This window comes from Lepisosteus oculatus, chromosome 14 (genome assembly GCF_040954835.1).
Source record: "Lepisosteus oculatus isolate fLepOcu1 chromosome 14, fLepOcu1.hap2, whole genome shotgun sequence".
Lineage (NCBI taxonomy): Eukaryota > Metazoa > Chordata > Actinopteri > Semionotiformes > Lepisosteidae > Lepisosteus > Lepisosteus oculatus.
This window is the reverse complement of record NC_090709.1, coordinates 50,111,750-50,172,697: the sequence shown is the minus strand read 5'-3', so window position 1 is coordinate 50,172,697 and position 60,948 is coordinate 50,111,750. Positions and strand designations below refer to the sequence as shown.

Genomic DNA, 60,948 nt, shown 5'->3' with positions numbered 1-60,948 from the left:
GACTAAAACTCTTCCCACACTGACTGCAGCTGAACGGTCTCTCTCCTGTGTGACTGCACTGGTGGACTATGAAGGTCTCTTGTGAGTGTGCTGGTGGCTTTTTAAGTTCCTTAACTGACTAAAACGTTTCCCACACTGACTGCAGCTGAATGGTCTCTCTCCTGTGTGAACACACTGGTGAGCTCTTAAGGTACTTGAGTCAATAAAACTCTTCCCACACTGACTGCAGCTGAATGGTCTCACTCCTGTGTGAATACGCTGGTGAGCTCTTAAGGTACTTGACTGACTAAAACTCTTCCCACACTGACTGCAGCTGAACGGTCTCTCTCCTGTGTGAATGAGCTGGTGGACTATGAAGGTCTCTTGTGAGTGTGCTGGTGGCTTTTTAAGTTCCTTAACTGACTAAAACGTTTCCCACACTGACTGCAGTTGAATGGTCTCTCTCCTGTGTGAACACACTGGTGAGCTCTTAAGGTACTTGAGTCAATAAAACTCTTCCCACACTGACTGCAGCTGAATGGTCTCACTCCTGTGTGAATACGCTGGTGAGCTCTTAAGGTACTTGACTGACTAAAACTCTTCCCACACTGACTGCAGCTGAACGGTCTCTCTCCTGTGTGAATGCGCTGGTGGGTTATTAAGTTACTTGACTGACTAAAACTCTTCCCACACTGACTGCAGCTGAATGGTCTCTCTCCTGTGTGAATGAGCTGGTGTCTTCTTAAGTTAGTTGAGTGACTAAAACTTTTCCCACACTGACTGCAGCTGAACGGTCTCTCTCCTGTGTGAATGCGCTGGTGTCTTCTTAAGTTATTTGACTGACTAAAACTCTTCCCACACTGACAGCAGCTGAACAGTCTCTCTGCTGTGTGAATGCGCTGGTGTCTTTTTAAGAAGCATGATTGACTAAAACTCTTCCCACACTGACTGCAGCTGAATGGTCTTATTATCAAGTCCTGTTGGAGCTGCTGTTGTTCCTCCCTGTTCTGACTCTCCTCTGTGTTTTGTAACTCAGTACTGATCTTATCAACAGGTGCATCAGTCTGCTGGCCTGCAGGGTCAATCAACTGGGGCTCCATGTCCTGCTCTGGAAGATTAAACTCACCCAGTTCTTCACTGTGCTCTTGTACAGACACACAGCCAAGTCCACTACAACCTTCTGTAATATTGTATGGGTCCAGATTGGTAATCTTCTCTATAAAATCATCAGATAGTAGGAATCCAGGTGTCTTACTCTCAGGCTCTGTCTTCATCATGGGCACAGAGTCCAGATCCTCCACTCTCTGTCTGCTCTCTGTGGGTTGCTGATTGAGTTTCTCTTTCCCTTCTGCAGAAGTGAGCTCTGTCTCCTGCATCATACTGGAGCTCCACTCCTCCTCACTGTGCTGCTGTTCAAGAGGAGCCCTTTCCCCAGCGTCAGGGAGAGCACTGGCCTCTAATCCTGCAAATACAGGACACAAGGACAAGACCTTTAACATGGGATGAAAGTAGTATTTAAAAAGCAAATAACAACATGGAGATCCAAGAAAACAAATGTTACAATATAAGGATTTTTAGCATCTATACAGACCACCACAGAATACTAAAACACCCCAATGTTCACTTTATCCTTTCATAGTACACATTTAGTCGACAGTGTTAATTTAGTCGACAAAAATTACGACTAAATGTTTTGCAATTTTAAAGAAAATGAAACACTAAAATAATCCACAATGATAGTGACAAGGACTTGATTGCTTTGCATTTCTGCTTCAGTGCACTAAGATGAGACAAAATGACCTACTGGAGTAAAACTCAAAGTGAAATTAATTTTGCAACATGAGATTCACCATTTGTGTATTTACTTTTGTCTGGCAAAAAGCAGGCTGGCTGTAACAGGTACAATCCTAAATCTGAGGCTGTGTGTGGACTGTGCATTGCCTAAGGGCTACGGATGTGTAAGAATCGCAGTTATCAGGATCTGCCATTTTCTATCTTCTTCTGTTTTACAACTGTCTCCCATTTCTGGATGGTCTTTTCAACACCTCCTGTCATGAATTCTTATTGTGTGTTAATTGACTGCCACAATGAGATGTATACACTAGAATAAGCAGATTAAAGAAAATTGAAAACTAGAGAAGAAAGACATGCTTGTGGTTCTCCATGCTTTCAGCTGGAAAAAAAAGATCTGGAGTCAGGAGTATTTCATGTATAACCAGACCAAGAAAAACTCTTGTACAACATTACCGAAGATAAACAGAACTCAGCCACATTATGAGTTGAAATCTGCAATAGATCTGAAGTGCCATCTGAGCTACAGCACCCAGACACTGGGATTAAGACATCTCTTTAAAGCCCTGGCCAAATCCAAAGACAGTACAGTTAAAAAAAACTACACATTCCTGTTAACATGGCGGTGCATTTGATCCTTGCCTTTAACCAATGAAACAGGGTGAAATGTCACATGGCTTTGGGGCCGAGTTTTGAAAGCTTAACTTATCGGCAAAAAGTGTAATTTACATCATAGGCTACCTCAAATTGTCACTTACACAACTCTGTATGTTGCTTAGGCCACTCCTATTTGCCTTTTTAGTTATGGAGTCGGGAAGATAGAGCTCTGGGGTGCAGCTAAAAAAGGTCCCGTTACCCACAGAATGTAGATGATCCTGAAGACCAGAGTCAGATGGACAAAGGTTGCAAGGTGGGGAGTAAATGGATAATAAACCAGACAAGTACTGAATAAGGATGAGAAAGTTAAAACTGACTCAAAACCTGATAGGAAGTCAGTGCAAGGACTTGAAGACAGGCGTAATGTGATTGCTTGCTTGCAACCCAGTAAGGATTCTGGCTGCCAAATATTGGAGATTGCTCAGTGTGGATTTAATTACCCCAGTGAACAGGATGTGCATATATTTATACTAGAAAAATCCCTTTCTTAGTTTGTCTTGTGCCCTTTAAAAGAAAGGGAATCAGTGTGATATTCTACAATGCAGAGTGCTACTAACAATATTTACATATGATACTCGTTAAACAAATTAATACAAGCAGTTTTTGAGGATTTATTTGCAGGATGCAAAACTAGAGATGTAGGTAGATAAGAGATAATTTTGGGAAAGCTGAGAAATGCGCTGATAACAAGAACACTTACTAAAAGGGTTAGGCAAACTTTAGATAAATTGACAGGAGATGTTATAAACTGTGCCAGCGGCCAAATCACCCTGCAGCTCTCAACTGGCAGCCCACTGAAGCTAAGCAGGATTGAGCCTGGTCAGTACATGGATAAGATACCTCCTGGGAACCTATGGTTGTTGCTGGTAGTGCTGTTACTGGGACCAGTGGGGGGTGCCCACCTTGCGGTCTATGAGCGTCTTAATGCCCTAGTATAATGGCAGGGACACTACACAGTAGTGGGCACTGTCTTTCAGATTTGACGTTAAACCGAGGTCCTACCTTTCAGTGGTCATTAAAGATACCAAGACGTTTCTCGAGAAGAGTAAGAAGTTACCCAAGTGTCCAGGCCAAATTTCCCCCTTAGCCTTTACCATGGCCTCCATACTATCCCCATGTATGATTGGCTCACACTTGGCCTGCGATGGACTGGCTCCCTGTCCAGGGTGTAACCTGCCTTGCACTCGTTGCTTGCTGAGATAGGCTCCGGCTCTTCCCGCAACCCCGAATGGGATAATGCGGTTAGGAGGATGGATGGATGTTATAGACTGCAGAGGAAGATGATGAAGTTAAGAGACAGAATGTTTACACAGCTACTGAAATGAGGATTGCATTTTAGATCTTCTGCATTGAACTGTGTGTTGGATGCACGTGAACTGAAGGAATGTGCAAACATAGCTGATAGCTGATCCATGGAGCCAGGATTTTAAGATGTTTATATATAGAGTTAATTTGTTTAAATGACTAGTTATGAATATTGATGTGCCAGAGAGGTGGAAAGACTGTTTCCTTAAGCTACCACTATAAAATAATTTATCCTCAGTGAGATCCCGCCATCTCATAGCAGTTTTTATCACTATGTATAGAGTTGTTACAGTGTCGTTAATCCCATCCATTTTCTAATCTCTTTATCCAGTACAGAGGAGCTGGAATCTATCCCAGCATGCAACAAAGCACAAGACAGAATACACCCTGGACACAGCACCAGCACATCACAGGGCAGACGAACAGACACAAACACACACTCACAAGAGGATCAGTATTCCCATAAGCCAATTAAATCATATCACCTGAAGAAAACCCACGGAACCCAGAGAGAACATGCAAACTCCGCAAATATAGTACCCCAGTAATTGAAACTAGGGCCCCAGTGCTGCAAAACAGTAATGCTAACCACTGCACCACAATTAGAAATGGACGGATAGCGTAGTCATCTTTCTAGTTCAAAGAATTGCATGCATAATTTAATTTTGAAAGCCACTGAGACATCTGGTGCTACTGTTGTATTTGTGAGAAAACATGCAAAAAGATTGCTTACAACAAGTGATACGGCCAGCAGCCACATAAGTCTGCAACTCACTACTAACTGGTGTGAGCCTGGCCAGTACCTGGATGGGAGATGTCCTGGGAAAAACTGAGGTTGCTGTTGGAAAAGGTGTTAGTGGGCCCAGTAGGGGGCTCTCACCCTGCGCTCTGTGTGGATCCTAATGCCCAAGTATAGTCCTTCGGATGGGACGTAAAACCGAGGTCCTGACTCTCTATGGTCATTAAAAATTCCCAGGGTGTTTCTCGAAAGGAGTAGGGGTGTAACCCCAGTGTCCTGGCCAAATTACCCATTGACCCTTACCAATCATGGCCTCCTAATTATCCCCATCTATGAATTGGCTTCATTGTGTGTCTGTTTTGTTTTTAATGTCTTAATCTTGTTCTTCTTGTAATTAAATTGTTGTACTTGAAGTTGTAAAACTCAAAACCTTGGTTTACCAGGAGACTTTAATGTGATTTCTTATTATAACATGCATCTGCAGTTGTTATGTTTATATTTCACTATATTTACCCATAATCATTATGCCAGCATAGGTTAAAGCAAAAATGGACACTAGACTCTAGAACCCAGTAAAATAGTAGATAATTTGGATTTGTTGATGTCTTTTAGGATTTTGAACACTTGATTCAGGCCCCTTCATAGCTTTCTCTGTTCAAGCTAAAAATAAAAAGGTTCAGTGTGTAGCAAAGAAGCACCAATAGATTGAATGTGGAAAATAAGTCTCGTTCTAAGTTTCTTGCTTTTGAGAGCAAACTTACCCAGATCTGCAATATTTTAAAATATATGCCGTCGTTTAATAAAAATATCAATGTCCAGTTATATGCTTGAACGAGACAGAAAAATAACGATTATGACCTACATATTAACACACTGACCAGAATAATTGAAAAGCTTTGATTCAGAGCCCCTGCAGTTAGTGTTAATTAGAAAAACAACAGTGCTGAAACCTGAGCACAAATTCAGCTGCTCTCCAGCTTTGTTCCGCACGGCTTTTTGTTACAATTGAGCTGAGAGCTGGAGATGATCTCTAGATAGAACCATATTAACTAGTCCACAGCTGTGTGCTCCTTTCGAAAGTTTGTTGCAATTACTCTACTCTCCTCCCCCATTGATAGCTGGAGTGTGGTGAGCGTTCTTGCGCAATATGGCACCATTGGTGGTGGTGGAGGGGGGTCCCCATTACCTATAAAGAACTTTGAATGGAGTGTCCAATAAAGCGCTGTATAAGTGTAAGCAATTAATTATTATTATTAACAACTGTGCCATCTTAATCCTTAGTTAAGACATTTGATTTTTATGAACAGTTAACATTGATTATTCATTCATTCATTATTCAATCATTTGAAAGTACAATAGGCTTCTGCAAAAATAAATTTAGATGGCGAGAAAGATGTGTAATGATACATCTATACAAGGGAATTAGAAGTCTAACAAAATTCACATTGTTTAGTTTTAAACACTAAGTTATATATGCAGAAGCAATGGGTGCCATTTGCACTTTAATAATAATTGCTTACACTTATATAGCACTTTTCTGGACACTCCACTCAAAGCGCTTTACAGGTAACGGGGACTCCCATCCACCACCACCAATGTGCAGCCCCAACTGGAGGATGCGACGGCAGCCACAGTGTGCCAGAACACTATCAGTGGGGAGGAGAGTAGAGTAATGAAGCCAATTCATAGATGGGGATTATTAGGAGGCCATGATTGGTAAGGGCCAATAGGAAATTTGGCCAGGATGCCGGGGTAACACCCCTACTCTTTTCGAGAAACCCTCTGGGATTTTTAATGACGACAGAGAGTCAGAACCTTGGTTTTACATCTCATCCCAAGGACGGCGCCCATTTAACTTTGTGCTATAGAACGCTCAGACTGTATTGATGAGCTCCGCAACTCCTCTCTGTCTTGGTACTGCCTTCCTCTCTGAAAGCGCGCAGAGGGCAGTGCGCTATTTTCCCAGCCTCTGATTGGAAACAAAAGACCAGATGATCTGCTTCACACCACAAGAAGAGAAAAGAATGTGATTTTGTCTGCATGAAATGAGTGTTGCATTTATGAAATTCAATCATTTTAAATGTTTAATTAAAAAGTAAAAAACAGCATACACAAATTTTCTAAGCTGATCATAAGGAAGAAAACTGACCCATTGGTTGCACATACAAAGTGTTTTTTATCTAAACCAATTATATAGATTTTAAAGTCATGCAATGTTTAAGTTAGACAGGAACACATCATTGTATAATATTTTTTAATCATTTTATTTTTTATTTTTAAAAAATTGCTAGCCCAGCATGGTAAAAAGCACTGTTATAGACTGAAACACAGGCCTGCCATAATACTTATACTTAACATAATACTAGCACAACATGAATAACACTTACACTACTCTTAGACTATGGCAGTTTTTCAACTGAATTATTATGGCATCAAAAGACCTAGTTATAAATAATATCAGTGAGATAAAGAATGTGTATATTACTTTTCCTGTTCTGTGGTAGTACTTTAAGTAACTCATGCAGTAATTACCCTATAGTTATTACAAATTCAGTATTGGTGGAAGCCTCTACTAAATAAACTGAAAATAATGTTGCTTTGAAACTTTGAAAAAACTTCCTTTGAAAATATCATTTCAACACAACTTATAGAAAAGTACAGAATTATTAACAGTGATGTAATAAATAGAACTTATTAGGAAAGATTCATACGATGTCCCTCTATAAGATTATTTATTACTAATCAAAAATAAATTACTTATTGTATTGATATTTGACATTTCTGGGGATCAATACTCTTTAGTCTGTGCAACAAAAACTTGTGCTTTTTGACAATCTTATAAAATGTGTTAAATATGTTTTAGACATACATTTTATTATTTATTGCAATTTAGTATTTATTATACATTTATACATTTTATTATACAAATAAATAAAAATGCTTATAATGTGACTAATTTTGTTTTAATCAGTTTAATTAAGATAATTAATTAAGACTAATTATAGTGAAAATTGAGTTGACTGGACTAAATTAAAAACGGATGACTAAAAGGTGGCTATGACAGACACTTGACTTGACTAAGACTATGACTAAATCAAAAACTGGAGACTAAATTAACACTGCAAACAAATACACAGAAAAATAACACGCAGAATTAGCAACTTTTCTAAACACACATTACATTTGTTGGTAACAAATACCTCTATTGACCGCAACAATCAGCACTGACCAGCAAAGTCTTTTAATAACCACGTTAAGGTTTAAATGTGAAAACAGCGTGGTGATTGGTCAAAGCCCAAGCATAGTCCTCAGTGTGCTGTTTAAGGTTGAACTCTAGAAGCAGTGACTGGCTTAGTGAATTCAGAGAGGGGCACAAATGAACCAGGCAGGAAGGGAGACAGTCTGATACAGAACTGTTTAATTACAGAGAGGCTCCCAGCTGAAACAGAAAGAGGTGAGCTAGTGATTCAGAAAAAAAAAAACAAAGAGGGGAAAAAAGGCAAAAGGGCACAGAGATAACCAGTGGGAGAAAATGAGACTCGGGGATGATTTTCCACTGAGTCATTACTTGATATGAGGGAAAGGGTTGTTTTGAGTTTACTCGCAGAAAGGGAAGGGAATGCTAACACGAGTGCAAGACACTCAATAACAACAACAGTGGATTGAATCATAATAATAAAGTTTTCTTTTTATTTTATATAACACCTTTAAAAGAGGCTTCTCAAAGCTCTTTACAGGGGAAAAAAGCCACACAGTGGGAGGAGGCAGCAGAATTAAACAGGTACAGTTTTACTGATCAATAAGAGCAGAACACTGTCCAGACATTGTCGCACAGAAACACCAAGAGAAAAACCCTGGGAACAGAGATTCCTTAAAAATCCAGGACACTCCTCCAAGATCAATGAATAGAGCAGAATCCCCAAACTTAAAACACCCCAATATGCTGCAGCTCACCAGAGACATTCCAATATTCACTTGCTCCTGCACCTCAAACCCCTGACCGATAGAAAACATAAGAATGCATATATCTATCGACTGACTGACTATTTTTATCCTGTTTAAAATGTCACGTTTATGTCCAGATTTTATTTGCTTTTGTAAAACCCAAATCACATTTGGCCAAGATTATATTAAAAATAAGTTAAATAAATTAAAAATATATTAAACATAATTCCAAAGATAAAAAAAACATTCAACAACAAGATACTAATGTATTCTGTAACAATTATGTAAATACAGTAGCTCATCATTTTTTGCTCCAGTTACTAAATGATATAGACTAAACAACGTCTAAACACTGTGTTCTCGGCCTTGTTACTGAAATACAGATGAGGGGATGAGGAGAATGAGAGGTTAATACAGACCTCTCATAACTGGTCACTACAGTACATTAACACTTCACTGAGAGAAAAAGGTTAATAAAAACACGAATATTCCTGACAGAATATTCCAGAGGAATTACTACAGACAGACCCTGGTGGACTGGAATGTTAAACAAATATAAAAGCTAAACAAATACTGTATTTGTATTATAATAATTGTGTAATATTATATACTGTATATATATTTCCTAATAACATCGGATTACACACCGATTTAGAGAAACAGATGCTGAATCTGCTGAGATGCTGAGTTGTTTTTAGATTCAGACTGAATAATTTCAGTTTCCAGTAAAGCATCCTGTCGCTATATCACACAAGTCTTTCCACTTCACTTTGTATCTCTCCACTATATTCTCACCAGTGAGGAAGTTAAGGACATTGTTTTTAAACTCACACACACACTGACTTCATACAAGTCACCACACTGACCTGCCAGCTCCAGTTTCGTGTCCATTTCTTCTTTTATTTCTGCAGTGACTTCACAGGGAAGCGTGTGTCCAACACGAACTGTCTGTTCCTGATCTCCTCCTGCTCCCGACTCCTTCTCCCTCAGCTGCAATCTCCACTTCAGGCTCTCGTTCTCCTTCTTCAGTTGCGCCATTTCACTCCCAACACTGTCCTCCACACACTGTGTGATTTTAAACACGGCCCGTCTCACCAGGACCTGGGAGACGCTGCGGAGTTTGTCTTGAAACTCGTCCTCAGAGTCAGACATCCTGTTTCTGAAAACGTCTGAAACTTCATACACGATCGATTTGAGCAAAACCTGCATGAAAGAGCGAAGCTCAGTTTGCAAATTCAACAAACACTCCGCCATCCTTCTGTAGAGTCGGTCAGAAACAAAGGCTAAATTGTGGAGTTTAAACGCAAAAACGTTCTTATTTTATTCTTCACAGATCCTGCATTCAGGCCTGTATTCCGTTATACACAGCTGACAATTCGTAGCATAGTAAAAAAACAAAATAACTTTCTTCTTGATTATTTAGCTAAAACAACTGACTCAATCACTGTCGCGTGGGTGAAATATCTGTTGTGTTGAGTCGCGCAGCATGATGACGTCATTCTTTAGGGCTGCCGCAGCTTCAGAACAACTGAGGAGAGGAATTTTGAGACAGAGGTATTTCTGCAACCCCTGCAACAGATATAAACCTCACCACACATGCTAGCGCCATCTAGTCAGGACGAGTGAATCACCTGCGAGTTACGCAGTGTGAATTTTTTTAAACAGAAAATGTATTTCCAGATTTTACTTACAGGACACTATAATGTACATTATTATCAGCGCAGGATTTCATGTAAAGCTATTTTTAAATCGAAGCACACATCACTAATCACCTGCTCTGCTCAGTTTTGTGATATAGTATTAAATGCAATCTCTGAATAAGTCACTGAACTGGGCCAGACCAACTGAAAGGACGGAATGCAGACAATAACTTAACAGATTTAAATTTTATTCTTCTATTGCCCCTCCACAACCCACTCAAATTCATCTTATCTAATAAATACATTTTTTCTTCCTTTCATTTTCTTTTTATACACCTCTCTTTCCCTTCCTTACTATTTTTTCCCAATCTTTTTTATCTCTCACATCTCTCCATACTTATAGCTTTGTTTATCTTAGATGAAATATGTCTCAACAAGGCCACATACTTGTTTAAATTGATTTATTTTTCCTTCCAGGCTATAAACAGTGTTTTCATCTTCAGTCTGTCCAACAGGTTGATTGGCCCCATATTGTTCATCTGTTTCTACAGAACAGCTCTTCCTCCAAAATGTAAGCGTAGCCAATGTTGGTGAGACTAGGAGCCTGCAGAAAAGAAATATGCCTATTGTAATAATTCTAAGAATTGTTCTAGTGCAAGAGCTTAACCAAAACTGTACCTGTATTTCTAGGTGTTATACCAGTTCAGTCATATATACATTTTGTGATCAGTCACCTTGGAGTCTGCTTAACCAGTAGAAATCAAATACAACTGAAGTTTTTCTTGTTGAGACTTAAACTGTTAATCTTCCATATCAGGTAAGTGTATAAAAAGTCAGCTGTAACTCTTCTTGTCAGAACTACTCTCCTGACTGTAAGGAGGATACTTCTTCTTGGTCATGTATTCAATAAACTCCTCTTCTACTTAACAAAAAATGTCTCAAGTGGATTTTTGTTTTACATCTCCATTCGCAGGTTTTTGGTAAAAAAAAATCGCCAGGATTTTCTTGTTAGCTGGCAGAATTCCTTCTGCACTAATGAGCAAGATTTGTATTTCATCTTTCACAAGTTATATGCAATTTTTGAAAAACAAGTTGTCCAAAAAGGAAATGAATACTTGCATTGAACCAAATCAAGCCATATTTGATCTTCAATAATTATGATACATTCTATAGGACAAAACAAGAAGAAAGATACCGCAGGATTTCAGAAACAGGATTTCCTGTTTATTGAGAGAAGCTTTTACCATCCAGGAATTTTCGTGTCCAAGGACTTCAATGTGCTTTCCATATACAGCTGCCACTGAAGCACAGCACAGACTCAGAAGCTTGACATCTCCCAAGGAATATGTTGAAATTGTAGGTGGAAGAGGAAAATGACCCTCAAGTACAAGGACAAGATGATCATCTTGATCTCGCCACCTCATGACTGGTCCAGTGGCAGTGCCCTGACAAGGTGGCTGAGTGGTTAAGGTGATGATTGCTAATCCATTGTGCTCTGCACGCATGGGTTAGAATCCTATCGTTGTTGTGTTGTGTTCACTGTTCCTATTTGAAACTGTTTAATAAGTGTTCTTTGTCATTGGTGTTCCTTTACGAGAACAGTAGCCAAAGAGCTTCCTCTATATTTATTTGAGTGAAGGGGGGGAAACCATGTATGTGCAGAAAATAATCATTGAATTGAAGTGCTACCCCACATAAGTAATGTCTGAACTTATTGTTGGTAACCTGGAGAGCAGACCAACCTCTTCAGTGATGTAAAGCACAGGACCTGCAGTATGTAACATACAGTAAATATGATATTTCAGTCTTCTGTGGAGCAACTCATACGAAACTCTAAATCCCAGGGTTGTGAATTCAAGCTCCATGCTGGTGAAGCGGCAAGGCTTATTAATAATACAGGAATTAAGTTTTCTGCTCCCTTGCCTTGCTCTCCCTCATCCTAGTGGTGCTGGACACAGAGAGGCCATTCCATTTGGTTCAGATTTAAGATGTTTTTCTATCTGAGTTTTTTCTATGTTTTTCCTGATAAGGAACAACTCCCAAGTCTGAGGTTCTCCAGCCACCCTAATAAATGGTCATCTCTGGTGCCTTACTGTCTGGGAGATTCCAAGGGAGAGTCTCATCCTAGGTTGTTTACAACCCTAATGTCAGAGAGCATAGTTATTCATCCTCCACCTTGATCAGCTAATCAGGAACTGGTAGGGCAGGGTAACCCCACATGGGTCTCAAATGCCCACGGAACATTCAAGCAATGAACAACCGTAGTTCCTCCAGATAAAAAAGGCAGCACAGGGCCCAGAAGATGCCCCTCCAGGACATTCTGACTCAGCTCGGACAATCACGTGATGGAGTCGAGAACGGAGAACGTTCGCGTGTAACCAAAGGATCCGCCCGAGGTTAGCCCAGTAGCAAGCCTCATGAACCCACCGCGAACGCTCGCCTGATCAACGAGTGAACTAAGGTCGGAACTGTCAATAGCTGGATCTTATTATTCAGGGCTAGCACTACATTGGGAATGAAACGGTCTTCTTCCCATTGAAAGAGCGGACCCACAGTCACTTTTCATGTCCACAGTCTCTGCTAGTGGAGCCAGGACTAACTCCCCTCCTTCTCCCACACATCACGCCAGACCAGGACTGCCTGGCGCTGGTCCAGAGGATGCCGATTGGATGCAGCAACAGCCTGTCACTGTTCTCTTGTGTCCGTGGGAGATCTGAATCCACACAGATTGGATGAGTATTCAACATTCTGCATTACAGCTCGAGAATTCAATTGTTACCTCAACCCCAGTTGATATCAATTTAATGCCTATGAGTGATGTACTTCCCTTTGAGTATCTAGTGTAGAAGTTGTAATCAAAGTTCATTTACGAAACAGTATAAATGAATGGTATACTGAATGTATGTCCCTCATGGTTTGTGACTCTTCGTTATTGAATATACAGTATAAGGTCAGCAGGCTTGGGGAATTGAACTTTAAGGTGAAGACTGCGGGTTCAGTAGCAGCAGAACCTGATCAGTATCAGTTGACTCCGATATACTTTGAAAACTTAACTTCTGGATTTAGAGTCAGATATGCTACCGTTGCACAATGTGGTACTTAATTAAAAAAAAATAGAAAAACAATCAGTGTTCCTGGATCTGTTATCGAGAACAACACCTGCACAAGAGCTGCGCAGGAAGAATGAAATGTGGTCTGGGAAGAAGAGACTCTCTTCGGAAGAGCGGTGCTCTTCACAGGATAATTTTTTTTGTGACCCTGATTTGTCTCCTTTGGGGAATTCAAAAGCACTGCAGCTGTGACCTCGTGGTGCAACGGTAGTGCATCTGACTCCAAATCAGAAGGCTGCGTGTTCAAATCACATTGAGGTCAGCTGTTAGCTTTTCAGGTTATGCTGGTCCTGAACACGGAATTCACACCATGCAGTTGAGTTCTATCTGTACACCACATAGATAATCTAAACAAAATAGAGCAGTACAGGACACACAGTGTGGAGCTCATACAGCGAGTAGCCTTGAACACAAGAGAAAAGGCACAGTTCACATCTGCTAGACATCATGTCTGACTTTAGAGACAGCTACTGTACATCAGAGAATGGAATCCTGGAAGTTTCAGATATATATATTTTTTTAAATATAGGTTCAAGCAAACCTGAACGTTAGGGAGTTTCGGACACTTTTCTTTTATTAAATAGTGTCTGAAGCCTGAAAATGTAATTTGAAAAAAAAACGGTATTGGACATTAGCAGGTGCTTTTTGTAACGATTTGCTATTTCATGCTGGAAAACAAAGGAAACAGACCCAACGTTTGCTTTCAGGTGCGGTTCATTACATAATAGATATCTATTACTGAGGAGCTTGAAAAAAATTTACACGAGCCAGGTAGAAGTCGAACCTACAATCTTATGATCCGAAATCAGATGCGTTATTTATTAAACCACTGGTATTTCACAAAACCTGAATTTCCCCATAGTGTGCTCAGCACCGCTACTAGTAATACACCGCCACGTCTAAAATTTCAAAGTGAGAAACGTGTTTTCTGATTTTTTATGAGTTTTAAAATATCATCTCTTTAAATCAGACAAAGGGTTTATGTTTCGCACTGAAATTCTGATTGATTGAGAATTCAAATAAAGACTGTTTTCTTCCACAACACCGTATAATTATCACATCCACCAGACTCTCCAACTTCTCCAGACCTTGCTGGGTGAGCATTTGCTCCGATAAATTAGGTCACGTATCATGTTAAATCATTTCTTCTCAACACAACACTTCCCGGTCCACGTTTTCTCTATGAAAAAAAAAACATTTTTCCCTTGCACGATTTCTCGTTTTTTATCAAAGCGTACAGAAATAAAAAAGAAGAAGAAATAATGTTGCAAAAGAACTCTGTCGCCCTTGGGAGATGTCAAACGCATTGGACATGAAAAATGCCAGATAAAAGCCAGTTCTCTTCGTTTCTCAGTGTCGGGGCTGCTACTGTATGTAAAAGAGGCAATTTGCTCTGAGAGCAGGTTCAGCGCTTTCTGAACGCAGATGTCTCAGAGCGGTGTGTCCAAGTGGCTGTAAAAGGGGCCAGGTGTCCTGTCACCATAGGTTAGTTGGTTGAAGTGCCTTTCTATTAAACAAAAGAACATAGGTTCAAATCCCAGCTGTGTATTTCTTCTTGTCTTGTAGTACAGAACGTACCATTTTGGTCACTCACAAAGGGCTTGATTTCGTTAAATGCAGGTGTTCATTTCCTTTCTGGAAAACTTGCTTTTGATTAAATTCACACAGCTTGCAAAGCATGAAATTCAATTCTTGGTTATCAGTGCAGAAGAAATATTACCGGCTGGCATAAAGAATGGTAAGAGATTTTTTTTTAACCAGAAACTTGTGATTCGAGAACCCAATAGCCAGTCTCTGTGGCGCAATCAGTTAGTGCGTTTGGCTGTTAACCGAAAGGTTGGTGTTTCGAGTCCACCCAGGGCTGGGTTTCTTTTGCAATGTAAACATTGTCTTCGCATAGGTAGATTGGATTTCTCAGCAAAACCATAGCCATTTTAATATTTGCAGGAAATTCGAGTGTTCAACACGTGTCAAAAATGTCCAATAATGCCCAACATCTCAACTCCCCAGAAAACCATATTCACACAAGAAAAATGATCGTCGAATCATCATTTATACTCCCATCACATCCTCTGCTGAAATATTTTAAAAATACAATGCAGATTTGTTTGAGAACTTGACAAGCATTGTTACGTTAGCACTGTGCAGTTGGATTTTGATATTTTGACATATTTAACTTAATTTTAAACATTAATACAATCTATTGTAATTGTGTTGTAATATTAAAATATGTTAGCTGAGGATGCAAAGGGGTGAAAGGGAAAGGTCAGAGGGTACAGTAACAACAAGGTTAGGATTGGTGGAGGTGGTAGGGGTGTGGATGGTTTTTCTCTGTAGAGGACGATTGAGTTTTTTATCCTTCTCTGAAGTGAGAAACTGGAAGAGTTGGGAGTTGAGAGATCTGATGAGGTTAGATATAAAAGGAAGATGATGTTGAGCTGTTAGCGGTAAAAATTACTTAATGTCTTTGATGTTGTCATCAAAGATAAACTGCAGTAAGCAAAGATAAAGAGAAAATTATCCTTGCTTACTGCCCTGTCTTTCTCACACCTGAAGAAGGCTCCACGGCCAACAAGTTGTGTTTCCTTTCTTATCTTTTCAGCATGGAACAAACCTTTACTTGTTCATTTGCAGCCTACGTATGCTAACGCAGCTACTCACCTGATATTTAACATTCCTATAATCACAAATATGAATGTCCACTGTGGGTATATTTTCCATGATTATTTATTCTGTCATTGAAGCATATTTTATGTCATACCGAAATGTCATAATCACTGAATTTTTTTTTTCATTTAGAAAGTAAGAAAATGATTAATCACTATGAATTGCATTTAGCCTGTTCTGATCTAGATTTTCTATATACTTTAACATGCCATGTTCACAATGTCACAACTCAGAAATGCAACAGTGAAGTGTTGTAATTACAAATGTAAATAGTGTTGGAACATTGAGATGTTTTGGTAATGAGGAAGGAGGGACATGCCATGTTCAAATGGTACAGTAAAATTTCTTGTATTTCGGGATTAAGAGAGCCTGTTACATTGTGTCTCACACCTCAGTGTCAGAATTTTGAGACATTTTCATAATCAAGAGGGAGGGCCATAAATACAGTAGAAAGTGCATTTCCAATGCATTCTCTCATGCTTTGTTCCGAGGGTCATATTTAAAAAATGTTACAGTAAAATATCCTAAAGTTCAGGATTTTGATAGTCTGTTCCATTGTCTCTCACACCTCAGTGTCAGAATTTTGAGATGTTTTTATAACCAGGGGGTAGGTTTATAGCAATAAGCAGAAAGTGCCATCTGTCAGGATCGCTAACCCCTCCTCTTAAGGGAGCTCCTGCCCTTCCTCGTTCCCTCCCATTGTTTGCACCTGATCCCTATTCCCGTTCCCCCTTAAAAGCCAGACGCGGACCTCACTCCGGGTTCCTCATTGATTTCCACATCATGAGAGCCCGGGGTCTTGCTGCGTCTGGCTCCGTTATGCTTTTAACTTTCTGTTCCTAGTTCCTGGTTCCTCTCGCCGGTTCCGACCCGGTTCGTGTTTTAACTCCCTGGATGGATCCCCTGGCCTTGGACTCTACTCTTTGTCTCGGATTACTCTTTTGGATTTCCTACATGGATTGTTCGCCTGGACTCACTTCCCCTGGACACCTGCACTGCATTGACATGCCCCCCGTCTCCAGACCCTTTTCCTGCATGACTATTTTTCCCCTTGTGTCTTCACCATTCTGGATCGTGTCGTCCGCATAGGGCCCGGAAAGAACTGTTCGTTACACCATCACCCTTTGCTTATCCTTGGTTAACCATATATTCTCATATGCCATGTTCTAAATGTCCCATTTATATTAAAATTTCTTGTAAAATGTAAGATTTTAAGACTTTTTATGATCAGAAGGCAAGGTTGTGGTAAATATGCAGAAAGTGCCTGTGAACTTATGTTTTGCCTTTGTCTTATTTACATATTGTGTTTGTGTTATTGTGAGTTTTGAAAATTGGTTTACAATTTTCTGAAATGTGTTTCACACAAAAATGCTATTTGGATAGTCACTACTTACATATTCCCCTTTACTGAGGATAAGTACAGTAATCCATCCCGATTAATACTTTTAAGAATTACTATAGAGAGCCATCTACAGGCGAAAGCCGGCATAATATCACAGCAGCAGCATTTAAGGCAGAAGAAGAAGCTGGCGAATAAGAAGCCAGCTTCAGCCTCGTTAATGCAATATCATTGGGTGAGGTGAAAAAATATTTCTTGCTCTGAATCCTAACATTTTTATAGGAGGTGTTCTAGTACTTCTTGCCTCAGATAAAACTGCCAATACATCACTTATTTCTATTCCATCAATAGCAGCGGTGTTATCGGTACTGATTCCTAAATGTACGTCCTGTCATCATATAAAATGTCGAAAGTTTTGACTGGACTCAACTGATCAAATTTCTCTTCGATGATTTTATAATTTTATAATTTTATCTGAAAATACATCTGAAACAAATTTGCACATTTTTTTTTTCCGGAAGAGCATCATCAAGAGACTCAAAACATACCTCCTTTCCAGGAAGGATTGTTCAAATGCAAACATTGGTCCAAGATCAATGTACTTTCCTATCGCTGTTGCTTCTTCAAATCCTTCATTTGAACATCGATATTGAGGGATGATATCGTACAAATTCTTTTAAAGCAAATTTTCTTAAAATATAAGTCTCTGTTATAGTTGTCTTGGAAGTTTCGCAAGGTATAATAGACAACCTTGTGCCCTCCGCTAAAATATGATAAAATACAACAAAATGTATTTACATAGAACACCATTTATTGTTACATGTATATTAAAATTAAGATAAATATACAAAACTATTAAAATACAAATGTATGGTCCTAACATAATCATGCTGTTCAACTGTCCTTTTTTGCTTGTCAAAAAAGGACAAATCTGTGTTGTAATTTTTAAATATTCTGACTAAGGGTGCAACGAGAGCATAAATTAATTCTCCTGCCAGCCATTCGAAGATCAAAGTCCATGGCTGAATATGACGTCCTTGAATTATGGTCATTATTGGCCATTCCCAGTGATATTGACTTACATACTTAATTGTTTAACAAAAGAATCACATTTCCCGCAAATATGAAGTGGGTTAAGGTTTTGCTAAGAAATCCAAATAAGTAGAGATGAGGTTTACATTGCAATAATGAGAAGTGCATTTCTGGGTGGGCTCAAACCACTAACCTTTCAATTAACAGAGACTTACGTGTGTCCCTTTTCTCCATTTGCAAGCTTCTGATTAAAAAAAAGAAAATAATGCTTCTTTCTTACCAGCCTGCGATATACAAGGCAAGATTTGTATTTCATCTTTCACAAGCTGTATGAATTTCATGAAAAGCAAGTTGTTCAAGAAAGAAAATGAAAACTTGCATTAAACAAAATCAAGCTGTACATAATCATCCATAGTGATACATTTTGTAAGACAAGACAGGAAGAAAAGCACTGTTGGGATTTGAATTCAGCATCTCCTGTTTAAGAGGAAAGCATGTTAACCAAATCAGCCAAAGTGCCATCAGTGTATCAACACCATCTCTGACTCAGTGATTGCAGCTGACTGTCACTGGAGGACAGTTCATCGTGAACAAGCCAGCCTGCATAATGAGGGGGAAGAGACTGACCTCTGTGATGCAGTATCGACAAATACTAACCTTCTGTCCAACTGTTCTCTGCTGCATTCTGGATTAGCAGGTAAATATTGGTTTCCATGCATGTGTAGGGGTTTTGTGTATTTACTTGGACAATTATTAATTGTAGCAGTAAGTCACAAAATGATTCTTTGATGGCTATTAGAAAACCGACCTTGCGGGTTAACTCATTAACGCACACACACAGATACTAATACACTTATTAATACATAAAATGTGCATATAAACATAACAGATCTTAAGAGTGTGGGTTAGCAGAATACAAAAGGTATATATTAAATCACGAAGAGTTCCAAACCAAGAGGGACATACATTCAGTATACCATTCATTTAGACTGTTTCGTAAATGAACTGGGATTACAACTTCGACACTAGATACTCAAAAGCAAGTACATCACTCATAGGTATTAGATTGATATCAATTGTGGTTGAGGTAACAATTGAATTCTCGAGCTGTAATGCAGAACGTTGAATACTCATCCGATCTGTGTGGATTCAGATCTCCCACGGACACAAAGAAGCAGTGGCAGGCTGTTGCTGTGTGCAATCGGCGCTCTCTGGCTTGGTGCCAGGCAGTGGCCGGAGTGGCTGGCGTGAAGGAGAGGAGGGAGAGATTCCTGCTGCGATGCGCTGCTAATGCTCTTTGAAGACCGGCTAGTTAGTGTTGGCTGAAACTAGCAGAGCTTGTGCACATCGAAAGTGACTGCGGGTCCAAGCAAGTCACACTCTTTAGATGGGAAGAAGACCAGTTCGTTCCCGATGTAGCGCTAGTCCTGAATCCTGAGATTCAGCTGTCGACAGCTCCAACCGTAGTTCACTCGCTGATCAGGCGAGCTTTGGCGGTGGAGTAACGGTGGTTCACGAGGCTGTCAGCTGGGCTAACCTCGGGCGGATCCTTTGGTTATGCGTGGGCAACCTCCGTTCTCGACTCTTAAAACAAAGTTAAGTCCTGGCACTCGGACACACTGGCCGTCACGTGATTGTCCGAGCTGAGTCTGAGAACATCCTGGAGGGGCACCTTCTGGGCATTGTGCTGCCTGTTTTATCTGGAGGAACTACGGTAGTTCAGTGGCTTAAAGTTCCGCGGGCATTTGAGACCCACGTGGGGTTACCCTGCCCTTCCAGTTCCTGATTGGCTGATTGAGGTGGAGGATGAGTAACAATGACCTCTGACTTTAGGGTTGTAAACCTTGGGATGAGACTCTCCCATGGAATCTCCCAGACAGTAAGGCACCAGAGATGACCATTTATTAGGGTGGCTGGTGAATCTCAGCCTTGGGAGCTGTTCCTTATCAGGAAACTCTATCAGCTAGAAAAACACCTTAAATGTGAACCAGATGGAATGGCCTCTCTGTATCCAGCTGCACTGAGATGAGGGAGAGAGGGACTGGCAAGGGAGCAGCAAACTTAATTCCTGTATTTTAAATACGCCTTGCAGCTACAGAAGTGTCCTTAGAAGAAAAACATCTTCTATGATAGTGGTACAGTCCATCACACCCCTCCTATAGCCTTTCAAAGAGAAAAAAAACTGAGAACAAAGTATGTCCATGTGTGGTAATCAACCAGGTCTTACAAACATTCTTAAACCCTTCCACCTCCTTTCATTGCAAATGATTTGTACATGTTAGAAGGTTAATTTTGGCTTCTGATATTATGGTGGATTAAGAGTCCTGAAATCTTTGTAGAAGTACAAAGATGAAAGAAAGGGCAGTGTAATCATGGCCAAGAGAAGGCAAATGTTGGACTATCTGCTTGGATTGAATGGAGCAAAACGTAGGCAACTCCTTGAGCAGAACCTGCTTCATCCTTCAGACTGGGGTTTCTGAAGATCTGTACATTTGAACTTTCAAAGTGACTAAAGTAAAGGAGTTTTCCCTTTTTACCACATAATTCCCACAGATCAACACTAACAGAGAGCCTAATTCCAGACAGGATTCAATCACTGTCTCTCAGGCATCCCAGCAGTGGATTTCATGACTTCAGAAAGCCATCTTCACCAGTGGAGAACTCAATGCTCTGAGGTTTACTGGCAGAGTCTCACACTGGGTAATGTTAGATGTTGATAAATAATGTCCTATGGAATTCTACTATTGATAAATTCTACTATGGAACTGCGATGTGTCTTGAAAAAAATCTTCTATGATAGTGGTACAGTCCAGCACAGCCTTTAAAAGAGAAAAAAAAACAACTTTTTTCATTCACTTTTTATCATTGTTTTTCCAGCCCAACAAAGATCAACATATATGAGCAGGCGTCCTGTGCCAAATCCAATCTGCCTTCCTTCCAAGCATACAGGAATGTGAGTGAATTAAATATTAACATATGAAAATACACAAAAATATGCAATCACACTGTAGTGTGCTTTCTGAAGGCACCAGTTCTGTAGGGTTTGGGCATTTACTGGGACAATTATTAATTGTAGCAGTAAATCACAAAATTGATTCTTTTGATGGCTTTAGAATCCAACCATGCGACATAACTCAAACAACGCACACACACAGGTACTAATACACGAGGATACATTTATTAATACATAGAATATGCATATAAACCTAACAGATCTTATCGAGAGGGTTATCAGAATACAAAAGGTATATATTCAATCAGTTACAAAGTGTTACACATATCAAAAGGACATACGTTCAATATATCATTCATTTAGACCGTTTCGTAAATGAACTTGGTTATAACTTCTACATTAGATACTCAAAACAAGTACATAACTCTTAGGAATTAAATTGATATTAACTGGTTGGGATAACAATTGAATTCTCGAGCAGTAATGCAGTGAAGTTGAATACTCATCCAATCTCTGGGGATTCAGATATCCTGCAGACTCAAAGAAACAGTTGCAGGCTGTTGCTGTCCAATCCGCACTCTCTGGCTCGGTGCCAGGCTGTGCTGTGCGGCTTGCGACGGTGCGCTGCTGATGCTCACTGACCGGCTAGTTAGTGTTGGCTTTAACTAGCAAAGTTTGCGCACAGGAGAAAAGATGACTGTGGGTCCCAGCAAGTCAGGAAGAAGACCAGTTCGTTCCTGATGAAGCGCTAGTTCTGAATAGTGATTCAGCTGTCCACAGTTCCAACCTGTTCACGAGGCCTGCTACTGGTGCTAACCTCGGGTGGATCCTCTGGTTACTCTCTGGCAACCTCCGCTCTAGACTCTTAGAACAAAGGAAAGTTCTGGCACTCGGACACACTGGCCGTTCCGTGGTTGTCTGGGCTGAGTCTCAGGATGGTCAGGAGGCGCTCTGCGAGAATGTCCTGCCCTTGGGAGCCTTCTGCTCCTGGGCCGTCCTGCCCTGGAATTCTCCTTTGAATTCCCTTTAGAAAAGTCCACAGAATTCTCCTGAATCTTACTACAGGCTCTCTGTGTTTCTTGTTTTTACCTGGAGGAACTTCAGCTCGTTGATTGGTGAAAGTTCCATGGGCATCAGAGTCCCATGTGGGTTACTCTGCCCTACCAGTCCCTGATTGGTTGATCAAGGTGAGATATGAGTCATTTACTCCTGACACCTAGGAATGCAGTCCAGATGTCCATCTGGCACTCCCTAGACAGATAGGCGCCAATGGATGACCATTGATCAGGATAGCCAGGCTTAGCTAAGTGCATCCCCCTTTGGGAGCTGTCCCTTATCAAAGGAAACCTTAAATCAGCCTGCATGAATAGTTTCTCTGTGGCTGCACCACAGAGATGAACAGAGATGGGGCCTCATTTGGGAAGGCTCAGAACACTTAATTCTTTCTTATTAATAAGCCTCGCTGCTACAACACATATGCAGTTTGAGCAAACATAAAACAATAACCAAGTACCACAAACTACCAGGCATCTAGTATCATTAGCAGTTCAGGTGGGGAGCTGCATCACCATGTGTAGGCTGCAAAGGAACAAGTAATAGGTCTATTCCATGCTTAAAAGAAAAGAAAGAAAACACAACATTTCAGCCGTGGAGCCCTCACACCTGAAGAAGGCTCCACAGCTGAAACGTTGTGTTTTCTTTCTTCTCTTTTCATCTAGTGTCATTAGCCTTTTAACAGTTCCTGTCAAAATAAAATAGAAATGGATAACATTCTAGAGAGAGTTTAAAATACCAAGGTACAATTTAAAACATATCTCTTCCACTACAACCACAATATTTTGGAGAGATCGTTGAACCTCACTGTTCTGACATGTCCGTTAGCCTCCGTCCTGCTTCAGCAATGAATGTGGCGGGGCACATTCTGAGGGAGATGAGGTCAATCATGTGGCAGGAAAACCACGCTATGCTTTTTTTTGAGATCCTGAAAAGGACAGAAGGGCCATGTATATGTGTGCAGCTGGATATGTAATTGCAGATGGCGTAGCAGATTCTGCTGAAGCCCCACTGCCTGGTGTGGACGGTAGCTGTGTATATTGCAGCAGAATTGTGCATGTGAGATCAAGGGGGCATGTCATGTGTTTCAGCACTTCACTCTCTTCAGTAGCACATGATTCCCTGAGTTCGTTGGATGACCTGTGGACCGATCTTTCACGATGAAGAATTCCTTAAGAAGAATAGATCTCGGCCCACCATCCCAATGCCTCCGTCTCAAAACAGCAACATCCCACTGCCCTTAGTCTGCAAGGCAGTCTTTTGAAATGCGATGACAACGCCTAGACCTTCGTTGCCTTTTGTACGAGCTGAACTTTTGTGCTCATCAATTCAACGCTCTTTCCATCAACTCATCTTGTCTTTTGACGCTTCGTGTTTTGCGCTCCTTTGACTATTGGCATATCGGGTGACTGCAAACACTGAAGTTCTTGCTTACGGAGTGTGGAACATTGTTTTCAAGTGATCGCTGTTCTATCATGGTGACGCCGAAAGAATCTTTCTTTGGCAACATGGGCAGACTGACAGCAGTGCGAGCGAAAGTAATGGCAAATTTCTTGACTTATTTCTGAATGTGAATGTTCTTTAGAAAAGGGATGCGGCATTGCTTCTCGCCCGTGTAAAGGTCACGCATTCCAGACGTGGTTATGAGCGAACAGTTGCCGCAAGTGTTTGAAAAGAGCAAGCAGCCCTGCCCCGTGTGAGGATCAAACTCAGGCCCTTCAGATGACGAGACTGACGCACTACCAATTACGCCAACAAGCCCAGCTGCAGTACACACACTGGAAAGTTTGCCTCACATGGATTTCAGTCGCCCGTTCCCTAATCTTTAGACGCCCTCTGCTGAATGTTGCATTTGCCTTTGGATCTCACCGATACATTTTTGGTCTGTTTCTGTTGCGAGTCCGTCTTTCAGATCTCACCTAGCACAAGTCTCTCTGGCTGAAGTGGCCTCTCTGCTTCAGCATCTTGCCCTCACTCAGCCACTAAAAATGTCACTCGGACTTCTGACAAGCTGACATGAAATGTCAAGAGAGAGTGGCGGAGACGCTTAAGCCAGAGAGAAGATGAAAAGGGGGCGTGGCTGGGAAACGCTTGACAGCTGCATGATGCTCTCCATGTAAGGCGGGACCACAGGCTAAAGGACACCTTTCGGCACATCAAGCTCTAAGCACACACCTGGAGGATGCGAGAATTGATCCTGCTATCTCCCACATGCAAAGCAAGCGCTGTACCATACAAGCCAACCCCCCTCGCTGGGACTTATGCCTCGGCGTCACCTAGTGCCGCTTGTTCCCCTCTTACCGGGCACAGTTCACTGCCCTTCGTCTGCAAGGCAGTCGTGTAATTGCAGCTTTCTTGACTTATTGATGAAGGTCTGACTGGACGAGCGAATGGCGCCTCTCCCCATCCTCAAGCTCGCTGACAGATTGAAATGGAAAGTGCTGCTGTGGCTTGTTGGTCTAGTGGTATGATTCTCGCTTAGGGTGCGAGAGGTCCCGGGTTCAACTCCCGGACGAGCCCTCGTGTGCTCTTTTCCTCCTCTTCCACAAGACTGGGAACTGATATCCACATCACTTCGCAGCGTCTGCTTATGGCAAACGATGGAATGTGACTAATGACTGAACGAGCCTGGTGAATTCTCATCACGTGGCACAATGAGAGCATGCAGTCAGCTGTCCAAGGCGGCAACCTCATTGCTCGTTCAAAAGAACACGTACTGAAAACTCATCACCACTGTGTCGTAGATGAGCACCGCGATCGCTTGTTGTCATGCGTCCTTACTTGGGAAATGCAGAAGCAAAAACTGCCCTCTCTCAGCCACCGAAACGTGTGCGGCTCGCCTTGCGCTCTCTGCGCCTCACATATTTGTCGAGCTGTCTGCTCTTCTTTCTGTTGAAGTAATCAAGTTACGGGGCGTCCTGCAGCCTATGATGTTCTCACTGAGAGCTTTCAAGATTTGAAGGAAAACTACGAGCTTGATGGCTCAAGTCGAACGAATGTGATTGTTAAGCAATCGATGATCAAAAGCACGTCTTCTAACAATTCGTGAGAGTATTATCAGCACTGTTTTCACTCGGATATACTTTTCACTTGCTAAGCTGACAAATTGGACGAGAAAATGCCGGAGACGCACTCAGTGCAGACTGAGGTTGGGAAGGAGGTGTGGCCCTTCAACGCTTGACAACTGAAGGACATTCTCTCCGCAACGGAGGAGCACCTGTCAGAAGTCGCAGAAGCTAAACAAGAGCACCGGGCTTCCGGAGATCCAAACTCAGACCTGGAGGATGCGGGCATCAATCCCGCTACCTCTTGCATGCTAAGTGAGCGCTCTACCATTTGAGGTAATCCCCCTCGCTTCATGCTTCTCGGCATCATGTCTTACCGCCTCTGCCCCTCTTACCGGGCACCGCCCACTGCCCTTGGTCTGCAAGGCAGTCCTTTCAAGTGCGATGACGACGCTGAGACCTTTGTTGCCTATTGTACGAGCTGAACTTTTGTGCTCATCAATGCAACGCTCTTTCCATCAACTCATCTTGTCTTTTGACGCTTCGTGTTTTGCACTCCTTTGACTATCGGCATATCGGGTGACTGCAAACACTGAAGTTCTTGCTTACGGAGTGTGGAACATTGTTTTCAAGTGATCGCTGTTCTGTCATGTTGACGCCGAGTGAATCTTTCTTTGGCAACATGGGCAGGCTGACAGCAGTGCGAGCGATAGTAATGGCAAATTTCTTGACTTATTTCTGAATGTGAATGTTCTTTAGAAAAGGGATGCGGCGTTGCTTCTCGCCCGTGTAAAGTCACGCATTCCAGACGTGGTTATGAGCGAACAGTTGCCGCAAGTGTTTAAAAAGAGCAAGAGAGGAAGCAGCCCTGCCCCGTGTGAGGATCAAACTCAGGCCCTTTAGATGACGAGACTGATGCACTACCAATTACGCCAACAAGCCCAGCTGCAGTACACACACCGGAAAGTTTGTCTCACATGGATTTCAGTCGCCCGTTCCCTAATCTTTACACGCCCTCTGCTGAATGTTGCATTTGCCTTTTGATCTCACCGATACATTTTTGGTCTGTTTCTGTTGCGAGTCCGTCTTTCAGATCTCACCTAGCACAAGTCTCTGTGGCTGAAGTGGCCTCTCTGCTTCAGCATCGTGCCCTCACTCAGCCATTAAAAATGTCACTCGGACTTCTGACATGCTGACATGAAATGTCAAGAGAGAGGGGCGGAGTGACGCTTAAGCCAGAGAGAAAATGAAAAGGGGGTGTGGCTGTGAAACGCTTAACAGCTGCACGATGCTCTCCATGCAAGGCGGGACCACAGGCTAAAGGACACCTTTCGGCACATCAAGCTCTAAGCACACACCTGGAGAATGCGGGAATTGATCCTGCTATCTCCCACATGCAAAGCAAGCGCTGTACCATACAAGCCATCCCCCCTCACTGGGACTTATGCCTCGGCGTCACCTAGTGCCGCTTGTTCCCCTCTTACCGGGCACAGTTCACTGCCCTTCGTCTGCAAGGCAGTCGTGTTATTGCGGCTTTCTTGACTTATTGATGAAGGTCTGACTGGACGAGCGAATGGCGCCTCTCCCCCATCCTCAAGCTCGCTGACAGATTGAAATGGAAAGTGCTGCTGTGGCTCGTTGGTTTAGTGGTATGATTCTCGCTTAGGGTGCGAGAGGTCCTGGGTTAAACTCCCGGACGAGCCCTCGTGTGCTCTTTTCCTCCTCTTCCACAAGACTGGGAACTGATATCCACATCACTTCGCAGCGTCTGCTTATGGCAAACGATGGAATGTGACTAATGACTGAACGAGCCTGGTGAATTGCCATCACGCGGCACGCGAAACGTGTGCGGCTCGCCTTGCGCTCTCTGCGCCTCGCATAATTGTGGAGCTGTCTGCTCTTCTTTCTGTTGAAGTACACAAGTTACAGGGCGTCCTGCAGCCTATGATGTTCTCACTGAGAGCTTTCAAGATTTGAAGGAAAACTACGAGCTTGATGGCTCAAGTCGAACAAATGTGATTGTTAAGCAATCGATGATCAAAAGCACATCTTCTAACAATTCGTGAGAGTATTATCAGCACTGTTTTCACTCGGATATACTTTTCACTTGCTAAGCTGACAAATTGGACGAGAAAATGCCGGAGACGCACTCAGTGCAGACTGAGGTTGGGAAGGAGGTGTGGCCCTTCAACGCTTGACAACTGAAGGACATTCTCTCCGCAATGGAGGAGCATCTGTCAGAAGTCGCAGAGGCTAAACGAGAGCACCGGGCATGCTAAGCGAGCGCTCTACCATTTGAGCTAATCCCCCTCACTTCATGTGTCTCGGCATCATGGCTTACCGCCTCTGCCCCTCTTACAGGGCACCGCCCACTGCCCTTGGTCTGCAAGGCAGTCCTTTCATGTGCGATGACGACGCTGGGATCTTCGTTGCCTATTGTACGAGCTGAACTTTTGTGCTCTTTCCATCAACTCATCTTGTCATCTTACAGTCTGGGTAATTGGAGACTGCACTGTTCTGCTTCCTAAGGTCATATACGGGTTTTTCGCATGAAGCCGTATTGAACAGTATTTCTCGCATTGTGAACATGTGCACACAGCGGTTCCCCGGGTTCCAGTTAGTGTGTAATTACGCATCGATGAAAAACGAAATTAGCTCACTGAAAATTTGATGTAGAGAATGTGGAAATTTCCACAAGTTGTGGTCTTTAAAATGCATTTGGTTTGAAGACGTTCTGTGCTTCCATTGAGAAGATATGGACAAAACAATATTTTATACACAAAGCAAGTGTTTTTGTAACTCTAAGAGATTTCGCGAAAGCACTACAGGTGTGCCAAAATCGTTTTTGAACTTCAAGCTAACTTTACCCCGGTCTTAGAGAAAGGACTGCCTTTCACTTCTCTGTGTTTTCTTTCACAGCGCTGTGCACTTTTTCATTGCTCTCGCTTTCAGAGCCTCTGCACAGCACACGACTCGACATCAGGAAGCACATTGAAGTGAAAGCAGAAAGCGCTGCGACATGCACTGTGCAGATCCCGCCACACTAAGAGGTGAGTGGGTCTGTTCGATCACAGCGCTAGGCGAATCCCCAAACAGTGTGCGTGGCAACAAAAAAAGCTGCTCTGTTTTGAACTGGGGACATTCCACATGTGAGGCTAACGTGATAACCACTACACTCTGGAAACGGTGGGAAATTGTGCCCAGTGGCCCAGTGCTGAGCTACGCCAATGCTATTCAGGGGCTATTCAGGGGCCAATGCTATTCGATGTGAATTGAATGCTATTCAACTCGCCAATGCTATTCAGGGGTGGAAAAGGGTGGAGCCGTGTGTGTCTTTTGTTCAAAGACACCCCCATCTCAGAGCCGGAAGTACAGGCCTTCCTCCCGCAGGTCCACAAAGATGTTATTTTTTAAGAAGATCCTGCAAAAGTCGGCCATCTGCCTCTCAGCCCTGCAGTAGGCCAGGCTGAGAGAAAAGCAGTCCTTCACCCTGGCAATGTACAGCCTGACAAGGTCTGGCTTCAGGCCATTGTACATCATGAGGTTCCTCCTCTCCCAGACAGCTGTCCTCGCTAGGCTGAGGAGGAGGTTCACTAAAATGGCGTTAACCTCAACCCTCAGACCCGCGGTACCCAAAGAGGAACAGCTCTTTCCAGGGCACCCCGTCAAGAACAGCTCCTCGAACAGAGCGAAACAGGCCATCCAGCAGATCCGTCAAGTACGCCCTGGCTCGAGCTGGGGGAAGATCTTACCCCAGAACACCTCTGAGACCGGCACTCTGAAGCGTTTCGCCACCATCAGCCTGTAGAACATGCTGGTGGTGAACCCCAGGAGGTCCACCCCACGGTCCCCCCACTTCACCCTCAGCTCCGGCCAGGCCGGGCCTGCTGCCCCGTCTTGTAGATGGAGCTTCTCCAGCCAACTGTCCGGGAGACCGAGTTTGAGCTGCTCGTAATCCTGACGGATCTTACTGACAGGCAGCTCGTCGTCGACCTCTCGCACAGCGTCGACAATAGCGTGGGTGGGCAGAAATCCGTCCTTTACTTCATAAAGAAGATCCTTGACCTTGGATATGCCAGCTTTGTAGAGCTGCCTGTTCCATCGAGACACCAGCAGGGGGTCGAGGAACAGAGGCTGTTCCAGAATCTGGGCCCGGGTCTCCGGCGTGTAGGAGACATGCTGGGACATGAACTACCCCCTCGCCAGCAGGACCTCCCTGTAAAAGGAGGGCAGATGTTTTATCAACCCCGGAGTCAGCCTCACCAGGAGAGTCTCCTGCCCCAAGCCCCCGCAAGTCTCGAGGTAGCTTCCCATACCAATCTTCCAAATGCTGACATTATCCAGGTCAAGGAACTTCTTCACTACTTTCAGCCTAAAGCTTTTCAGCTTCAGGCCTACATCACACAGCTTCAGCCCACCCCTGGAGATTTCCCCAATGAGGGTGTCATGAGTGACCCGCGGAGGCTTCCCCTCCCACACGAATCCCACCACCAGTTGCCTAATCTCATTCTCTACCCGTTCCGGAAGAGGCATCACAGACAGTGGGTACCACAAGAGGGACAGGCACAGTGTGTTAACGAGCAGGACCCTTCCCTTTAGGGTCAGGGACCTGTGTCTCCACCGATTTAATTTGCCCTCATCTTAATGAGCTTCTCCTTCCACAGGAGAAGCCCAGTGGCCTGCTCATCAGCGTTAATGTAGATGCCAAGGACCTTCAGGTGACCCGTCTCAACCCTGAAAGGGTAACCGAAGAGCGGGGCAAGGTCTGCCCTCCCCACCGGCATGACCTCAGACTTCTCCAAGTTTACCTTGGCGCCCGAGGCAGCGCAGTAGGCCTGCACCACCTCTAAAATGGCCGAGATCTCCGCCACCTCTGCCAACGTCAGTCTGGTGTCGTCAGCATATTGGTAGATCAACGAGGTGGCGGTGCCCCCAGGCAAGGTCACTGGAAAGAAGCTCGTGAGGGAACCATTCACCTTGACACAGCTCACGATCCCCTTGTACACGAGCCTCACCCAGGAGATGAAGGCCTCGCCGAAGCCAAAGCTCTTCAAGACCTCAAACAGGAAGGAATGCTCCACCCTGTCGAAGGCCTTCTCCTGGTCCAGTTTCAGGACGTATCCACCCCTCGGCTGCTCCCGCATAAGGTCCACAACATCTCTGATGGAGCACACCGTGTCCGCGATGTCTCTCCACTTGACGCAGTAGGTCTGCGAAGGCGACAGGATCCTGGGCAGAACCTTCCCGAGCCTGAGGGAGAGAACACGAGTTAGTATCTTATAGTCTGTGTTCAACAGACTGATCGGGCGAAAGTTTTTCAAAAGGGAGGGATCCCCCTGCTTTTTGTAGACAAGAGAGATCACCCCCCTTCTCATAGATGGGGTCAGAGCGCCGGTCCTGGCAATCTCCTGGAACACCTCCAGAAGGAGGGGCCCCAGGGACTGCTGAAAGTGTCTGTAGAGCTTGGAGGAGAGCCCGTCCCACCCAGGGCTCTTGTTAGGAGACGAGCCCCGAAGTGCTTCAAGCACTTCCTCCAAGCTCAGCGCACTGTCACAGAGCTCACGATCGCTCTGTGACAGGCGGGTACTCACCCAAGCCAGCATGGCCCGGGTCTGCTGCTCATCCACCACTTCGGCCAGAACAAGGCGCTATAAAAAGAAAACACCTCATTCCTAACGGCCTCGGGGGCAGAGAGCCGCACACCGTCCTCTCCCACCAGCTCCTCGATGAAGGAGCTGCGCTGCCTCTCCTGCTCCAGGCCGAAAAAGAACCTCGTGCTCTTCTCGCCCTTGGCAAGATACTGGGCTCTGCTGCGCACCCTGGCTCCTCTCCACTTCTCCTCCTCCAGGGCTTGCAGCTCACCCCTCAGCTCCAGCAAGAGCTCGCAGCCCCCGCCGTGATCTGCCAGGAGCCCGAGCTCTGAGGTGATCCGAGCCCGAAGCTGTCTCTCCCGCCTGGCCTTCTCCCGCCCCCGGGACAGGCCATACTAGATACTGAACTCTTTGATGGCGTACTTGAGATTATCCCACCAGACCAGCTTTTCTGACCTATACAGGGGACACTGCAGCTGCTGCCGGATAAGGTCTTCTATGCCCTGACAGAATGAAGCCTCCCCAGGAGCGCCTTATTAAAGCACCAGAGGCCGGGGCACCGGTCCTCCTGTGCCCCTGCTAGAGAAAAGTGAAGCACAGCATGGTCGCTCAGGGTCATGAACACATAGCGCATCTGGCTCAGGCACGGGAAGAGACTCATGTGCCCCTGCAACAGGTCGATCCGGCTCTGTCTCAAGACACCTTCGACGACCTGCCGCCGAGAAAAGTCCCTCCGCGCACACTAAGCCTGACGCCACGCATCCACGAACCAGTGAGCTTCCGCACTGCGCTCCAGGAAGCTGCGAGCAGCACTGCTCTTAAAGGTCATCCCAACCGCGACATCGAGCGCACTCAGTGCACAGTTAAAATCTCCGACGACCAGCCCTGGCTGCTGAAAGCTTCCCCATTGGGGGCGTAGATGTTGCTCAGCAGCACGGACTGTCCAGGAAACCCAAGACAGACCTGCAGGAGCTGGCCCTACGTGTCGCGGTGCAGGAGCCTTACGCTCTCGTACACTCCCCTCCTCACCAGCACAGCCACCCCCCTCCTGCACAGGCTGGAGGTGTTGCTGTAAAACAGCTCCCCGTCCCACTGTGCTCGCACCTTCCGGACACACTCCTCGTCCCAGAAGGTCTCCTGGAGGCAGACAACATCCGTCCGCCCCAGCAGAGCTAACACTGCCCCCAGCTTTGCTCAGTCCCTCAGCCCGTTGGCGTTTAAAGAGGCGAAAGTTGCCATCACGCATATGGCCATAAGAGTGAAATTAATTCTCCGGCCCGCGCGACAGTTCCCCCGCCCTTTCTGCCACATTCTCATTGCCAACACTTGCCGCTTCCTCCCCACCTCCTGTCTCCGCCACCGCAGAGACATCAGGGATGGGTCTGCGGACAACTCTTGAACTGGGCTTCAGGTTGGGCTGAGGCCTGACGTGGTGCCACTGGATTCCAGCCTTCGAGGGCCCAGGCGGTTGTACCCCGGCTTGCCCACAGCTGGGGAACCGCTGACGGTGATGGTGGTGGTGGTGCTGGTGCCGTCGCCTCCTCCCTCTGCCTCTCTCCCTGCACAGGCTTGGGTGTCAAAAGCCCACTGGTACGCTGAGGGGCAGCCTCTGGTGGTGGTGGTGCCCGTAGGATCTCAGCTGCACCACGCTGCACCGCCGCATGTTGTGGAGCAACCTCCCTCTGCTTCTCTTGCGGCACAGAGTGGGATGCAGCAGGATTGTTAGGGCAACGGGGCGCCTCTGCTGGTGGAGATGCTGGCTGGTCCCCGGCTCCTTTCTGCTGCGCTGTACCCAGGATTGGAGGGGCCTCCTCTGCCTCTCTCCCATCACCGGCTGGGGCGTTGCTGGCTCACTGGGGTCCTGGGGCGCCGCTGCTAGCAACTCTCCATGCTCAGCTGCAGTGGCCACTCGTAGTCCATCTTCAACCCCCTCAGCGTTGCGGGCAGCTGCTCCTGCGGCGGCTGGATCTTCCGGCTCTGGCTCGCAGTTGCAGCTCATGAGCGCATGGAGGCAGTCCGGGCACTTGGCAGCGGTGCATTTCCTGGCGCGATGGCCGGGCTGTCTGCACTCATAGAAGAGGAACTCAGGGCAGTCCTTGGCGATGTGCCCCAAGTCCAGGCAGACATGACACACCCTTTGTTGCTGGTCGTGGAGGACCCTGAAGTACTGCCCCCCCTCTGCCGTGGCGAAGCGGGTGCTGTATGGCAACGAGGCTACATGATCGGGAAAGCGAATCCGAACAAACCTCGTGCCATCAGCAATGGTGGTCCCGGGGTAGTGGCGCATCCTGATGTCCGAAATGACTCTCACCCCCCAGCTACTCAGCTTCTCCTTGATAGTCTAATCTGAGATATATGCCGGGAGGTGGAGGAAGGACACCACTACCTCCTTCCGCTCCAGCCAGCGGCAGTAGCAGGGTGTGCCCTGCACATCCAGCCCCACAGCCACCGCGTCCGCATGTTCTTTTGAGTCCAGAGTCAGTTCAAACTCTTTTGGCGTCTGGGGGCGGCAGGCAAAAAGAGAGCCCTCCCCACAGACGCCGTACACAGCTGCGATAATAGCACCCGCAGACGGTTTCTCCACGCCGCTCACATCCACCACAACAGTATGCGCCCTTGCAAAAACCCGCCAGGGGGGTCGGTCCAAATTCCTCATCTTTCTCTTACCTACACTACAATAACATTCTCTGCCTCCATGTTTTTTCCTTCCATTAAAACACAAACAGGACTCAGAAAGCAACAAAAAAGCAACAAAAAAACCCCAAAAGTCTCTCCCCTCCCCAAACAGAGCTTGGCTGAAGGGGAGGGCTTCAAAAATCAACCAAAAACACCAAAAAAACACAAAAAAACAAAGTCTAACTTAAGACAAACAAATCCTCTGTTCCTCTTCTTCTTCTCCTTCTTATAGAGAGAACAGCTCCATCACCTCTTTTACGACGCTGCTTTTTTGAGAGCTGCTGCTGTGCTTTGACATCTGAGCTCTGTGGAAAACGATCTCAATACAATTCTGAAAAACGCGACTCCCCGAACGCCAGCCGAACAAGTCTCCACAGCGGAAGCGCTGTGTCTCTTTTCAGCTGGCGATAAACCTTTCCTCGATCCTTTGCGGACTTGTAAAACTGTTCATGATCAGTTTTACAAGCTCCTGCGCTTAGAAGCTTACAGCACCTGGTATTCCCAGGCAGTCTCCCATCCAAGTACTAACCAGGACCATCTCTGTTTATCTTCCGAGATCAGGCGTGCTCAAGGGGGTGTGGCTGTAAGCAAGAGCAAGGATCGCTGGCACCCTTCTTATAGAGAGGACAGCTCCGTCACCTCTTTTACAACGCTGCTTTTTTCCCTTGCGTTTTTCTCTTCTTCCCACGTTCTCTCTCTTCACTGCCTTCGTCCCCGCTCTATTTCACTTCAACCTTTCACTCTTGCTTCCTTCCAATGAGGACGGAGCTGCGGGAGAAAGGGCGCTATAGAGGATCGCTGTGGAGAGCTGCTGCTGTGCTTTGACATCTGAGCTCTGTGGAAAACGATCTCAATACAATTCTGAAAAACGCGACTCTCCGAACGCCAGCCGAGCAAGTCTCCACAGCCGAAGCGCTGTGTCTCTTTTCAGCTGGCGATAAACCTTTCCTCGATCCTTTGCGGACTTGTAAAACTGTTCATGATCAGAATAAAAAAAACGCTCACGCTAATACACAAGCACCCGTGTCTCGCCAGAGCTGAGAAATAAACAGACGGACAAGCCGCACTGCACTTGTGAACAGGGGAATGAGCGAGCGAGCGGGGATAGGGCGCCTCCTGCGCTTAAAAGCACCTGGTATTCCCAGGCTGTCTCCCATCCAAGTACTAACCAGGCCCATCCCTGTTCAGCTTCCAAGATCAGGCATGCTCAAGGGGGTGTGGCCATAAGCTAGAGCAAAGCTCGCTGGCACCCCACTTATAGAGAGGACAGCTTCCTTCCAATGAGGACGGAGCTGCGGGAGAAAGGGCGCTATAGAGGATCGCTGTGGAGAGCTGCTGCTGTGCTTTGACATCTGAGCTCTGTGGGAAACGATTTCAATACAATTCTGATAAACGCGACTCCCAGAACGCCAGCCGAACAAGTCTTGAAGTTGAAATCTAATAAGTAAATTGATTCTTAAAATGTAGAGAGCTTTGCAAGAAATATATTGGTGCTTTAAGATGTAGCGGTGAGGCTTAAATAATAAGGCAGAATTAAGTGTTTCTGAGCTTCCCAAATGAGGCCCCATTTCTCTGTTCATCTCTGTGGTGCAGCCACAGAGAAACTATTCATGCAAGATGTTTTCTTTTGATAAGGACAGCTCCCACAGGGGGATGCACTTAGCTAAGCCTGGCTATCATGATCAATGGTCATCCATTGGCGCCTATCTGTTTAGGGAGTGCCAGTTGGACATCTGGACTGCATTACTAAGTGTCAGGACTAAGTGACTCATATCTCACCTTGATCAACCAATCAGGGACTGGTAGGGCCGAGTAACCCACGTGGGACTCTGATGCCCATGGAACTTTCAGCCAATCAATGAGCTGAAGTTCCTCCAGGTAAAACAGGCAACACAGAGAGCCTGGGAGATTGAGATTCAGATTCAGATTCAGACAAGATTCAGATTCAGATTCAACAATTCTAAAGGGAATTCAAAGGAGAATCCCAAGGGCAGGACATTCTCACAGCGCGCCTCCTGACCATCCTGAGACTCAGCCCGGACAACCACGGAACGGCCAGTGTGTCCAAGTGCCAGAACTTTCCTTTGTTCTAAGAGTCTAGAGTGGAGGTTGCCAGAGAGTAACCAGCAGCAGGCCTCGTGAACAGGTCGGAACTGTGGACAGCTGAATCACTATTCAGAACTAGCTCTTCATCAGGAACGAACCAGTCCTCTTCCTGACTTGCTGGGACCCACAGTCATCTTTTCTCCTGTGCACAAACTTTGCTAGTTAAGCCAACAGTGAGCATCAGCAGCGCACCGTCGCAAGCCGCACAGCACAGCCTGGCACGGAGCCAGAGAGCGCGGATTGGACAGCAACAGCCTGCAACTGTTTCTTTGTGCCCGCAGGAGATCTGAATCCCCAGAGATTGGATGAGTATTCAACTTCAATGCATTACAGCTCGAGAATTCAATTGTTATCCAAACCAGTTGATATCAATTTAATTCCTAAGAGTTATGTACTTGTTTGAGTATCTAATGTAGAAGTTGTAACCAAGTTCACTTTACGAAACGGTCTTAATGAATGATATACTGAATGTATGTCCTCTTGATATGTGTAACACTTTGTAACTGATTGAATATATACCTTTTGTATTCTGATAACCCTCTCGATAAGATCTGTTAGGTTTACATGCATATTCTATGTATTAATAAATGTATCCTCGTGTGTTAGTACCTGTGTGTGTGCGTTGTTTGAGTTATGTCGCATGGTTGGATTCTAAAGCCATCAAAAGAATCAACTTTGTGATTTACTGCTACAATTAATAATTGTCTCAGTAAATGCCCAAACCCTACAGAACTGGTGCCTTCAGAGAGCCACTATGATTACATATTTGGCGTCCCTGGACCGGTTTTCCCTACATTATTTGGCGTCCCTGGGTCAGCTTAATCTACAAAGATAATATATTTCAAGGATGTAAATGCTGTGCTACAGTACGTGCAGAATTTTAGAAAACAGTGTATCAACAAAGTACACTGTTTAGGTTACTTTAGAAGACAATGTACCAAAACAATATATGCTTTCTGGGTCGTTAGAATTAGCTGAAAGTAACTGATTAGCTTTGAATAACAAATCTAGTGCTTCTTCTCTCGCTTTTTGATGTAATCTGTTTTCTCTTAGGGAAAGGGGAACTTTTAGAAAGGACAAAGCGCTGAGCTTTTTTACAGCGCAACATCTTTTAAAAACCCTGTACTGCTTGTAACAAATTGAGTCTCTGGTTGAACTTTGCGAAGTGGCAGCAGGGCTTGCAATATTGAAATAAAGACCTTACTCAGGTGAGACCTCTCTCGTGTGGCTTCCTTGATAGTTCCATGACAATTTGGGGGCTCGTCCGGGATCAGAAACCTGAACGCGAACGGCTGCTGAAACTCCATCTGGACCCTGACAATTTTAGCAAAATTGGACGAACCTCAGAGGATAAATTGTTTATCCTTCCAGAGACGCGTCTGGAGAATTGGCAGCTGTCTGACGCCAGTAAGTGATCCTTAAAAATTAATAGTTTGAGAAGCGAGCCACAGGGGTGTTCTCACGTGGGTTTGATGAGTCTGGGACTCATATAAAGAACTTATCTTAACACAGACGTGTGGTTTTTGCTCTGCGGAGTAGTTGATGTGATAAGGTTCTAAGTAAGGCACCGATTGGTAAAAATGGGAAATTAAAATTCAAAGATGAAAATGGGACCGAGCAGTCCAGCAAAAGTACATGTACGACAAATTCAGAGAAACAATTATAGCCTGGGTTAGAGTAAAAAAAATGTTTTATGTTCATGAACTGTAAAGCTAGGGTAATAGGTGTAAGGGAACTTGCACATAATTTATATATGATAATTAGGGGCCCATAACTATGAAGGATCTTTGTAAGTGAATCAGAATGGACAGAGGAAAGTTGAATTAGGAAAAATAAGTTTTCTGAAGAAGGGGAAACTAAGAAGAGAAGGAGAAGAAAGGAAAGAAAGTGAATTGGAAAACTTATGTAATGGAAAGAGGAATCACAGAAATAATGGGAAGCTTCAAAAAAGACTAGTCTTGAAACTAAAGAACAGCAAGCTGCAGCTAAAGTCATGACCATGCCTTCTAAAAAGAAAAAGTCTCCACCAAAACTAGAAAGCGGTCCGGAGCCAAAGCCTTTTCACTTGTTCGTGAAATGCCAATGTGCACTTTAACAGGTCCAGAAGGAACTCCAGCATATGTACATTGACATTGGTCTCCTAGTGAATTATTTGCATTAGTTAAGTCTTTTCCTAAATTGCCTGATGACCGTAAAGAATTTCGAAGAAAGGCAAGCCTTGTTCTTGATTGTCTTAAGCCTAACTACAGTGACATAACCTTGTTGCTAGATCATATTGTTCCTAAAGGCTTACAACGTCCTCTAAAAAGGAGGAGGCAGATTGGCGGATACGTGACCCAAATGATGAAGAAGTATCCATCTAAATTAAACCACACGGACATGGAGAGGAAAAGTTAGGCGGCCGCTTCTAAAAAGAGGTAAGGACTCCTCTTTTCTAAAAAGTCCCTTGTCCTCTCCATGTTGCTGTGGTGGGTTCAGGGTTTTCCTGAAGCTGAAGCGAGTACAACAGAAAAATGAGTTAATGGTGTATGTGTCTTAGATGCCTGTTTTTTGAAGGTGGGGTAGAAAAGGAGGGATTGCTGAAGGAATAGCATCTCGCCCTGCCCGTGCGAAAAAATCCAGGTGTTGCATCCTGGTACACGACTGCAGTACGGCTGAAGGTAGTAACTAGAACTGTACTTGCAGAAGAGCCGAAAATGGTAACTCGATTCAACTGTGTGTTTAAAGCCAGGATTTGGAACCTGGTCCGTGTTCCCGTATTGTGATAGTTTGTCAGTTTGTCTTGACTGGGGGATTCCGCGGGGCGCGTGGGAGACGTGAAAATGGTTAGGTGTGAAGGGAAAAAAAAAGTTTGATTAATCCAAAGTGAAATTTAAAAGAAATATTGACTGTCAGACGGAATTTAGGCTGAACAGGAATGTAGAAAAGTGTATGAACCTTTGGATAAAAATATTTAGAGGAATATTTGAGAATTCAACAGAATATCATAGATGAGACGGAAAAATCCCTGATGGAAAAGCTAAAAGCAATGGCTGAACGAAACGAAGTTGTATATGTAGAAAAAGAAAAAGCAAAAGAAGAAATAGAACGCCTTGAGAGAGAATCTGGGAGAAGGGTGGGAATTAGTGTGGAGATTTTTGAAAGAGCATTACCCACCGAAAACTGATTAGAGAAAAGTAACAGCATGTCAGCAGAAGGAAGTGAGGATGTTTTCAGATTTTACAGAAAGGTTTATAGCTTTATGGATAGTATACTCGGGGTTAGCCGATGAAAAGGAAGTGAATGAAGATACTTCCACAGTAATAAAACAAATTTACTTGAGTGGGTTAAAACCTGATGTTGCCAAGAATGTGCAACTATGCTTTCCTGATATTACGAACAGAGACAGATGTGATTTAATAACTCGCGAAGCATGCATGCAGAAGTGGGAGCGCTGCAAATGGGTGGTAAAAAGACTCCCAAGGAGGAGAAAAGGGAGCCGCCAGTTTGTCGAAATTATTGTGCGACTTGAATGTTATACCGAGATATAAAACCTCAAAGACAAAACTACTAATAAGCTGGTGTGCAGTTACTAAAAAAATGTGTTTTTTGGAGAAATTGTAAGAAAGACGCTTGATTTCACAATTAAAGAACTTGTCAGAAGCTGAAACGAGAGAACTAACAGTTTTAATCGAGTAAACCCCTCTGTAGCCTTCCTAAATTTATCTCAGGATTTAAATAAAAGTGAAATAATCTTACAGTGTGCAGTAACTGTGGGGCACAGGAGCACAGCTGTCCTGTTTTTAGACTAAAACAGCATAAAGATGTGATATAACGTTTTCTAACGGATAACAGGAGGCTACAGGAGAAGGAGTGCAAGGGTTGTGTTTAAAGCAAATATAAGCTGTCACAGTCTGCTTGGGTAAAGATGTACAGTTTCAACTACTGATGTGGGTGGGGGACACCCCAGACCTATTTTAGGCCCAGACTGCAGCATTTTATAAGGAATTACTGCATGAAATAGCATTTATGTAAACTAACTCAATAGAGTTATGTGATATTGTGATTGTTTTACCTAATGAGGGAATCCATAAGGCCGGGCTACTCCAAGTATTGGATCTTGAGAGGAAAAAAAGGAGTATAAAACCAACTACATGATAAAGCCAGGGTGAATGCCTTCTCAGAACGAGCTTGTCTAGTGACGTATTGGTTTAAGGGGGGTAGTGCAGTCTAAAGACAAAATTGCCTTGACCCCTGCAGCAGAAACCATTTTTGATGTTTTGAAACAAGCTTTCTTGCAGGCACTGGCCCTGGACAGGATTCCCTCAGACGGATCATCTGTATGTAATCTGTGTGTAAGTGAAAGAAATGGATCGTGAGCTGTTGTGCTGGTGCAGGAGGCATGGAGATAGGCATCGTCTGGTGGGTTATTATTATTCAGGACCCCTTGATGTGGTGGCCAAGGGCCCGTGTTTATGTGTTGTGCAGGCTACCTGCCTGGCTGTATAAACTGTGAATAATCTGGTGTAGAACTAGCAGACCTGGGTTTGTCTCTGAACTGTTAGAAGCTTTGCAGCTGCTGACTGAAGTAGCTGTGGTAAAGTGTAAATCACATAATAAAGAAATGTTTCCAGTAACTCGAGGGAACAACTTTGCAGATGTAGCTGTCAGGTGAGCAGTACTTGTAGAACAGGAGTCTGAGACCCCTGTGAGACCTCTGTTGGGGAAAAGGGGACAGCTACAGGATATTCAGGCTGAGGCCTCTAAAGCAGAGAAAAGGACATGGTTAGAAAAGAGTGTGGTGCTGCCAGCACACTGGACACTCTGCAGGCCCTCACAGCCTAATGCCCTTTGTAGCTCGACAAATGCACTCTGTCGGACACCTGGGTGTGAGTCAAATGGTGTGCTGGTTACCCAAACCTGGGTGGGGACCGTGTTTGAAGCAGTAGCCACTTATGTGGTATCTCAATGTGATGCTTATCAAAGGAACTCAACTACAGTTCAGGTGCAGGTGCTACAGCTCAAAAGGCCTGCTCCTGAGAAACCTTTCAGGCAGTAGCAAATGTTTACAATTTACAATTGTAAAGGGAAACCTTGGCTCTTATAATCTGTTTTCCCAGTGGGTTCCTGTCACTGCCTCTGTGTCTACCAAACACTTGATGATGGAGATAAGCCCTCGGTGGGCACTGCCCTACCGCTTATATTATGATCAAGGGACAGGCTGTGGCTGCATTATTCGGGGTGAGATGGACTGAGATCACCCTCAGTCTGCTGGAACAGTGGAATGAAGGAACAGAACTCTAAAAGATCGACGAGACATCAGACTGAAGGAACGCCATGGGATGCGGGCTGGATCAAACAGAACTGTGTAATAGAGCCTGTTTGATATCATCACAGGCCAATCAACGAAACTTCCTGGAGGGATGAATTTGGCTAATGGATTGTTGAATTTGCTAATTCTCTATTGTAGTATTGTAGGTTGTTAATTGAAGTGGTGCACGGGGCTGGTGAACAGGTGCTGGACGCTCCTGGAGACCTCCAGTAGAGGGAAGACACGACCTGATACCTGGCGAGTGGGGTGTGGGTGTGGAAGATATATCCTGCCAGATGTTGCAACCCTGCTGGGAAGGACCATATCAAGTGCAACTGACTACCGACTCTGCCATCTGAGTGACAGGATGAGATCACTGGATCTACGCATTGCGCCGACACCGAACCACTGCACCAGTGTTGTAACAGAAGAAATAAGGTTCCTGATCCCGAGATGAAGTAAAACAGATGAGTTTATTGCATGCAAGGAACAATAAAGCCGAAGTCTTGTTTCCCGCAAGAAACAACAAAACCGAAGTATTGTTCGCCGTACTGTTACAAACTTTTGGGTTATATAGTGTTTTCTTCTCCGTTTCTGACGTCACTCGGTCTGATGGTAAAGAGGGGGGTTCATGGTATTTGACCAGTTTACGATGTTCTGGACAAATGGTCAGTTTAAGATTACACCCAGGGGGGTTCCTAGCTTGCATCTGCAATCCTTATCAGTTAACCCCCTTTCCTGCCATAAACCCCAGCTTGTGACTTGGAAGTCTAAACCCCCTACAGAAAGGATTAAATTCAAACCCCCGTCTTCACATCTTTCTTCACCAGAGACTGAGTGAACATTTATTATTATATTGTCACTGTTTCTGTGTTTGTTGAGCTTCCTGAGGGGGGGCGACAGTGTACCTGTTAAGTGTAAGGAGCTTTACTTTAATAAAATGGGGATATGGAATCAATACTTTATCAGTCAGCCACAAATAATAATCAGAGCTCATGTTGGGATTGTATTGCTATAAAAGATGGTCATGGGAGTAATCCCCTTTGATAGAGGTGATTATTTAGGTTTACTGGCATGGGAAAATAGCCCTGCTTTTAGTCTGTGTGTAACTCAGATGTATTAGAATGGAAATAAGTGTATGCTCCTCGCTATAATCACAGTTTTAGGCCATTCTCTATTAGGGTGATAGACAGCTGTTTAGGTGAGCAAAGACTAAACAGTACTTGTATTCTAGACAATTATTAGCAAATTAATGACTTAGCAAAGCACATCTATGATGAAGAAAAATATATACCATAATTAGAATCCAGATGATTGGGGCATTGGTGCATGGCTACAGTCTGTGCTAGGAACCTGGCGAGGGTCTCTGGTTCAATACAGATTTGTGTGTCTGGTATTATTCGTTACGATCATACTGTTAATATCCTGCTTGAAAAACATGTGGACTAAAGCTGCTGCTTCTGTGCTAATTGTATGCCCTGAAGGGATCATAAAGGTCAAAAAATGATTTCATGGGAAAGGTTCTCTTATCTAGTGGCAGAACCTGATGGGTAGAACAATATAGTTTTAAGGGGGGTTACCCTTGGGAGTGATTCCCATAGATGCACATTATTATTATGGTTTGTTTGTTCATAATAAGATGTTTTGCAGGAACGGACCAAAGAGAAATTTTACAACTTCAGCTAGAATTGTTCTGCAAAACGGCACAGCTGAGTCAGTGGAACAATGTGTAGATTTTTCTAAGAGTTATTACCCAGCTGTTGACCAATCTTGTAAAAAATAAAACCCTAAGAAAAATGCTGGGCTCCAGCCCACAGGGATTTACCTGTGCTGTAAGAACTAATGCATGAATAAGGAGACTGGATTCTGGTGAAAGACTTCAGGAAAAAGAAATGGTGTTCACTCAAGTGGAGGGGGCCATGCCAGGTGCCCTGTATTCATGCTTCCCACTGTAAAAAGGTCACAAATGAACTGAGCAAAGCGCAGGAGTGATGTCTCCACAGGGATAGATGGAGATCACATCCTTGGGACTGATGTGCACAGCCTTTTTCCATTTTATGTGGAAGCCTGTCATCACCCAGAAAGAGGAAGAATCTAAACGCGAAGCCTATTTGTATACAAACTGGCTGAATGAAACTGATAATGAGGGGGATATGAGTAATTTGTGGTATAAACTTATAAATCATACTGTAAAGTTAAAGAAATGTAATGCATCTTGTTATGTATGTGCTTTAATGCCTCATTCTACAGCCTCACCCATTTCTCTCCTGGTTAGAATCACTGTTTGGGACAGGGGGAATGTTTTTCTTTAAGTTACTAACACCGATTATAGTAGCTGTGATACTTGTCTTCCTGGTTTTGTGTTGCTGTACGAAATATATTATTCCAATGCTTTGAAATATGGTAATGAATATGTTTGCGCATCAGTATGTTCTGATAAGAACGCAAGAATCCGAAGTACGGGAGCCTCCTGGGAGTCCATATGAAGAATCTAACTTTTAATCATTTTCAAGAATAAAAAGGAGGGAATTGAAGTGGAAATCTAATAAGTAAATTGATTCTTAAAAATGTAGAGAGCTTTGAAAAAAATATATTGGTGCTTTTAGATAATATATTTCAAGGATGTAACTGCTGTGCTACAGTACGTGCAGAATTTTAGAAAACAGTTCGTCAACAAAGTACACTGTTTAGGTTAGTTTAGAAGACTAGTTTAGATGTACCAAAACAATATATGCTGTCTGGGTCATTAGAATTAGCTGAAAGTAACTGATAAGCTTTGAATAACAAATCTAGTTTTTCTTCTCTCGCTCTATGATGTAATCTGTTTTCTCTTAGAGAAAGGGGAAGTTTTAGAAGGGACCAAGTGCTGAACTTTTTTACAGCGCAACGTCTTATAAAAACCCTGTACTGCTTGTAACAAATTGAGTCTCTGGTTGCACTTTGCAGGGCTCCCAATATTGCAATATTGAAATAAAGACCTTACTCAGGTGAGAACTCTCTCTTGTGGCTTCCTTGATAGTTATATTTCCATGACAATTCTCTATAAGAAGGGTGCCAGCGAGCCTTGCTCTCGCTTACGGCCACACCCCCTTGAGCACGCCTGATCTCTTCTGATCTCGGAAGCCTGGTTAGTACTTGAATGGGAGACCGCGTTGGAATACCAGGTGCTGTAAGCTTTTAAGCGCAGGAGGCGCCCTATCCCCGCTCGCTCATTCCCCTGTTCACACGTGCAGTGCGGCTTGTCCGTCTGTTTATTTGTCAGCTTTGGCGAGACACGGGTGCTTGTGTATTAGCGTGAGCGTTTTTTTTTCTGATCAGGAACAGTTTTACAAGTCCGCAAAGGATCGAGGAAAGGTTTATCGTCAGCTGAAAAGAGACACAGCAGTTCGGCTTTGGAGACTTGTTCGGCTGGCGTTCGGGGAGTTGCGTTTTTCAGAATTGTATTGAGATAGTTTTCCACAGAGCTCAGATGTCAAAGCACAGCAGCAGCTCTCCACAGCGATCCTCTATAGCGCCCTTTCTCCCGCAGCTCCGTCCTCATTGGAAGGAAGCAAGAGTGAAAGGCTGAAGTGAAATACAGATGCAGCTATTCAAAATGAGCGTTAAAAACCCGTAGTTCTTTAACCAACCCGCAGGGCACCGTAGGGCACCGCGGTAAGTGATTGGCTGGCCAAAATGACCGACAGGGGCACTCGTGGTGCATTGGTTGGTAGTGCAAAGATTTAATCATTTAATGTCTTTACTGTGCACGTTTCAATCCGCTTAGTTTTGAATATTTATATGGAATTTTACCACTAAAGGGAAATTTTAGTAGCTGAGCATAAAAAGAAGAGGAGCATAACGCATCTGAAGGTCATAAACGATATTAATTTAGGAACATAAACATTACTGTATGTACATAAACTGTACTGTGTATGGCTGGTCTTGATTTGTTTAAAGAAAAAATACACACCAGTCTTCCATTTCTCCCTAAACATTTTAAGCATGAAAGTTTTATGAAATGGTACCCAAATATGTGATTGCTGTATAGAATGAATTTTAATTTTTAAAAATTATTTAACACGAAAATTAAGCTGTTTACATCTTCCGCCTGAGAACAGTCACCCGTTGCTACCCAACGCAGAAACACAGCCACTAACTAGCAAAGAGAGGACATTAGCTAGCCAATATGATAAAGAAATAAATGATTATTTTGTTTATTTCTTTTGCACATTTATTTGAACATTTCTATCAATTGTACAAGCACTTGGAAACTGTCCAATCCCTAGTTCATCAAGCATTTACCGGTCTGGCGCCGGTCTGTGTCTTCTAGGATATAATGCCAGTGAACTCTTGTTTTTATGTCCACTATAACTACGCTGGGCAAACGTTCCAAGGTCAAATTATTCCAGCACAGGGGTACCTTTAAAGCGGAGACGACGGCACTGAAATTTTTTGGCGCGCCTTCTCTTTGAAGCCCTGGTCAAATATGAAGACAGTACGTACAGTTATAATTCAAACGGAATTAAAAACTACACATCCCAGTTACCATGGTGGTGCTTGTGATCATTGCGTTTAACCAACGAAACAGGGCGAAAAATCAGTCACATGACTTTGGGGCAGAGTTTCGAAAGCTTAACCTATCAGCAACAAAGCGAAATTTACACGATAGGCTACCTCAAACTGTCAGTTACACGACTGTGTATGTCGCTTAAGCCACTCCTATTTGGCATTTTAGTTATGGAGGCGAGAAGACGCCCCCCCCCCTCTGGGTGTCTGATTTGCCGCCATCTTTAACTGTTCGGTGTCTGAATCGGAGTAGCTATGCGTACGAAATAAAGTTAATCCCAACTACAAAACATATATTTTTGTGGTAAGAGGGCGCAACACATCAGTATTTACTGCTATTAATTACTGTACGATTTATAGTTGAAATCTGAGCCTAGATATAAAGTTAGATATAAAGTTAAAATCTCGACAAAGCAATGTAGGAAATACAGAGAAAATAAATCCTTTCTGACATCTAAAATCAGTTTCGATCCAGGTCTCTAAAATGAACAAGAAAAAGAGGATTTTCAGAGGGCAATTACGCTGTGTTTATATAGAATAAGTGATTTATGAGCAATCTAATTTCTTGTTCGTTTAAAACAGTGAAATGTCAGCTGCAAAAGATCGCACCAGAAACAGCACTCTCTCTGCCTGTCATAGACGTTCAGGAAAGGCTGAATGAAGTCATGTCAAGTACAATAATTCGGTGATCAATAATAACAGTTGTAGGACAGTATATAAGGAGGATACGGATTTTGAAGTTGACTCGAAATCTGATAGGTAACCAGTGCAAGGACTTGAAAACAGGTGTAATGCATCCCTGATAGGATTCTTGCTGTCATATTCTGAACATATTGAAGATTGCTCAGTGTGGATTTAATTTCCCCAGTGAACAGGATGTGCATTTATTAATTCTAGAAAAAAAGCCTTTCTTGATTTCTCTAGTTCTTAGTTTCTCTATTTCCCTTTAAAATAAACTATTATTCCACAATGCAGAGTATTACATGGCCAGTATTTACACATGATATTTGTGATTTAAAGAAATTAACACAAGCAGCTTTTGGAGATTTAAGTGTTGGCTGAGTTATTGCAGGATAAAAGACTAGAGATGTTGACAAGAAGAAGATAATTTGGGGAAACCTGAGGAATACACTTATAACAAGAACACTTTCTAATGGGGTTAGGCATACTTTTGATGAAGATGATGAAGTTAACAGACTATATGTTTACATAGATACTGAAATAAGGATTGTATTTTAGATTATGTGTAGTTGCTGGCATTGAACTGTGTGTTGGATGCACATGAATTGAAGGAATGGGCAAACATAGCTGATGCGGATCCACAGAGCCAGCATATTAAGATGTTTATAATTAGAGGCAATTTGTTTAAATAACTAGGTATGGATACTGATGTGCAAGAGAGGTGGAAAGGCTGTTTCCTTAAGCCAGCACTATAAGATATTTTATTCTCAGTGAGATGCTGCCATTTCATAGTGGGTTTCTAACACTGTGTATAGTTCCATCCACACAGTGCCTTTACTTCCATCCATTTCTAATCTCTTTATCCAGTACAGAGGATTTGGAGCCTATCCCAGTAAGCAACGGACACAAGGCAGAATACACCCTGGACGAAGCGCCAGTCCATCACAGGACAGACAGACACAAACACACACACACCAGGGCCAGTTTTCCCATACATCAATTAACTTACCAGTATGTTTTGGAGTGCGAGAGGGAGTCATATCACACATATGGAGAAAAACCATGTAACCCAGAGAGAACATGTAAACCCCACACACACAGGATGGCAGGAATTGAACATAGGACCCCAGTGCTGCAAGACAGCAATGCTAACCACTTTGCCACCATTATAAATGGATGGATATCTTAGTTATCTTTCTAGTTCACAGGTTTGCATGCATAATTTAATTTTGAAAGCCACTGAGACATCAGGTACTACTATTGTATTTATGAAAAAGAAACAAAACAAAAAACATACTAACAGCTGTGCCATCCTACTCCTTAGTTAATACATTTTATTTTAACATTGTTAACAAAATATTTTGAATTATATTTAACCCTATTTTTTCTTTAGTTTTGTATTTAACTTATTATATGATAGTCAGACTTAATGTATATTTGAACAATGAAAATATATTTTTACAAGATGCGGGGGAAAGTGCAACAGCTTATTACAGTGCTAAATTTAATATTATTGATTGCTAATAGTTTATGCTAACACCTAACTTTCTTAATTAGATGTATTTAAAACAGTGAACTAAGTGTAACATACTATTCAGAAATACAATCGAAAATAGTTTTGTGGTGTTTGTATGGATGAAACGTTTCTAAAATGTATAACGTAACAAAATTAAAGACGATTAAAATCTGTAATCTTTCCACTTGTAATGTCATTAGACACGTTTCTGGTTTGTATTAATTAGCTAGTATTAGTTAGTAGTTAGTAGTTTTAATTTAATTAGTATTGCAATTCGCACTGATTCCCTTGCGAAGATATGGACTTAAGAATATTCGTGCCTGGTCAAAAAATGGCATTAAGCACTTAAAATGAATATGGTTAATAATAGTAAACTGTAACATGCTGTAACAAGATCGGTTAAACTGCGAAGAAAATGCTTTCTGAGAAAATGTTTCAGGTGTGAAGAACATAGAACTCCAATGCAATTTCAACCAAACCTGTTCCCACACACCTGCCCCCACTACCATTAGAATATACACAAAGCACTCGAGCTAATGATCAGGTTACCCGAGAGAGAGCGAGAGAAACACCAAGGGGTGCGGAACCAGGGAACTATTTACATGGAAAACGGGCGATCTCCCCAGACTGTCCGCCCGTTTCACTGTTACCTGGATACCTCTTTATTTAGATCTCACTAACACTGATTTTTAGTTTAGAAGGATTCAAGTAGGGTTTTAGATGAAAGGCAGCGACCTTAATCAAGCCCAAATCATAATTGAACCCATTCAGAGCCTACATTACATTTTAGTGTTTCATTCTGAGCAGAAGACCCTCACACCTGAAGAAGGCTTACGTTTTCTCTCTTCTCTTTTAAGCATGTGTACAATGTGTAATACAATTACAATGTGTAATTACAATGCTGTAATACAATTTGAATCGTATGAGGGTGGGGGGGGAGGGGGAGGTGTCTTTCACTGGAAATCTCGCCTGCTTCTACTTTACAAGTACAACCCCTCTCTGCCGGAGTGCTGGCTGTGACGAATTAAACCGGTTTCACAGGTTTCAATCACAGACCATGTGACATGGGAGTCAGGAAACTAACACACAGCGCCACCGGATTTGATAACGCTATAAAAACGCTATAAAATAATGTGACTAGGCACAGAACAAGTTTACAGCACAGTACAATAATAAATGCTGACCATGAATTTAGAAGCATAAATTGCCTTACACTCAATTTAAACATAAGCTGTCTTTAGCCCTCTAAGCTGGTTCATACAGAAATGTAGAGATCCAGGCTCAGAACACACAGCTTCATTAGCGAATACATATGCAGGACAACTAGAGAAGACGTTTTACAGAGGATGGATTTTTAGAAACATCCCATCAGTGACATCACTGAAGTCAACTCCTAGGTACTGTAACTGTCGTGTGGATAGTTTCACAAGAACCAGACAAAGGTTTAAGCATCGCTTGTTCTAGATAAAACTGAAAAAAAAAAAAACAACAACCCATAAAGTACTTCTTTGCGGCTCTGTTTGCCCAAATCATATATTCACAACATGAAATTTAGAAAATAATATTATGTAACCAAAATCCGCAATATGGAAACAGAACCTGTGTAATTATTGATAGATGATGTACTCGTAACATTTTTACAAGACGAACTACAACATTTAAAAAATGACTTGTATGTACTTGATATCTCTAATCAATCCACGGCGACATTGTTAAAGCAGAGTCCCAGTAAAACGAAACTAAAATGCCCTGGGCATACCGTTTCGCGCTTCTTATTAGTTGCTCAAAAGAAATTTGACCGTATGAAATGCATAATATAAACCTAGAAACATATACGTGAGCAGTATTTACGTACTGTAGTATCGGTGTTAAGACATACCTCTCAAATACTGTAAATCAAGTTAAAAATATCTCAAGACCGATTCTGGTCATAATGAAACCATGTTTCGTGTATGTTTTCTTTAAAGTACCGAGACCAGCCATATACTGTATGTTTATGTTCCAAAATTAATATCGTTTATGGCCTTCACACGCGTTGCAGTATTCTCCTATTCTTTTTATGCTCAGCTACTAAGATTTCCCTTCAGTGGTAAAATTAGATATGAATATTCAATACTTAAACGGGCACAGTTAAGACATTAAATATACATATACATACTGTATACAGTACAGTTTTCATACAGTAATATGTTTACGTTCCTAAATCAATCTCTTTTATGAGCATGTGAAAGGCATGGTGAATCGATTCTCAAAAATTACTGTACTTTGCATGATTGGAAACAAATGCGTGATTGCGAAATGCTGTGGTGTTACTTTTACAAAGACGGTCAATGAAAAAAAGAATGTTGACCAGGGCAATACTTTGAGTTTACACTTACAGCTTGTCCAAGGTCATTCATTATTAATACTATTAGTAATATCTTCGTTAAAGACTTTGATGGCCACAGCTCAAACATGAGAGGTTGAGCTTTATTAGCTCCACCTTGCCGAAATTCCGGATACTATTATTTTGCTTGTCATATTATAGGAGAATGTACGGTAACTAGCGGTATTTACCGGTAACTCGCGGTATTTACCGGTAACTTGCGGTAGACTGCGTACAGCGTACCGGTATCGCCCACGCATTTTGAATGGCTGCATCTGTATGTCCCCCAGCTCTGAGCCCATTGGGCCTACTGGTGTGACCAGAGCTGCAGCGTCGCCATGCTGGTGGGGGTCAGTTCGCCTTTTCTGTTGGAATGAACAGGGGGGTTACATGATGGTGCTGTCTGTGGTCTGGCTGTCCTGCTGGTCTGGATAAGGGGTGCGTAGTGTGGTGCAGGTTCTTGTCCCATCCTGCTCTTGGTCCAGGTTGGAGGGTTGCACCGATTCTGAGTCTTGTTAGCTGGTATGGATGGGTTTGGGGGTGTTGATACCAGAGTGGTCCGGGGGGGGTGCAGGTGTCTCGGGGGCATTCTTGTTTTTCTGTGAGTTCAGGTTGGTTTTGCCACGAATCTCCCTCACGCAGGCAAGCGCTCCCGCATTCCTACGAGCTCTCCCCGTACCAAACGTGCACGTGTCAATCAGTCCTCTGCTTAAACCCTCATCTGTCCCCCGGTCATTGCTCACGATTGAGATTCTCTCCCGGAGCTTACGTACTAACTACACCTTTGCCTTACTACGACTTCTCCCCTGGACCTCGACCCCGCTTTTCCGACTACCGCTTTAGCCACTCGATTTTGTACCTTCGCCTGTTTTATGCTTTTTCGGATCCTGACCCCAGCCTGTCTCTTCGTTTACGCCTCTGCCTTCTGAATCCACACCGACGCAACTTCTACGCCTTCCCGGACTCCGACCCCTGCCAGTCCCTCGACTACACTTTCGCCTGTCGATTCTGTGCCTACGCCTGTACTACGTGTGGAAGACCGAGTCAAAAGGTCAGGACAGTGACTATGTGTGGGAAAGGTTTTCTGTTCGCACCTAAGACCACTGTCTTAGGTGTAAACTAAAGCCTGTGATTCCTCACACCCATTCAACCAGAGAAAATTGATACAGATTGTAGGATGCCAAATGGCACCCCCCTGTCCTGTTTGTTTGACTTCTGACACTGCCCCTTTCCCTATATGTTCCTTTGATATGTTAAAGTATTGCGTACTTTTAATGTATAAAAAAGGAAAGTATAACTTCAGTCCAGTGAGCATGTCTTGAGTGCTAGGGGAAACCCTTTCTCTGTGATATGCTCCCCTTCAGCTGATTGTATTAAAGATCTCTGTTGACAATCTCCCAACCTGAGCAAAGACTGAGTTTTCTTCGACATACGCCTTCCCGGAATTGGACCCCTGCCTGTTTACTCCGACTACGCCTGCGTCTCGCGCCAACCCTACCAAGGGCACCGCATTGGATCCCTATCCTCAGCAGTCAGCCCCTGCGTGACAGGTTCTGAGTGTCTTGGTTACATCCGTTTGTGTGTATAGATGAAAAAGCTATTGAAGAGCACCCCGACACCCCCCACCCATCTCGGTGGAAGTTGCCATGTTCAAAAAATCCTAAAAAGATAATTAAAGTTTCACACAACAAAGCATGACTGTGAAAGGTCAGGAGGCCTGCCTAATGGTGGTGCTGGCCCCACTAGCACCTCTTCCAGCAGCAACCTTAGTTTTTCCCAGGAGGTCTCCCATCCAGGTACTGACCAGGCTCACACCTGCTTCAGTACTGAAGGCTGCTGATTATGGCCAGCAGCCATATCAACCTGCAACTCACAACTGGCAACCCACTGAAGCTAAGCAGGTGTGAGCCTGGTCAGTACCTGGATGGTAGACCTCCTGGGAAAAACTAAGGTTCCTGCTGGAAGAGGTGCTCACCCTGCGGTCCATGTGGGTCCTAATGCCCCAGTATAGTGACGGGGACACTATACTGTAAACAGGTGCCTTCCTTCGAATGAGATGTAAAACTGAGGTCCTGACTCTCTGTGGTCATTACAAATCCCATGGCGTTTCTTGAAAAGAGTAGGGGTGTAACCCCGGCGTCCTGGCCAAATTTCCCCATTGGCCCTTACCAATCATGGCCTCCTAATAATCCCCCTCTTTGAATTGGCTACATTTCTCTTCTCTCCTCCTCACTGATAGTGGTGAGTGTTCTGGTGCACTATGGCTGCCGTCGCATCATCCAGGTGGATGCTGCACATTGGTGGTGGTGGAGGGGAGTCCCCATTACCTGTAAAGCGCTTTGAGTGGAGTGTCCAGAAAAGCACTATATAAGTGTAAGCAATTATTATTATTATTATTAATGAGCGCAACACTTGATTACAGTAAAAAAATCATTAAAAAATAAAGAAATGTTCCACAACTCAAAGCGAGGTTGTATAAGGTTAGGTGAAATGTCTGATGTAAAACACCTGGTTGCTGCACTGTGGTTGTTGTGCTTGAAGAGCTATTGACTCGTGAATAGCACCCTCCTATCACCATGTACCGCCTGTCTAATGGTGCCATATTGAAAACATCATAAAAAAATAAAGAAAAGGGACACAGCCACAGCAAGATTGTATAAGGTTAGGGGGCCTGTCTGGTGTGTAAAACACCTGGTTGCAGCACTGTGGCTGTTGTGCTTGAAGAGCTATTGACTCGTGAATACCACCCCCCTATCCCCATGTACCGGCTGTCTAATGGTGCCATATTGAAAAAATCATTACAAAATAAATAAAGGGGCCACAGCCACAGCAAGGTTGTATGAGGTTAGGGGGCCTGTCTGGTGTGTAAAACATATGGTTTAAGCAGTGTGGCTGTTGTATTTGAATTGCTAAAACTCTCAACCAATCAGCACACATCTGGGTCTTGGTCAAAAAGGGAGCGCAAGCTCAGATCGGGGCTCTCCTTGGCCATTTTCGTGCATCCTCAGAGACAATCACGTGACAACTGCTGTTGTCTGCAAAAGGACTTGGACTTTGTTCTAAGCGCAAGGCCGAGGATCCCGTACGTACTCAGAATTCTACCAACATGAATGCTCCGCTTGATCAACGGCAACCTACAGTTGGACCCTCGTCGACAACCTGAATAGCTTATTCAGAAGCAGCGCTGGACCGGGAACGAACCAGCTTCTTCCCAGGCAAAAGAGTGACTTGTGAGGACTCGCGGTCACACTCTGTGCATAGAGACTTTCTACTAGCCAGCCGGACTGCTGGTAGATCCCTTGGAGCAACGACTGCCCTGCGCGCCGCAGTCAGATTTCTCCGCCCGTCCTACTCCGAGCTGCACCTTGACTGGTTGGCCGGTAGCCAGAGAACGCCGACACAACGCCCATTGGACAACCGCTGGAACAGAGGCTGCAACAGAGCCTGTCAGCTGGTTTGGTGTTCGTGCCGGGAGATTCCAAATCCATACACAGTGGATAAGTAAACCCCATGTTCTACATTGCGTCTCGAGAATTCAATTGTACCTCAACACAAGTTGTTATCAATTTAATTCATGAGTAATGTATTTACTTCCGAGTTTAGAGTAACAGTGGGAAATAACACTGATTAGCGATTTGGTAACCGAACGATATATATTGAAATATATTCTCTGTTGTGTATCTCTTTGTGTTTGCATCTCTTCGAGATTAAATACCTTGTATATTGATAACCCTCACAGTAAGGTCTGCCGCTCGTATCCAGGCAGACTAGTATATCTTTGGTGCACAATTTATATTAATACATGTATCTCGTGTATTGAACCCGTGTGTGTGCGTTGTTAGTTGTTCTGACGATTGATTTTCTAAAAGCTACAACGAATTAATAATTGTCTCAGTAAACCCATTAAGCCACTACACTATTGAGCCATGAAGAAGACCCACCTGTCCCAGTGTATTACCTGTAGTGTTACTTTCAAAACATCATAAAAAAATAAAGAAAAAGGCCACAGCCACAGCAAGGTTGTATGAGGTTAGGGGCCCTGTCTGGTGTGTAAAACATATGGTTTCAGCAGTGTGGCTGTTGTATTTGAATTACTATTGAGCCATGAAAAAGACCCACCTATCCCAGTGTATACCTGTAGTGTTATCTTCAGAAATTCATAAAAAATAAAGGTTCCACAACCCAAAACAAAGCTGGGAAAAGTCAGAAGACCTGCTTAGTGTACAAAACACTTACTTGCAGCATTGTGGGTGCTGTGATTTAAATGCTATTGGTTTGTGAACAGAACACCCCTATCCCAGTGCATTGTGCCATATTAAATAAAAGCATGAGAAAAAGAGATTCAGAACGCAAAGCTGTGTCAGTGTTCTGTGTAAAAAATTGGTTTGAACATCATGGGAGCTGTTTTTAATGAGCTGCTGAGTAAAGAATATTTTAATCTTCCTGCTGTCAGTAGTATTGTCAATATAGTTGACCCTTACCTGAATGAAAACAGGGCGAAAAGGAAGGGTTTCAGAAATCAAACAAAGCTTTATTCCTGTGCTTACAGTCTTGGTAATTGGAGACTGCGCTGTTCTGCTTCCTATGGTCATATACGGGTTATTCGCACAAAGCTGTATTGAACAGTATTTCTCACGTTGTGAACGTCTGTACACAGCGGTCCTCCGGGTTCCAGTAAGTGTGTAATTACACATCGATGAAAAACCGGAGGTTTAAAAAAAGATAATTAGCCCACTGATAGTTTGATGTAGAGGCTGTGGAAATATCCACAAGTCTTGGTCTTTAAAATGCATTTGGTTTGACGGCGTTCTGTGCTTCCATTGTGAAGATATGGACAAAAGAATATTCGTGCTCGGTCAAAAAAATGTCATAAAAACGAAAAAGTAAAGGCTGAGAAAGCATTCACAATGTATTTTATACACAAAGGAAGTATTCTCGCAACTCTAAGAGGTTTCGTGGTTTAATTTTTTTTAATTGTTGAATCATATTTAAATGTTAAACAACTGAAGAGCATATTGCTGTAGACCAAGATGGCCGAGTGGTTAAGGCGTTGGCTTTAAGATCCAATGGACAAATGTCCACGTGGGTTCAATCCCTACTCCTGGTAGTGTTGTAATAAGTTTTAAGTGACAGAACACTTTGATGATTTACACTCTATTTAAATATGAATTTACTAAATTTCAGTTCAGTTCTCTTCACTCCCACTCCCTGGCATAACTGAGCTCTCACTATCGCATACTGAAGGCTTTACATGCATTAGCTGTGATATAGCTCCCAATAAAGACGGAATCAAACAGTTTGTTCTGTCTCTCATGGTGATCCTCTTCTCGATCCAAATGAAATGTTTAATATGATGCCTCGAGAAAAAAAAAGGAGTGAATTTCCGCCTGTAATGATTGATGCCCCATCAAACATTTTGTAACATCCCCGGAAGATTATACAGTAGAATCCTGGTTTGTGGCTTAAATTCAAGGTAAACAAGACTAAGGAAACGAGTTGGAAACTTGATGTTGAACTGGAATTTAAGTACCCGGAATATTTCACTATATTGGGCAATATGTGCCAGAGAGGAGCACTTCAAATCCCTTCGATAGTTCAGTTGGTAGCGCGGCTGACTGTATTAGAAACAGTTAGGAATCCTTAAGTCGCTGTTTCGACTACAGCTCGAAGAAAGGTGCTTTTGTGAACTTTAATTAAATAGTTAAAATAGCGAATCTTTTTCACTCAGACGTTGATCAAAAGCTCAATAAACGATGAAGCAGAGGCTCTTGTTCCGAATTCAGCTAACATCTGGTTGTCTTGTTTTGGCAAATATCTTATCTTTGAATTAAGGGACTACGCTGTCTGATTTGTAATTCAAAAGTAGATACAAATGTCACTGTTTTCAAAGGATAGGTACTTAATTGGCTTTATGATTTGGTATTGATTTTGTATCATTATATTATTACGTTTGTGCTTTCTGTGTTTTTTATCGTATTGTGAACTTATTTTTAAAACAAATGCTTACAAAGGCAAACACAGCACACATCTGTTTATACCAGCGGTGAATTGTACATTTTTATTAAGTACAATCTACTGTATTTTTAGAAATAAATGGCATACTGTGCACGATATGTTGCAGAAACACAACCTGATATTTTCATAATTATTATTTTAATCATTTGACAAGTATGAGGTCCCGGATCCAAATCTTCAGTTCTGATTTTTTTTAAAGTGATATCTTCTCTTCCTCTCGTGGAAATCACAAGATGTGAGCAAATGTTTTTTGTTCTTTTTTTTCACGTTGCGATCCAAAGAGCCTCAGACGCACAGTCTGATAGTAACCAAACCAGAATGGATTCTGCTGGGAGCCGGACTGAGCTCATTCTCACTCCCTGTGCTGAAAACAGAATTATCTCTTCCCCGAACATCGTCTACAGCTGCTAGATATTGCTGCTCCAGCAATTCCTTTGACCAAAGACAGATCACTTGTGTGCTTTTAAACTTCTTGCCACTACAGGCTCTTTGATGGCTCATGCTGATCGTCCTATGGATCCAAAAGAAAATATTAAAGCTGATACTGATATTTTCGATTGTAATTTGCATCTAGCTACAACGTCCCTGGAAAAGATAATTTATTAGTTGCGTGCAATCGGAATCTTTTACTTTATGTATGGTAGTGGAAATAGTTTTAAAAATGTTTTAAAAATGTTTTCTAAAGAAGAATGTATTGCCAGGACCTGCCTTTAGCGCTCAGTAGCGATGACGCTGTTGATATAGATGGAGATATAGATATAGATATAGATATAGATAGATATAGATATAGATATAGATGGAGATATAGATGGAGAAGAAATGTAAGATGAATTGATGATCTAAGCTAAAATAGCCCTAACACGCCTGCTGTAATAGTGTTTGTATTCATAGCAAGTAATATTCTTTTTCAAACCCGAACGTTGCTTTTGCATTAAGTGTTATGTAACCATTAGCGGTTTCGGTAGCTTCTGAAGACCGCACTTTTCCAAACTGAAGCCTATAAGAACATTATTCAAGACACACCATGGCCCAGAATCGTGCATCGGGACAAAGATTAACATCCATTGAAAGTACTCCCAAATAAAAGATTTGACCGAAAAATAAAAAGAGTAGGCAAGTATTAAAACAAAACCATAACTTCTTGACTTCCAACCTCTTTCCTGGTTCAGGCCATGTAAAATGACATATTCAGTGGACTCATGCCGAGGTTGTGAGTTTAAGCCTCACCTGGAGCAGCCTGGTTTTCTGACTTGACAGGTAAACAGTGTTTTGTGTTATTTGCTAAATGGAGAGAGGATTCTGTGTTAATTGTGCTCCTCCTGGGAGAGGTCAAGATGATAAGTTCACCGGGCTGGTGGTAAATATCCTGTCCAGGAATATCAGAGCTGTAGGGGGTCAGATCTATAGATGTAGTAAACTCATTAGTGGAGACGGTGTGTCTGCTCTCCGTGAGAGAGCCGGGGGGGAAGAATAATCTGTGGTCTGGGAAGAAGAGACCCTCGTTGGAAGAGCGGCGCTCCTCACAGGAGAGAATGAAAACAATCTTTTTCAGGGACGCTGATTTTTCTCTTTGGGTGAATTAAAAGCACTTGTTGCAAGTGACCTCGTGGCGCAACGGTAGCGCGTCTGACTCCAGATCAGAAGGTTGCGTGTTCAAATCACGTCGAGGTCAGCTGATGTGTTTGCAGGTGCTGCTGGTGCCGAACCCGGAATTTACACCATGCAGTTGGGTTTTAGCTGTACACCACCTAGGTAATCCGAACGAAATAACAGAACAGTTCAGAACACCCAGTCAGGAGCTTATGAAGCATTTCATCTTGAACACGACAAGAGAAAAGGCACACTGCACATCCGCGAAACATCACGTCCGACTTTAGAGACAGTGACATCAGAGAATGGAAGTTTCAAACCGCTTTTCTGTTACAGGTTCAAGCAAACCTGAAAGTAAGGGAGTGTTTGGTCACTTTTGTATGAAAAAGTGTCTGAAGCCTGTAATTATAATTTGCCCTTCTTTTAATTGTGGTTGAAATCCACTCCCATGTACCAAGACCTTACAGTATATTCATGTTTACTTAAATGACTAACTATTGGACTATTGGACATTAGTTGGTGTTTTTTTTTTTGTAACGATTTGCTATTTCATGCAGGAAAGAAAGGAACCCAGACCCAACGTTTGCTTTCAGGTGGGGTTCATTTACATAACAGACATCTATTTCTGAGGAGCCTGATTTGAATCACACAACCCCGGTAGAAGTCGAATCGACAATCTTATAAACCGAAATCAGACGCGTTATCCATTAAACCACTAGCCCGTCACGTAAATTAATTGCACCATGGTGAGTTCAGTGCCGCTACTAGTAATACCCCACCCCCATCTTAAATTTCTAAGTGAGAAACGTGTTTTCTACATTTTTTTTAGTTTTAAAAAATCATCACTTTTAAGCAGACAAAGCCTTTATGTGTCGCTCTGAATTTCTAATTGATTTAGAATTCCAAGACAAAAGCGTTTCGTTCCACAACGGCGTGAAATGATCACGTCTTTCACTCTACTTCTCTCTAGTAGTAAAGCAGATCTTGCTTGGTGAGCATTTGCTCCGGTAAATTAGGTCACTTTTCATGTTAACTCACTTCTTCTAAACACAACATTTCCCGGTGCATGTTTTCTCCATGAAAAAAGACATTTCCCCTTACATGATTTCTCGTTTTGTTTCATCAAAGTGTACAGAAAGAAGAAAGAAAGGAAAAGTGTCGTTAATGAACTCTGTCCCCCTTGGGAGATGTCAAGCGCATTGGACATGAAAAGTGCCCAATAAAAGCCATTTCTCTTCATTTCTCTTACGGTCAGGGCTCCTGTTCCGTGTAAAGGAGGCAGCTTGCTCAGCCGGCAGACTCAGGGCTTCGTGAACACAGATGGCTCAGAGCGGTGTGTCCAAGCGGCTATAAAAGAGGAGAATTCTGCCGGCACCGTAGCTGAGTCGGTTTAAGTACCTGTCTCGTTAACTGGAGATCCGGGCTCCACATCCCAGCTGTGCCTTTCTTCCTGTCTTTTTGTGCAGAAACTACCATCTTGGACAACCGCATAGGGCTTGATTTAGTTTAAAGCATGAATGCATTTCCTTTCTGCAACAACTTGTTTTTCAAGAAATTCATACAGCTTGTGAAAAATGAAATGTAATTCTTGGCTATCAGAGCAGTAGGAATATTGCCGACTGGCAAGAAAATGCAAGCAATGTTTATTTTTTGACCGGAAAGGTGCGAATGGAGAAAAGCCTCTCTCGTCAGTCTCTGTGGCGCAATCGGCGAGCGCGTTCGGCTGTTAACTGAAAGGTTGGTGGTTCAAACCCACCCAGGGACGATCTTCTTATTATTGTCAATGTAAACACTGTCTCCGCTAAAGCCGAAACCTTAACCCTCTTTATATTTGCAGAAAATGCGAGTCTTTTGCCCGTGTCCAACAACAACACTTGAGACCGGGGAAGTCCAATAGTGATCAACACCGCAACTCCCCAGAAATCCATATTCACCCTTGGAAAAGTATCTTTGAATGGCTGGCGGGAGATATCATTTATACTCCTGTTGCGTCTTCTGCTAAAAGAGTTTAGAAATACAACGCAGATTTGTTTGAGAATTTGACAAGCACTGTTACAGTATGTTAGCACTGTGAAGTTGGATGTTGATATTTTGATATATTTACCTTAATTTTAACATAAATGTAAACATACATGCTGTACAATCTATGCTGTACAATCAAACACAGGTATATTTTGAGTCTCATGCTGATCGTCCTGTGGATCCAAAAGAAAATTTTAAAGCTGATACATTTTCGATTGGAATTTGCATCTAGCTACAACGTCCCTGGATAAGAGATTTTATTAGTTGCGTGCAATCGGTATCTTTTACTTTATGTATGGTAGTGGAAATAGTTTTAAAAATGTTTTCTAAAGAAGCTTGTATTGCCAGGACCTGCCTTTAGCGCTCAGTAGCGATGACGCTGTTGATATAGGTGGAGAAGAAATGTAAGATGAATTGATGATCTAAGCTAAAATAGTCCTAACACGCCTGCTGTAACAGTGTTTGTATTCATAGCAAGTAATATTCTTTTTCAAACCCGAACGTTGCTTTTGCATTAAGTGTTATGCAACCATTAGCGGTTTCGGTAGCTTCTGAAGACCGCACTTTTCCAAACTGAAGCCTATAAGAACATTATTCAAGACACACCATGGCCCAGAATCGTGCATCGGGACAAAGATTAACATCCATTGAAAGTACTCCCAAATAAAAGATTTGACCGAAAAATAAAAAGAGTAGGCAAGTATTAAAACAAAACCATAACTTCTTGACTTCCAACCTCTTTCCTGGTTCAGGCCATGTAAAATGACATATTCAGTGGACTCATGCCGAGGTTGTGAGTTTAAGCCTCACCTGGAGCAGCCTGGTTTTCTGACTTGACAGGTAAACAGTGTTTTGTGTTATTTGCTAAATGGAGAGAGGATTCTGTGTTAATTGTGCTCCTCCTAGGAGAGGTCAAGATGAGAAGTTCACCGGGCTGGTGGTAAATATCCTGTCCAGGAATATCAGAGCTGTAGGGGGTCAGATCTATAGATGTAGTAAACTCATTAGTGGAGACGGTGTGTCTGCTCTCCGTGAGAGAGCCGGGCGGGAAGAATAATCTGTGGTCTGGGAAGAAGAGACCCTCGTTGGAAGAGCGGCGCTCCTCACAGGAGAGAATGAAAACAATCTTTTTCAGGGACGCTGATTTTTCTCTTTGGGTGAATTAAAAGCACTTGTTGCAAGTGACCTCGTGGCGCAACGGTAGCGCGTCTGACTCCAGATCAGAAGGTTGCGTGTTCAAATCACGTCGAGGTCAGCTGAGGAGTTTGCAGGTGCTGCTGGTGCCGAACCCGGAATTTACACCATGCAGTTGGGTTTTAGCTGTACACCACCT

The 60,948-nt window shown here is 43.2% G+C and overlaps 1 protein-coding gene, 6 non-coding genes and 1 pseudogene across 7 annotated transcripts; 6 read left to right on the top strand and 2 right to left on the bottom strand.

The window, feature by feature from the left end:
* Positions 1-271: 271 nt before the first annotated feature.
* LOC138243058 (zinc finger protein 239-like) lies at positions 272-9,353 on the bottom strand. The gene is made up of 2 exons (XM_069198551.1): positions 9,283-9,353; positions 272-1,441 (listed from the first exon to the last, which is right to left on the bottom strand). The coding sequence occupies exons 1-2, from the start codon at positions 9,305-9,307 to the stop codon at positions 351-353; spliced, it is 1,116 nt and encodes a 371-aa protein (XP_069054652.1). The 5' UTR covers positions 9,308-9,353; the 3' UTR covers positions 272-350.
* Positions 9,354-24,658: 15,305 nt separating this feature from the next.
* trnap-agg (transfer RNA proline (anticodon AGG)) lies at positions 24,659-24,730 on the top strand. Its single transcript has one exon. It is a non-coding gene; the product is annotated as a tRNA-Pro (tRNA).
* A 2,117-nt stretch (positions 24,731-26,847) lies between these two features.
* On the top strand, positions 26,848-26,919 carry trnap-agg (transfer RNA proline (anticodon AGG)). The gene has a single exon. It is a non-coding gene; the product is annotated as a tRNA-Pro (tRNA).
* A 7,043-nt stretch (positions 26,920-33,962) lies between these two features.
* Positions 33,963-34,071, bottom strand: LOC138219255 (5S ribosomal RNA; annotated as a pseudogene).
* A 20,941-nt stretch (positions 34,072-55,012) lies between these two features.
* trnal-uaa (transfer RNA leucine (anticodon UAA)) lies at positions 55,013-55,095 on the top strand. Its single transcript has one exon. It is a non-coding gene; the product is annotated as a tRNA-Leu (tRNA).
* Positions 55,096-57,603: 2,508 nt separating this feature from the next.
* On the top strand, positions 57,604-57,675 carry trnaw-cca (transfer RNA tryptophan (anticodon CCA)). The gene has a single exon. It is a non-coding gene; the product is annotated as a tRNA-Trp (tRNA).
* Positions 57,676-59,284: 1,609 nt separating this feature from the next.
* trnan-guu (transfer RNA asparagine (anticodon GUU)) lies at positions 59,285-59,358 on the top strand. Its single transcript has one exon. It is a non-coding gene; the product is annotated as a tRNA-Asn (tRNA).
* A 1,440-nt stretch (positions 59,359-60,798) lies between these two features.
* On the top strand, positions 60,799-60,870 carry trnaw-cca (transfer RNA tryptophan (anticodon CCA)). Its single transcript has one exon. It is a non-coding gene; the product is annotated as a tRNA-Trp (tRNA).
* The last annotated feature ends 78 nt before the right edge of the window (positions 60,871-60,948 follow it).

Bases quoted from the DNA above. Each gene is read 5' to 3' on its own strand.
- LOC138243058 (XM_069198551.1), bottom strand. From the start codon at position 9,307: ATGGACACGAAACTGGAGCTGGCAG. The intron at 1,442-9,282 runs GTCAGTGTGGTG...CTGTATTTGCAG, and splicing joins CACGAAACTGGAGCTGGCAG to GATTAGAGGCCAGTGCTCTC.